The following is a 70,590-nucleotide window of genomic DNA, read 5'->3' as shown; positions in this document are numbered from 1 at the left end:
ATGGACAAAGATGACCAAAAAGGAACTGTTGAGCAGCAAAAAAACAGAAGCCCGGGTACTCCAAAATGGGTGCAAAATATTGTGTATTGCAATACAGCTATATAGATTGCACAGCCCCTTAAAATGGTGTTTCTAGGGGCGCCTGGGTGGCGCAGTCGGTTAAGCGTCCGACTTCAGCCAGGTCACGATCTCGCGGTCCGTGAGTTTGAGCCCCGCGTCAGGCTCTGGGCTGATGGCTCGGAGCCTGGAGCCTGTTTCCGATTCTGTGTCTCCTTCTCTCTCTGCCCCTCCCCCGTTCATGCTCTGTCTCTCTCTGTCCCAAAAATAAATAAAAAACGTTGAAAAAAAAAATTAAAAAAAAAATGGTGTTTCTAAAGAATGTTCACGCAAAGCAAAAAGAACCGTAAAATATTACTGAGCAAAGTAGACTGTAAAGCAATTGTATAATCCCAATTAAAAATTTTTTAAAAATATTTTTATTTATTTTTGAGGGAGGGAGAGAGAGAGAGAGAGAGAGAGAGAGAGATAGGGCACAATCAGAAGAGGGGCAGAGAGAGGGAGACACAGAATCTGAAGCAGGATCCAGGCTCTGGGCTGTCAGCACAGAGCCCAACATGGGGCTCGAAACCATGAACCATGAGATCATGACCTGAGCCGAAGTCAGACATCTAATCAACTGAGCCACCCAGGTGCCCCTGTGTGATCCCAATTTTAAAAAGTGTATATACGTATGTGATGACATGGTTATGTAGAAACATGTCGATCGTCAACCAGGTACATCCATGGCGGGGAGAGGAAGTCAAGATGCTTTCCCTTCAGTCACAATCTTCAGGGCATGTAAACTGGCACCATCCTCCACCCTCCAAGGATGGTAGGCATGTCAGGAGACCATTTAACATTCCAGAGGATGGAGGTGAGGCTGGGAATGGGGAAGGAGCCTGAGGGAAGGTCCAGGGCAACAGGGTCTAGAGAGCAGGACATTTAGGTGTCACTATCTAATGACAGGTCAGAGAGTGTCAGGGCCAGTGGACCAAGGGCTGGTGGGCCCACAATATAACCACAATCTGAGTCCAGATGACAGCACCAAGAACCAGTTCCTGGGTCAGCTCTCAGGACTCGGGCATCCTTAGGGGTTGAGTGGACCTACTGTGTGGGAAGCCACTACCACTACGAGTCAGGAGAACTGGGTCAGCCTCCGTCTTTGCCCTAAGTCACCACATGGTCTGAGCTTCTCTGGCCTCCGTTAGCTCATCTCTAACACTGGATGTTAGTTCATCCTTTGCCTGCCTGTTTTGAGGACTGAAGCACGGCTGTGTAGACATGTACCTGGATCTGTATAGATCCCTGTGGGTATCTGAGGGAGGGGGCTGATCCCAGGACTCAATAGCCGTGGGCCCCTCCAAAGCCAGCTTCTTCTTGGAAACCTTCCCTTTCCGCAAGCCCCAGGCCTTCCCCCCCTGCACCCCTCCAGCACTTTCTGCCTGACCACACAGATCCTTAGTCTTCCGTTGGATCTCCAGCTGTTTCATGTGTGAAAAGCTGGTCTTTACAATTATTTTGTCAGGTGGTTGGCTACTAATGACCCCCTCAAAGTGCCCCGAGCTCTGTTTGGAGAAGAGTGTCCCTTAGTGGCAGTTCAGAAATGTTTCGCAGTGCTTTTGGAGGACCCAAGCTCCTCTCCGAGGGTGACAGGCCCTATGCGCTGCAATAGTATGCCTGCTCTGCCCTGGCACACCCCCTGGAGGTGGGGGTGTGCACTGCCACAGGTGACTGGCAGGCCTCTCAGGAGACCAGAGCTGGCGCCAGTTGACCCTGGAAATCCACTGAGGGACAAGGTTCTTGCTGGGGGAGGGGAGGGTGTTAGATCCAGCCACTGAGGCTGTTCAATTTCTAAGTGCCAGGATGGGCTGTATTATTTCAAAGCTCTCTTCCAGATCCAAAAGCATCAAGTTTCAGGATTAAGCACCCCAGGACCTTGAGATTCAGAAGACAGAATTCTAAGCGATGTAAATCCTAAGATTCTGAGTGGGCGTTCTCAGGAACACATCGCCAGCTGCCCTCCTCCACAGAAAAAGCAGAGCCTATTCAAACCCGTGGGGGCCCTGCCTCCCATTGACTTTAGGCCAGCCAACACTGCTGCCCAGAAGCAGCACACAGCAATCCTGCCACCAGAAAGCCAGGGTTGAGTTCTCTAAAGGGGAAGTGCTAATTAGTCATCTAAAACCAGGGCCTGTGGAAATGAAACACAGGCATGCGAGACCCTCAGTATGTTTTGTCTGCAGTGTGCCCTCCCAGGATGGGACTTCTCAGACATCTGCGGTCCCTGGCCGGGTCCCTGGGAAGGTCGGAAAGGACTAGAGTCCTTGCCCTGGGACAGACCCCTGCTTCTGTGAAGGAGACATTTCCGCAGGCCCCAGAGTTGTAACTGTCCTCCTCACCATGGTGACAAGGGTGGGGATGGCCACCAGGTGTGCCCCTGCATCTCTGTAGCTGAGTTGCTGTGTTGCAGTCTCTCCAGGGAGGCTGGGTTCACTGGGGCAGAGGGAACTTGAGAAAGAGCTGAGCACGCCCTGCACAGCCTCCCTGGAACGTGTGGGTGCCTGGAGGTACACAAGCACTGCCTGACCACAGGCCTGGCCCCGGGAGCAGCAAGGGGTGGCTTCTCACCCTGGTGGAGCTGGTGAGCTCATCAGCTCCTCTGACTAACGTGCAGGCCGGAATGTTCCCAATGCCGCAGAACCCTCGGGTTTGTCCCCTGCCCCCACCCCTGCCTGGTACAGCAGCCCAGAGCTGCCTGGAGCAGGGCTCTATCTGCAGGGCATGGCAGGTAAGAAGCAGAACTGGGGAGTTGCCTTGACCATGAGGTTAAGCATGGGTGTGAACCTCTCCGAGCTTGGCACTTGAGGACTCACATCTGACACAATTGCCTTCTCCAGGTTAATGTTCCACTGCCTTGAACCTCTGTGCTACAAAGGCCCAGATGTTTCCATTTAACTCCATAGTGCAGCTCAGCACTGAGCTGGGGCAGGAGCTGATCCTCCCCCAGCCTTAGTGCAGATGTCAGGCAGAGGCCCTGTAGGCTAAAATGTCCCTGCAGATGGGGCAGAACATCTCTGGGTCCAGGAGGACTGGCTCTGATCACTTAAGGGCCAGAAGAAATGGATGCTTTCTAAGCCAAGAGCCTGTTGTGGATCTGAATACATTCACCACAATTACACACAGTCACCTCCCCAATTTGGACTATGTATGTATGTATGTATGTGTGTATGTATGTATTTTTTAAATGTTTATTTATTTATTTCTGAGAGGGAGGAGGTACAGAGAGAGAGAATCCCAAGCAGTCTCCACCCTCACCATGGAGCTCACCCTCACCCTCCCACGACTATGAGATCAAGACCTGAGCCAAAATTAAGAGTCAGAGGCTTAACCGACTGAGCCACCCAGGAGCACCCTATCTATATATTTTGTTTGTCACTAAACAAAAACCAGTAGGTCTCAGTGACTCTCAGTTCTCTGGAGCCCACATACTGTGGCTGGCCCTAAGTACTGTGTCCCAGGTACCTAGTACAGAATTATCACCCACTCCCTTCACACACACACACACACACACACACACACATTGACCCCTTAGCTGCTGACGACAGGGGCCCAGAACTAAATGTTTGGGTCCCATGAGTGAAAGGGCTCCCATGATCGGTCTGGAGGAGGACCTCTGGGAGGAGTTTTGTCCTCATGCGCTAGCCTTGGGTAGCCAGAGAACTGGCCATTAAGTGCTATGGCCTGTCAGCTGTGCAAAAGGGGCAGCATGGACTTTCATGAGCAGGAAGGCCCTCCCTCCAGCCATGTGGTCACTGCACAAGGGGGCCGATGTGCTCACCAAGAGTCCTTCCATCGGATCACTTACTTCCTGGTAAAAGACCCACATGGGGGGGGCTCTGACATCTGCACTTTGGAGCACCAGCCAGCTCTAGGATCCATTCCCCTCACAGGTGGGGAGGAGGATTAGGGGGGTGGTGAAGGTCTCCTGCCCCAGATGTGGAGAGAAAGGTGACTGAGGCTCCTGTGGGTGCTGACCTCCAGAAGCTCCAACTGGACCGGTGGGTCCTAGCAGCTCTCAATTCACTGCTGTGTCCCTGGTGCCTGGTACAGAGTTGGCACTTCGTCAACATCTGAATGAATGAATGAATGAATGAGGCCAATACATCAGAGGCCATCCAGGTCTCAGCAGTTCCTAGGCTGCCCCTGCTGGACTCCCCACTCCCCTCCAGGTAGACAGATGGGCATGCTAAGGTAGAGGCCTGTCTGAGTGGCTGAGACCTTAGGTTCTGGGCTCTGTGTGAGTCCCTTGGTCCCAGGCTTGAGCCTAATCCTCATCCCCTGTATCCTCCTCCATTCCAGCTTGGCTGAGGGCCTCCCTTCTTTCCAGAACTTCAGGGAGACACCAGTGGCAGGTGAATGGCACCCTCCATTTCCTCTTCACTGAGGTTGGGCGGCACCTTCACTGGAAGGGCTCTCTGTAGGCAACGATGAGTTTGGGTCTTCGCAGAGGGCCTGCGGGCCTCCCTCCCTCCCTCCTTTCTGTATCTCCCTCTCCCAGGTCCTTATGTCTGACTCATTGGCCCCTCATCCCACCCCTTCCCCACCTGACAGATCTGGCAGATGGATGGGGCTCACTGGGGTAACTGGACCACGCTGTATTTCTGGATTCAGAGTCAATCAGGTATGGCTACGGCTCTGGGACTGAGCTAGGCATTTCACCTCTACCGACTTCGGTGATCCTTGTGGGACTCTGTGAAGAGCAGCGCATTGTCTCCACGTTCCGTTTGAGGAGACTGAGGTGCAGAGAGATGAAGTTTCTGGACCCGGATGCAGAGCTGGTGTTTTTCCACATGGCCCCCCAGGGTCCCCACCCTGCCCCTCACCCTGCTCTCTCCTGTATTACATGATACTCCCAATGCAGAGGTTCTGACCACTGGCCAGCATGACCTCTTCAAGCAGAGGCGAGCCCTCAGGGGGAAAGCCAGGCTCAAGGCTGGGACACAGGGGAAGGGTTGTCTCCATGGGGGCAGAGAGGGAGGGCTGCAGCCAGCCAGCCAGGCACTGATAGTTTATAGGGGTAAAATCAAAGCCAGTTGCAGCCACTGAAGAGGGACATCTCCATACGTGTCCATGTATGTCCCTGTGAGGCTACCAGCCCCATCCTCCACAGGAGCTGCCAAGGGAAGAGAAACTGTCTGTCATCTTCTGGACCCCTTCTCCTGCTTTACAGAAACAGGACTGAGTCTTGCTTGAAGGTGCCCATCACCAGGTCACAAAAAGCCTCAAACTTGAGCATGGCCACCAGTCCCCAGAAAGCCTCACCTGCTCAGACCCTGGGAGCCCCGAGAATCAGAAGGTGCTTAAGGATTTAATGCCAGGTGTTTGTTGTCAGACTTCTGCACTGGCCACGCATGTGGCCCACTGCCCTCTGGCCCTTCGGAACCCGTGGGATCTTGTCTGAGATTTCTGAGCAGCTGTAGACCACTGTGTCGGGGAGGCTATGAAATCCGACAGCAGCTGGAAGGCCCAAGGGGAGGCATTTAAACGTCAGCTCCCACAGACATCCAAGGACAGCATAGCCCTGGCCCTGAGGCCGCACACTCTCCGGAGGCCCCAGGGGAGGATCCCACCTTGCATCTTCCACCTTCTGTGGCCCCAGGAGTCCCTTGCCTTGTGGCGGCATCCCTCCAGTCTCTGCCTCCATATTTACATGGCCTTTTCCTCTTCTCCGTGCCCATCTTCTCAGGGTCTCTTGTGAGGACACTTGCCACTGCATGATCTCATGTCACGATCCTCAATTACATCTATAAAAACAACCTTTTCCAAACAAGGCCACTTGCACAGGTTAGGAGGTTAGGATGGTGACACATCACAATTCACCCCATGGCAGGTGATTACATTACACACCGCAAGTCTGTGCTGGCCCATGAGACCCTGTGGGATCTGTCCCCCATCCAAACTCTGTACCTCCTACCTCGTGGCCCCCATACCTCAGCCTACCACGATCCGCTCATGTACCCCACTCCCGCTCAGGCCCCTGCTGTTTTCCTTACTCCCCAGGCTCTGCAGGCGCTCGTTCTGCTGCCCCGGAAGGCCATACCGTGGTCGTTCTCCCAGAGATGCACACAGTTCTCCCATCACAGACAGCGTTCTTCAGGTTGTCACTCTTCTGAAGTGGGGGCCTCCCCGCCAATACCTCGTCTAAAGCACCTCGACACTCTCCCAAGCACTTCTGCTCTGTCTCCTGCTTTGTCTTTTGCCAGCACTTATCAGCACTGAACATACATGCATTTTCCTCCTTTATCTGGCGTGTGGTCTGCCCTCTGCTAGGGGGCAGGGGTGTTTCCGTAAGTTCTGCTCACTGCTGTGTCCCAATGGCTGGATGCCTGGAGCTAGTCGGCCTTGGATGAATGAATGAATAAATGAATGAATGAACAAGCTTTTGCTCAGGCTGAGTTCTGAGCTCCCAGAAGCTCTCATGGACATTTAGCCCCACCTGGGGCTTCCCTGAACTCTTGGGACACCTGGACTCTGAGCGCCCCACAAGTCAAGCTGTGTGCATCCTCCTTGTCAAGTTTAAGTCTAGAAGGGGGTCACTGCTGGTTCAGCAGACACTCCCTGAGCCCATAACCAAGTCAGCCCCAGGCCCTGGATCTTTCCTGGCCCTCCTGCCCCCACATGGCCCACACTTACCCTGGTCACATTCAGCCATATGTGCACAGGAACCAGTGTGGGAAGAACAGGCAGGCCCTGCTGCCCCTGCCCACCTCCAGAGCTGCCGTGGGGGTGGGGTGCATTGGGGGGCTGGTCCTCCCAGTCCACTAAAGCCTGGCATGAAGGCCTCCAGGGCGGGCATTGAAGGAAGGCATGTAGACAGGCCTGGGGGCCCTGCAACACCCCTACGTTTGGTTGAAAATCCCACACACCAGAATCTCCATTTCAGTAGAGGTAGATTATGGTCCCCTAGAGAGAGCCTTGGCCCGGAGGTAGACAGGACACTGGCTTTCTCGTCACAGCTGTGGGATACACACACGTTCCTTCCTGTTGCTGGTCTTCTGTTTCCTCATCTCTAAGTGCAGGCACTGGAACACACAAGGGAGAGCTGAAATAGGCTGCTTCTTATATATTGACTCAGATAGCTCTGTTGTGGCTGCTTGGAGCACTGAGTTGAGAAGGATTCTGAGGTTCAGTCCAGGGTTACCAGGAAAGCAGCACAGTGGTCAATGAGGGGTGTCTGTGACGGGGACGGGGAGGAGAGTGAGTGCCAAGGTGTGCGAAGGCTCAGTGAGATGATACATGAGGGTGCTTCAGGCTACAGGTCTACACGAGTCTGTAGATGCCTACGGTAGCCCCAGAAGTCCTTGCTGAATTTAGTTGGTGACTGTGAGGCAGCCAGTGTGAACTGCTGGCCGGGGAATCCTCCAAGAGCCAGTGCAGAGGCTGCTCCGGGGCTGGGGGGTGGGGGGAGGGGAGGCCGGGGTGGAGGCCGCAGGACAGTGAGCCGAGAGCCCCACACTGCACTTTGACTCTGGAGTAGTTGTGGTGCTTGCTGGCAGAGGCTGGCTTCTGGCCCGGGGCTTGGATCAAGAAGGCCATGGCCCTGCCTGGGCCCGGCCAAGTGTCCTCCACAGCTGTCCTCGGGACAGACACGGAGCCATCACATCCCTTCTGGGAATGCTGGGAAGACTTTCATAGCCAGAGCGGACGGATAGGCATGAATGCCTTGGAAGGAGGTGCCCCAACATGATTAGAGTCTCAGTTTCCCATTTGTGGGGGAGGAGTCACACTTGCTGTCGACTTTTCAGGTGGGGCCAGCATCAGCTGTGCCTGACAGAAAGGCGACAGCCGAGTGGGTGAGTGGGGGCCGCACGCCCTAGGGCAGAGCTGTGCCCACATGGAGGATGCGGCACCTTTCTCTAATTGGCACAAAGGTGCCCTGTGGACCGGTGGGAGCTCTGGGGTTCCATATCATGCCGAACCATTAGCTTCATCATTGTAATTCTTTGTGCTCTAAATGAGGCAGGTAGACCCGGTAAGAGGGAGTCATGGCACCAGGAAGCCTTCATGGAGGAGGGAGGGTCTGAGCTGGGCCTTGCAGGGTCTGTAGCAAAGATGGCAACCACAGCCCCTGTCTGGACGACTGACTTCCCCCAGAGGGGCTGCGGCCTGCTCTGTGCTGCTGCCTTTCCCAGCACAGCTGTTTTCTTTCCTAGTTCTATATTTTGGTTCCCGCCTCTTCTGTGACATCAATGCAAATGAGACAACACACACAACTTCAAAGCCAAGGAAGCCTGGGGCCGGAGCTATCCCCATGGGACCCTGCCAGGCAGGGAAGCTGGGCAAGTGGTCCCTCAGTGCCCGCCCCCCAGCACTCTGCTGGGTGGGGAGACCTTTTCAGGGCCCCGAGTTCTCTGAGTGGCCCAGAAGAGGCGGTAGTCAGGAGGCAGTGTTTTATGCTAACCCACAAGAGCTCTAGCACCACTTATGGCTGGAATTTCTTAGTGTGTGTGTGTGTGTGTGTGTGTGTGTGTGTGTTTTAAATCTCTGGGAACTTAATCAAAGGTTTTCCTGTGTGGTGCCCCAGAATATAAAATGGAGGAAGACATGACCCAGAGCTTACCCCCTACCTGCTTTTTGGGGGGCCCCGAAACACTTTTTGGGCCACCAGTAGTTTGAAAACTACTGACCCACAGGATGTGACCCAAATGTTTAAGGCTCTTCATAACTCTCTCCTCTGTCCACCGAGCACCTCTGCAGCCCCACCTGTGGCCACACCAGGTACTCCCGGTTTCTGTCCAGGCCCTCGTGTGTTTTTTCACCCTCTGCTTTGTCATCCGGGAACACTGATCTCTCTCCCTTTCTTCCCTCTTCCCTCCCATTTTTCTCCTGGAAAACTCCTGGTCATCCTTCAAGAGGCCGGCCAGGATACCACTTCCCCAAAGAGACTTACCTTGATCTCTGACTACCAGACACCCACATACATAGAGTGGCCCTTTTGTCCTCTCTCCATACTGCATCTCCCCACCCCAACATCAAAGTCTTCCTTCTCCTGTGTTTGAAGTGCCTGTTTCCCTGTTTGTCCCCACAAGTGTCTGAGCTCCTTCAGAGCCTGGTGTTTTTTCACCTCTGCATTTTCTGGGTTGGGCCCCTAGGCCCCATCTGCCTCATACAGGTGACTGCTCGGTGCTAACCCGAGGTAGCCCCAAGGGTCTTGGCTCACTGGACTCCAGGTGGGATTTGGAGGCCACCCCTCATGGCCACACAAAGGGGCTGAGCCTGCATCATCGCTAAACTCCACGTGAAGTGGGCTCCCTCCATGTTTATGGTGTGGACTTGAAGCACGGGATTTGCAAGCTTTGAGCATTATGAGGACCTCCACCTTAGCTCTGGCCATTGCCCCCCCTGCCCAGCAGGAAACAGGCATCTGCTCCAGGACTCTGGAGTAAAAGGTCACTTCCTGGGCCAGGGTAACCCTGGCAGCATGATCCTGTCCCCTTCCCCTCCCCCAGCAGCCTCAGTCTAGCCAAGTGTCCATGTAAGCTCTGATTTGGTCCAAGTTTACAGTCAGGCTAAGGAAGGTCTTGTGACAGTTTTCGAGCCCCGGTTAGATTTCCAGACGTCCCAGCGCAGCCTGCCGCTGCCTTACTGGGGGCTTCTGCAAACCCCTGAGCCTTCTGCCTCAGTTTTCTTGGCTGTAAGACAAGGAAGCAGATTTGGGTGAGAAGTGATCAAAACTGGGCTGTAGGAACCTTAGGGATTCCACAGACGTTAGAGTACTTTTGCCAAGCAAACTACTTTGCCTGGAGAAAACGCAATGCTTTTTTTTTTTTTTTTTTTTTTTATGTCAGACATGTTAAAGTTCTGAGTAAGATTTTTTACCCGAGAAAAAAAATAATTTTCACTGATTGAAAAAAACACCTAAAAACTACTAGATACGATTTCTATGCATTTAGAAATCCAAATAGTGTGGACTGAAATTCTAGGAGGTTCTCAAAAGATCGAGACTGAGAGAAATTCCGGGGAAGAAGAGCCGCTTTCTGTTCCCAGCCATAAACCGCTGTTGTCGTTACATCATTGCGAGGTAGGGGTGCCTGGAAAGTCTCTTTCCTCCCTGTGTGTTGCCTTCAATGTCAGAAGTTTGCTCACATAAGACTGACTTCTTCAGATATATTGTTGTGCTCTTTTTCTTCTTTAAATGTTTATGTGTTGATTTTGAGAGAGAGAGAGAGAGAGAGAGTGAGCACCTGCGGGAGAGGGGCATATGGAGAGAGAGAGACAATCCCAAGCAGGCGCCACGCCCCTACTCGGGGCTCCCTCCCATGACCGGGAGGAGCACCGGGAGATCATGACCTGAGCCGAAATCAAGAGCTGGAAACTCAACTGACTGAGCTGCCCAGGTGTCCCCTATGTTATCGTGCTCTTTAAACTCTTCTTTTAAGCCTCCCTCCTCCTTCTCCAAGAGTTCCTGGGATGGTGAGCTAAGCTTCTCCCTGGAGTATGGGAGGGAGAGGGCAGCCGCTGGGAGGGTAGGGTGGGGGTGGGGAGTGGCTGGCACGAGGTTGAAGGGGTGTGGAAGTGCCGGAGGGGCACAGGCACCCGAAGCCTGGGTGAGCACTGTCCCCCGGGGCCTGTGGCCTATTGGAGAGATTACTAAACTCTGCCGGAAAAGTCCTATTTTTCTGTTCAGGCTCCTGGCATCCGGTCCAGGCCAGGACCTGGGCTGTGGGGGTTCCAAAACAGGAACTGGGGCAAGAAGATGGAGGGGCTGTCACAGCCCGGGGCTGCTCGAGGACAGAGCAGTGCCGGCACGTCCCACACTCCCCCCCTCCCCCCGGGGCCAGGGAAGTGCTCCTCACGTGGGCAAGGCTCCCAGCCACAGCCAGCCACCTGGATTCATGCCCAGTTGGGGACATGAGCCTGCATCACCCCAATCATCCTGGACACCCAGGTCAAGCAAATGAGTTGTGAGTACTTAAAATCAGATTCGGATACGTTCCAAACTGGGAATCTGTCTCAGGGGACACTACTGGGCTTGCAGACAGAGGCCAAAGGACTTTGAGCCTTCCCTGCAATGTTTTTTTTTTTTTTTGTCCCCAAGGAAAATGTATTCATGGACTACTTGGGTAAAAATAATAATAATAATAAAAGACTTTTTAAAAGGCCAGACTTAAAGAATTTACTGTAAAAATATCAGTTGACTTACAATTGACTCCAAACATGTTCCCTTTCAGAGATGGGGTGGCGGGGAGTAGGGGCTGACTGGTTCAGACAGTGCTCCTGACTTGCTGAATGGTTTGGAATTGGATCTGGCTCCTTGAGCCTCAGTTTCTCCATCTGTACAACGGGGCGGTGGACCCAATATTCTCCGAGGTCCTTCCCTGACATCAGGAAGCTTCACTGTGTGTATGAGGCAGCAAAGGGCTTCACTGTGTGTGTGTGTGTGGGGGGGGGCCTTCTTGCAGTGGTGACGGTTCACTTCAGATGCAGTGTCCTCTGAGACGCACGTCCTCAGAGGCTTGGATGTGGTCCCAGGGCAGTGCATGACAGTGGAGCATGCCTGGGACTCTTTGGGCAGGTGAGCTGAGCTGTGTCCCTGGGGAGAGTATGCCAGGCCTCAGAAAGCGTCCCCCCTCAGGACAGTCAGGACAAACAGTGGCATAGTAACAGGTTTAGTCATGTTCCTCTCCGAGTTTGGGACTGAACAGCCATGACCTGTGTGTGTCATTAAGACAGAGATGGTCTGGTTAGGGACATTGCCCCAGTGACCCTGCCCCCGGCACCAATCACTATGACAACAGCTCAATAGGGTCCCAGCGGCCTAAGAATCCTGCTTCCACTGAGAGCGAGGTTGGCTGAGGTCAAAGAGGGATTAATAGAGCCCTGTTCTCATTACACCACAAAGCGCCATTATTACAAGTCGCAGTGGCCCTACCAGGAGATGCATCATGTTTTCAAGTCACAGAGAGCCCAGTCCACCAAAGAGAATGGTTCCAGCATCAGCCTCAAAGTCACCCTGAGCCCAGAGGAGGAGGAGGAGGAGGAGGAAAATGAGACATGTCCAAATGTCCAAGGGATGGTCACACAAAGCAGGGTAAAGCCAAAGCACAGCACAACTTGGCCTCATTCACACAACGATGTTGATGACATTATTACATTAAAGTCCTCACGATACATAGAAACAAGGTTACAAAATCTGTTGACAAGATGCCATTTTTCTTTCAAAAAATCATATATATACATATACACAGTAAAGATATAGAAGAAAATATTTTAGAATGTACCAGTGATTATCTTTGGAAAGTGGGATTGTGTAATTTTTTTCTTTTGGTTTATCTGCATTTTTTGTAATGAAAATATATTTATTTCTCTTGCATTTCTAAAAACCTTTCTTAAAGTTTGGTATAGAGAATTAGAAGATTGTCATTCTTTCCCTCTGTGAACAAACTGCAGTTAATAAAATGCATGGGAGGGCACTGATTCGGAGGGTCACGTTTTCTTATAAAGAATATTTATATTCTAATATTTATAATGTAATATTTTAGTAATTCAAGAAAAGATTTTTTAAGAAATTTTGCATTAACCAGTATATAAGTATATACTGAAAGTATATAAGAAACATTATTCTAAGGAATCCTGCATATCCTCATGCCTTCTTACAACAGAGTGCAATGGAAAAGAATTCATCGGGGGTGCCTGGGTGGCTCCGTCGGTTGGGCGTCCAACTTCGGCTCTGGTCATGGTCTCGTGGTTCCTGAGTTCAAGCCCTGCATGGGCTCTGTGCTGACAGCTCGGAGCCTGGAGCCTGGTCTGGATTCTGTGTCTCCCTCTCTCTCGCTCTCTCTCTCTCTCTCTGTCTCAAAAATAAATAAACACTTAAAAAAAAAGAATTTATCATTAGCTTTATCACTGCGAGGGGTCTGAATTCTACCATATTATGTAATAGGCTGATCTTTAGGACTATTGGACGAGCAGAGGTATTTGTATCTGCAGTGAATGGTCTCAGATAACCCTACTCATTAAGTATCTAGACTTGCTTTTTGTAATTTTTCAATCTGTCTCACCCACTGCTGATAAACGTCAGAATGAACATCCTGCCCGTAGCAACTCTTTTCCTGCTCTCTCTCTAATTCGGTGCTTCAAGTCTACTATCATCTTAGGAAAAAATGTAGATACTGCACTTTGTCAAAAGTGTGAGTGAACTAAGGGAACATAGAGAGCTGAGTGGGGCCTCGAAGGGGAGGCTCTGACAAGCTGAGGTGCAGAGTGAGAGGTGTTCGAAAGGAATGGCTCCCGGAGGCTGGGGTTAAATCACGTAGCATCATGTAAGTCACCTTAAAGAGTTTGGACTTTATCCCGAGAGCAGTTGGAAGCTATTGAAGAATTTCAAGAAGGGAAGTGAGGTGTTTACGTTGGTGTTTTAAAAAGATTACCACAAGGATGATTTCATGTGTGGAGAAACACGAAGGGAAGGAAATTTGGCTGTGAAAAGATAATTATTGGGACGTTTATGTGTGTGTTCTCTTCTAGCTGATGAGCCCAAACGCATTCTCCCTTTAAGAGGGGTCATAGGAGAAGTTTCTTTCTGGCCTCTGTGCCAGGAAAAGAGAGGAATCCCCTAAGCTCTAGATATATTTTTATGCCATTGGCCTGTATATCTTATAAATAATTGCATTTTCCTCTTTGCTTTGGCCACCAGGAAGCCCCGTGTATGTAATTCTGCACACTGACTTTACCCTTCTCTCTCTGTCAGATGCAACTTTTGTCTTGCCTAGAATTCTTTATTTATAGTATCCTTCCTATTATTTGAATTTCCATAAGTAGCATCAAATGATTTTTGGATCAAAGTATAGTATTAAAAAAATCCTTTAGAAGTCTCAGCTTGAAAAAAAAAAACAAAAAAAGATCAATAGCTATTTGGGTATGGGCAGATTTCACTATGTTAAATACTGCTTTTAAAAATAAGGAAGTCTATGACACCAAAAGCATAAACTACCAAAGAAAAAGTAAATAAATGGGACTTCATGAAAATTTAAAACTTTTGTGCTTCAAAGGACACTAGCAAGAAAGTGAAAAGGTAGCCCACAAAAATGGGAAAAATATTTGCAAATTCTGATAAGGAACTCATATCTAGATTATATAAAGAACTCTTACAACTCAATTTTAAAAGTCTAACAATCCAATTAAAAAATGGGGAAGGAATCTGAACAGACATTTCTCCAAAGAGAATATACGAATGGCTAATAAGCACATGAAAAGATGCTCTGTATCATCAGTCATCAGGGAAATGCAAATCAAAATCACAATGAGATATCACTTCATAGTCATGAGGACAGCTATAATGAAAAGACAGATATTAACAAGTATTGGGGAGGATGTAGAAAAATCCGAGCCTTCATCCAGCACTGCTGGGAATGTAAAGTGTTGCATTTACTTCACAGTCTGGTAGTTCCTCAAAAAGATAACATGGGATCATCGTATAATTCGGCAATTCTACTGTAGGTATATACCCAGGAGAAATGAAAACATGTCTACACAAAAACTTGTATGTGAATATTCATAGAAATGTTATTCATAATAGTCAAAAGGTAGATTCAACTAATAGAATCCAACTAATAAATGGATGAAATACTGATACATTCTACAACATGAAAAGATCTTGAAAATGTTGTGCTAGGTAAGTAGCAAGTAATGAGAAGCCGTATCTTTGATCATTTCACTTACATGAAATGTCCAGAATGGGCAAATATATAGAAGACAGAAAATAGATTGATTGCTTAAAGTTAGGGGGTGTTGGGGAGATTGGTACATCAGAGCTGAAGAAAGTGGGGTTTCTTAGATGATGAATATATATATATATATATATGGTGATGAAAGTGTTCTGAAATTGATTGTGGCAGTGGTTGTGTAGCTCTGTGAATATAATAAGAACCACTGAATTGTACATTTTAAGGGCGAGAATTGTGTAGTATGTGAATTATATCTCAACAAAGCTTGTTTAAAAAAACCTGGGAAGTCGCCATGCTTGGCCCGCTCGGTATACTTGGCAAGCCAGGTCTACATAGCAGCAGAGGTGGGTTTCAACTCCAGCTCAGCCACTTCCCAGCTGGGTAACCTTCTCCCATAAGGAACTTCACCTCCCTAAAAGGGAGACAGTGTTATTTGATGCAGGAACTAAGAGTGCTAGCACTCAGTAGGGACAGAGCAAGCTGCTCTCCAGAGGGCCCTCCAAAGCACCCCCCCCCCAAATGATTGGAACTCACAGATTCTCCTTATGGGAATTGACTGTCACTGGCCTTGTTATATTTAAATATTTAAATAACAATCCATCAGACTTTATGCGTCTGAAAAACTCAGAGAAGGTGCTGGAAGGCAGGTGTGTGGCTGAGGCCACCTTTTCCATCCATCCCTATTTCCCAGGAAGCCTGGTCCAGGGTGGGACTGGGATGGTCTGAGGTATGGCTGTCTGCCCTTCAGTGGTCGTTCAATCGCTTGACCCTTCGCTGAGGAATGAAGAGCTTTTCATTCTACACCCTGTGTCTCTCAGGCCCTATATAAGCTGTCCTACTTTTTTTTTTTTTAAGTTTTCTTGTTTATTTATTTAGAGGGAGGGGCAGAGAGAGAGGGAGGGAGGGAGAGAGAGAGACTCTCAATCAGGCTCTACACTGTCAGCGCCCAGCCCAATGCAGGGCTCAAACCCACGAACCATGGAAGAGCCTGGCTGGGCCTAGAGTTCTGAGTCATAAAATTACAGAAAGTCAGTGAGAAGTCCCCTGGGGTTCCAGATGGGGAGACTGAGGCACAGAGATGGGCAGGCCCGGCCACAGTGGCCTCCCCAGCTCAGTTCTCTGGAGGATTCAGATGTATTCAGTGACCTCCTCTATGTGCTACACTTGGCTTACAGTTCCAGTGCATTCCTGTACTTAATCCCATCAAACGTATGAGATAGATGTTATTTCCTCTTCTACAGACTGGAGTACAGAGACTTGCCCAAGGTCACTCAGAGAGTAAGCAAGCTCCGATTCAAACCCTGCCTGTCTGATGCCAAAGCCCATGCTCTTTCTCCTGGAATGGTCCCCCAGTTTCTCCATTTCCGAAGTCAAGGAGGTCACAGGAGAGAGGGTTCTCCACTGCCCCAGCTGCAAGAGGACTCTGCTCCAGACTCAGGATTTCCAGAGTTTGCTTCGGCCTCCTCTGGTTGTGCTGCTACCCTCCCATCTTCCTCCCTCCCCACCTCACTCACTTCTTCCCCCAGCTGCTCCATTCTCCCAGCCCAGGTCTGGCCCTCTCTCAACTTGGGAGCCTCGGTTTAAACTCCCATGGGAGAGAGGGGAAAGCATTATAGACATCCCCAGTTCTAAGCTTGAGACGATCTCTCAGGATGCCTTTTGTTGCCAAGAAAAATGAAACAGATGTCTGGCAATAACTTCACAAGTTTCCTGCCAAACCAGAGGAGAGCTTGTCTTTGGTTTAGAAGTGGCCAAGAAAGACAAGCCCCAGCCCGTATCATTCCCAGGAAACATGCAAACACACACGAGCTTCTCAAACCTGGGAGGCCTGTACTCCAGCAGACTCTCTGGGCAGGATTTCAACATCAGCTGTAGAAACACGCTGTCCCCTTCCTCCACCTGCCTCGCGCCTTCCATCCTCCACGGCCCCCCAGATTTTCCCTGCCACCACCCTGTTGCCCATTATCCAGTGACTCTGTGGCCTCCTGGCCTGGCAGGCAAGGCTGGCTTCCTTGCTGGGCTTGTTTCCCAGCATGCTCTAGGTACCTCTTTGTGTGTGTGGTAAAATACACTAAATGTAAAATTGACCATTTTAACCATTTTAAAGTATACAACCCAATGATTTAGTACACTTACAATGTTGTATGCTCATTGCGACTATCTACCTCTGAAGATTTCATCACCCCGAAACGAAAGCCCATAGCTAGCCACTCCCCTTTTCCCCAGCCCCCAGTCCCTAGCAACCACTAATCTGCTTTCTGTCTCTATGAATTTCCTATTCTGGACATTTCATATAAACGGCATCATGTTTGGTTTCTTTTGCTTGGCTTAATGTTTTCGAGGTTCATCCATGTTGGAGCGCAGATCAGGACTTCACATGGGGATACTTTCTGGCTGAATGATATTCCGCTGAGTGGATATACCACGTTTTGTTCATTCATTCATCAGTTGATGGACATTCACTTGTTTCTGTCTGTGAGCTATTTTATGAATGGTGTTACCACGATATTCTTGTGCAAGTTTTGTGTGAACACCTGTTTTGAATTCTTTGGGGCATATACCTACAAGTGGAATTGCTGGATCGGATGATAATTTTTTAACTTTTGGAGGAACCACCAATTTTTTTTTCCTCAGCAGCTGTACCATTTTACATTCTCAGCAGCAGTGTGAAAGTTCCAATTTCTCCATATCTTTACAAACACTTGCTATTTTTCCGTTTTTTTTTTTAAATTAAAGCCATCCCAGTGAGTGTGAAGTGGCAGCTCATTGTGGTACAGATTTGCATTTTCCTGATGACTACTGGTGTTGAGCATATTTTCATGTTCCAGTTGGCCATTTGTATATCTTCTCTGGAGAAATACCTGGTAAAGTTCTCTGGCCATATTTAAATTATTTGTTTTGGGGCCCCTGGGTGGCTCAGTTGGTTAAGTGTCCGACTTCAGCTCAGGTCATGATCTCACAGTTTGTGAGTTCAAGCCCCACATCGGGCTCTGTGCTGACAGCTCAGAGCCCAGAGCCCACTTCGAGTTCTGTATCTCCCTCTCTCTCTGGCTCTCCCCTGCCCCTGCTCACACTCTGTCTCTCTCTCTCTCCCAAAAATAAACATTAAAAAAAAACAATTTAAATTATTTGTTTTATAAATTATTGTTGAGTTGTAAGAGCTCGTTATGCATTTTGGGTACTAGCCCGTTATTGGATACATGGTTTGAAAATACTTTCTCCCATTTTCTGAGTTGACGTTCCACTCTCTTGATGGTGTCCTTTGCAGCACAAATGCCTTCAGTTTTGATGAAATTCAATTTATTTTTTTCTTTTGCTACTTGTGCTTTTGGGGGCACATCTAAGAATGTGTTGCCAAATACAAGGTCATGAAAATCTACCCCTATGTTTTTTTTCTAAGGGTTTTATATATTTAGCTTCTATATTTATTTAGGTCTTTGATCCCTTTTGAGATGATTTGGGTACATGATGTGAGGTAGGGCCAATTGCATTCATTTGCATATGTATAACCCCTTTGACACCATTTGTTAAAGAGACTATTCTTTCTGCATTGAATGCTCCTGGCACCTATGTCAAAATCAATTGACCATAGATGTATTGGTTTATTTCTGGTTTCTCAGTCCATTCCATTGATCTATATATGTCTATCCTTGCATTATCACCACACTATTTTGATAACTGTAGCTTTGTAGAAAGTTTTTAAATCAAGAAGTGTGAGTCCTCCAATGTTGTTTTCTTTTGCAAAATTGTTTTAGCTTTTCAGGGTTCCTTGCAATTTGATGTGAATTTTATGGTTAGTGTTTTCATTTCTGTAAAAAAGACCATTGAGATTTTGATAAGAATTGTACTGAATCAGTTGGTCAATTTGAGAAATATTGTCATCTTAATAATGGTAAATCTTCTGGTACATAAATATGGGATTTTTTCCATTTATTATTTTCCTCTTTTTTTTTTTGTCTCTTTCAGCAATGTTTTATAATTTGCAGTGTACAAGTCTTTCACTTCCTTGGTTTAGTTCATTCCTAGGTATTTAATTGTTTTTGATGGCATTATTTATGGAATTATGTTTAATTCCCTTTTTTAGACAGTGTATAGAAATAAAATTGATTTTATGTGTTAATCTTGTATCCTTCAACTTTGCTGAATTCATCTATTAGTTGTAATAGTTTTTGTGTGTGTGTGAATTCTTGAGGATTTCTTACATGTAAGATCATGTCATCTACAAATAGACAGTTTTACTGCTTTTTTTCCAGCATGGATGCCTTTTATTTCTTTTTCTTGCCTAATTGCTCTGGCTACAACTTCCAATACAAGTCAGAATAGAAGTAGTAAAAGCAGGTGCCCTGTCTTGCTCCTGATCTCAGGGAAATGCTCTTGATTCTTGTTGGCTTATCTCCCCACTCTCTCCAGGGTGTCTGGCTCCCTACCCTTGCTGGCTCTGCTGCCCCAAGGAAAACCACTCTCCAGCCTTTGCCGTATCCTCCAGTCCCCACCTCTGCCCTCTGCCTCTCTGTTGAGTTCCCTGTCTTTCATACTAAGTTTTTGGAGGAGTTCCCTGTGCCTCAGTCGTGTGGCCCCCACTAGTCAGGTAGCATCTCCCTGGCCCTCTCCCTCAGTTCTGAACATGAAGGGGACAGGGACAAACCTCGTAAACATGGAGGTTTGGAAAAAAACACCTGTTTTTCAGGACCCTGAGGGGTCAGGCTTGCTGCAAAGAACTATGTTTGGGCCTGCTGGCCCAGAGGAAAAACAAATCACCAATTCTTTTTTTTTTTTTTTTTTAATTTTTTTTTTTCAACATTTATTTTTGGGACAGAGAGAGACAGAGCATGAACGGGGGAGGGACAGAGAGAGAGGGAGACATAGAATCGGAAACAGGCTCCAGGCTCTGAGCCATCAGCCCAGAGCCCGACGCGGGGCTCGAACTCACAGACCGTGAGATCGTGACCTGGCTGAAGTCGGATGCTTAACCGACTGCGCCACCCAGGTGCCCCGAAATCACCAATTCTTGCTGGTCTGATTGGCAGGTGCCCAGAGAGACCTGGTGGCCATCCATGAGATACAGGAGTTCTGGGTGCCTGGATCTGTGGCAGCTGGAGACTGCTGACTTGGCATGGGAACCTCTGTTTGTGGGCAGGAACTTTTGCTCCCTTCCCTCTTAGCTGGAGGGGAATCTTGTAAGTGCCCACAGTGATGCCCATGCCCCTGAGGCTAGGCACCTCTGTGAAGACAATGGCTTGAGCCACAAAAAAGGTGGGCTTGGAGCATAAGTCCAGAAACAGAAGCCAGATGCACCCAGAACCACGCGTTCCTTTGGCTAGTGTGAGGTCATATCCTCCCAGGGGCCCTCAGCACCCCTCTGAGACTGCCAGAGTCTGCTGGGGATCCTCTGCCAAGGCTGGCACCAAACAACTCCCAGGAGAATTGCACAAAACCATCATGACAGTGGTATGCTGGGTCAAGTGGACACAGTAAATAAGAATATAGAATTCTGAGAAACCTAAATTAATAATTTAAAAATTATGTATATTCTACAAGCAGAATGCATATTTTAAAACATCTATTGAATATTTATAAAATTTGGGTATGTGCTAGGCTATAAAGAAAAACTTTTAAATTACAGAAAGAGAAATCCTACAGATTCCCATTCTCAGACCATAATGCAATAAGACTAGAAATGAATCACAGAGGGATAATAATAATAATAATAGTGATAAAACGTTGGAAGCAAAAGCACAAACATATCAGCAGTATCAGTATTTAGAAGAGCTCTTCACTTTTAAACAGGAAATAGAAACTATGAATTTAGACTTCCAAAAAATTAATGAAAATGAGAACATTTTGAAGTCTGTGGGAGGTGACCCAAACTGTGCCAGAGAAAATTCTGTGGCCTTCTGTGTTTTTAAAAGTAACAAAAAAAAAGGGAAAGTAAATTAAAAATGTAATTCTAAAAAAAAAAAGAACTTAAAAAAAAGGAGAAATGGACACACTTAAAGTGGAAATTAATGAATTAGATGGAAAAGAAGTAGGGGAGGGGCACCTGGGTGGCGCAGTTGGTTAAGCGTCCGACTTCAGCCAGGTCACGATCTCGCGGTCCGGGAGTTTGAGCCCCGCGTCGGGCTCTGGGCTGATGGCTCAGAGCCTGGAGCCTGTTTCCGATTCTGTGTCTCCCTCTCTCTCTGCCCCTCCCCCGTTCATGCTCTGTCTCTCTCTGTCCCAAAAATAAATAAACGTTGAAAAAAAAAAAAGAAAAAAAAAAAAAGAAAAGAAGTAGGGGAGCCTGGTCAGTTGGGCATCAGACCCTTGATTTTGGCTCAGGTCATTGATCCCAGGGTTGTGGTGGGATCGAGCCCCATGTCAGGCTCTGCACTGAGCCTGGAGCCTATTTGGGATTCTCTCTCTCTCTCTCTCTCTCTGCCCCTCTCCCCACTCCCCTGCTCACACACACACACACACACACACACACACACAAACACACACACTCACACACACACACATACACACGATGAAAATGAAGTCAAACAGATCTTTAAAACCAAAAACCAGGGGCGCCTGGGTGGCACAGTCGGTTGAGCGTCTGACTTCAGCCAGGTCACGATCTCGCGGTCCGTGAGTTTGAGCCCCGCGTCAGGCTCTGGGCTGATGGCTCGGAGCCTGGAGCCTGTTTCCGATTCTGTGTCTCCCTCTCTCTCTGCCCCTCCGCCGTACATGCTCTGTCTCTCTCTGTCCCAAAAATAAATAAACGTTGAAAAAAAAAATTAAAACCAAAAACTGGTTCTTTGTAAAGATGCATAGAATAAATTTCTTACAAATATAACCAATTAAGAAAGGAGAATTAAAAAAAACCCTAAAAAGAAAATTGCACTATTAACCACCAATATGAAGACAAATTTTAAACTAATAAAATAACATGATATGTATCTGACATCTGGACGATTTTCTAGAAAAATATACATGATCAAAATCAACTTGAAAAGAGTTAGAAAAACATGAGCAAATTCATGTTCGTAGAAGAACCAAAATAATTATGATGAGCTAAGCCCCTCCAGAGAGCAGGCCCAGGACTTTTCACAGGTGAGTGACAGGTGGGGACAAGGGCACACTTACACCCCTTGAGGAGGGGGAGGGGGAGGGGGGGCCTGGGGGTTTGCCCAGGTGCTTTGGAGAGCTTGCCCAGGTGCTTTGTCATTTTTATGGTAGGTCTGTCCTGATTTCAGCGTGAGCCTAGGGACCCAGTTCTTGGATTGGGGCTCTGAGCTCCTTCCTCTCCTCTCTCTAAACTTGGGACCATTCAGCCTCAGGCTAAAGGCATGTTCCTCGAGCTGAGCCCAAAGAAACCAATGCCAAGAGAAAAATCACCTCAGGAACAGGCAGGGGCCGCAGCAGGAGCTGCCTCTCACTAATTAGCAATAATAGCACCTCAGGCTGACATTAGGGAAAGTGAGGTGACCTGTGTAAACCTCCTCGTATGTAGCCGTGTGGGGTGTCCACTTTTAGGTGACCATGGGACAAAAAAAAAACACAACTCTCTGACCAATGCCTGAAGCAGGATGAGACTCTCCTGGGAGGCAGAGGCCTGGCCCTGACCCCTACCAGCACCCTGACCTGCTGCTCTCACAGGGCCTCGTGAGCAGTCTTTGGCTCTCTGCCCCTTGAGAACCACATGACAGGACTTCCTTGATCTTCCAGCAAGCAAAAGTCCATGCACTCTCTGACCCAGAGGGAGAGCTGGTGGAGGCCTTCGGCAGGACTGAGACTCCAAAGCCCACTTCTGGGGTCCAGGTGGACCCCTGAGTCTCCCCAAGGAAGGCTCATTTTCTTGAAGGTCAATGGACCCCAAGCCGCTGGAGCTCGATGAGGCCTTTGGGAGAGTCCCTGGCATGGTTTCCTGGTAATGGGGTCTCCCAGCCTCATCCCATGAGAAGTAGGAAGACCTGGCTGTGCAGCTCCATGGATTTGCTGAGGGGATCTTACCCACCTCTGAAAGGCACTGCACCATCTTGCAATAAATCCTCTCCATCTGCCTGTCCAGGACAACTACAGGGAAGAGGAAGGAAAGATGGAAATCATACAGAAGAGAGATAAGCTTTCAGGGAACCAAGGCCAGTCAGTGCTTCCAGGCTGACGGGATTTTGACCCCTCATATCCCCCAGGGAACTCTGGGGTGGGTCTCTCCCTTCACAGGAGGCTTCCAGCTCCTTCCCTGATATTTGCCCATCTGCTGGACCAGGAACCCCTCCCACCATCAACCAAACGTTTGTGACCTTCAGCTGGAACCCAGGGCTCCCTGGCGGCTATAGACAACGTCATTGAAGGTGGGGCATGGTCTGGGGTGGCAGGAGTAGGAGACATCTTCTGGGTCAGGAGCCTCAACTTGTGGTTCTTCTTTTTTAAAAAAAAATAGACTTTATATTTTAGAGCAATTTTTAGTTCACAGCCAAATTAAATAGGGAGTATAGAGAGTTCCCATATACCCCCCTCCCTGCACACACCTCTCCCATTATTAACATCCCCCACCAGAGTGGTGCATTTGTTATAAATGATGAACCTGCACAGATACATCACATCATCACAGCCCATGGTTTACATTAGGGCTCACTCTTGGTGTTGTACATCCTATGCGTTTGGACATATAGTGACAAGTACCCATCATTATAGTATCATACAGAGTAGTCTCTCTGCCCTAAACATTCCTTGTGCTCTACCCATTCATCCCTCTGCCCCCTCAGTCCCTGGTAATCATGGATCCTTTTGCTGTCTCCACAATTTTGCCTCTTGCAGCATGGCATATAGTTGGGATCATACAGCACGTCGTCTTTTTTGATTGACTTCTTTCATGTGCGTTTCAGGTTCCTCCGTGTCTTTTCATACCTTAATAGTTCATTTCTCTTTTTTTTTAATTTCTTTTTCTTTTTCTTTTTTGAGAGTGAGAGAGAGACATAGTGTGAGCAGGGAAGGGGCGGAGAGAGAGGGAGACACAGGATCAGAAGCAGGCTCCAGGCTCTGAGCTGTCCGCATAGAGCCCGACGCGGGGCTCGAACCCACAAACTTGTGAGATCATGACCTGAGCTGAAGTCAGATGCTTAACTGACTGAGCCACTCAGGTGGCCCGATAGTTCATTTCTTTTTAGTGCTGAATAATATTCCATTGTCTAGATAGATCGCTGTTTATCTATTCGCCTCTTGAAGGACATCTTGGTTATTTCCAAGTTTTGGAAAATAAGAATAAAGCTGCTATAAACATTGGTGTGCAGGTTTTTGGTGTGGATATAAATTGTTAACTCATTTGGGAAAATCCCAAGGAACATGATTGCTGGATTAAATGGTAAGACTCTGTTTAGTTTTGTACTATGGTTCCTCTTTCAACAGCTTTATGGAAGTATAATTTACATACAGTAAAAATTCCCCTATTTTAAGTGCGAAGTTTAATGAGTTTTGTTTATAGTCATGCTCAAATTGTAGAATATTTCTGCCACCTCAGAAAGTTTCCTCATGCCCCTTTGCCCAGCCCCAGCCCCAGCCCCAGGTGACCACTGATCTGTTTTCTGCTACTATAGTGTTGCCTTTTCTAGAATTTCATATAAATGGAACCACACAGTATGCAGTTGTGGGGGTCTCATTTTTTTTCACCTAGCCTGTTTCTGAGACATTCACCATGTCATTGTATCTATTAGTGTTTTCCTTTTCTTTGCTGAGCAGTATCGCACTGTATGTATGTACTTGTTGGTTTATCTGTTAACCAGCTCATGGATACTTGGGTTCTTTCCTTTGGTTGGGTCTGTTATGAATAATGGCGCTATGAACATTTGCGTATATCTTTGTGGTTGTGGCTTCTTTCCAAAGGAGAATGCAGGAACCCCACCCCCAGTCCTGCCCAGAGCAAGCAGGGAAATGAGGAGGTTGGGGGAGGCTCAAGGCATCAAGAGGAAAGGGCATCACCTCCAGGCCCCCTCACAGGCCAGGCGGGCCACAAGCCGCCAGAACTGCCAGAAACCTTTCTCCCCCCGGACTTTCCCTTCCCAGCCCCGCCTAGCCAGTTGCTCTGAACAAAAGGTCAGGGGCCAGGAGGGGGAAGCAATGTGTTTATTTCCTTGTCTCCATGGTGCTGGGAAAGCTGTACTTGGTCTGGGGTGCGGGGTGCACTGGGATGAGCTCCCTGCTGCCACAGCCCTGCAGGTGTTATTAGTAATCCTCATCAGAATGACGTCTTCTCCGGAGGCTCATTTCCAGCATGTTCTATCTATCCTCCCTATGGTCGCCCTCCATGGCTCATCCAGATCTAGGACCCGGGTCACATTCCCAAACCCCCATCCACCAGGCCCCTTTGTGGATCTCAGACGACACATGTGCCACATGGACCGTCTCCCACGACCCCCACCCCACGAGACGTGGCAGAGCGGGCTGCCCACGTGGCAGAGGGGTAGACTGCAGCTCAGATAAGCCCAGAGGCTGGCATAAAACGACACAGCCTCTCACCTACAGCCACCTTCATACAGCAAGCCCCATGACTCCCCCTTCTCCAAAGGTCTGGCTCTCACTCTCAGAGGAAGAGAAGGAGCACTTGAACCCCAGAATTGCTTGTTCTGCAATAAACAACTGAGTAACAGTGCTCAGAATTTTAAAGATTCACATAGAATGTGTACTAGGCATCAGACATTGATCAAAGAACTTTACAAACAGTAACTCATCTTCTTATAACTACCCTAATGAAGCAGGTGCAATTATTATCCCCATTTTACAGGTGAGGAAACCAAGGCCCAGAGAGAGTAAGTAACTGGCCCAGAGCCACACAGCCAGCAGGCAGGAGAGCAAAGAGCTGACCCATACTTTCAGCCACTGCACTCTGCTGCCCGTGGGGTGGTTTGCTTGTTTCATGTGCCAGTCATTAATTTCTAAAACCGTTTTATTGAGGTATAATTTAATTTAAAATTCATCCTTTTTATGTGTGCAATAAAATAATTTCAGTGGATTTATAGACCTGTGCAATCATTACAACAAACCAATTTTAAAACATTTCCATCACCCCCCCAAAAGATCCTTTGTGTCCGTTTGCAGTCACTGTTTGTTTTGACCTCCAGCCTGAGGCAAATACTAATCTACTTTCTGTCTCTGAGGATTTGTCTCTTCTGGAAATTTCATAGAAATAGAATCATACACTCTGTGATCTTTAAAAAAATTTTTTTTTAATGTTTATTTATTTTTGAGAGAGAGAGTACAAGCAAGGCAAGGGCAGAGAGGGGGAGACACAGGATCCGAAGCAGGCTCCAGGCTCTGAGGTGTCAGCACAGAGTCCCATGTGGGGCTCGAACCCACAAACCTTGAGATCATGACCTGAGCCGAAGCTGGACGCTTAACCGACTGCCCACTCTGTGTCTTTTTGACCCTGGCAACTTTCACGCAGCCTGATGTTTTTGAGATTGAGTCACATTGTAACAGGTGTCAGCACTTTGTCTTTTACTGCTGGGTAATACTCCATTGCGTGTCTACCCCACGCAGACACACACGTTTTGCTTGTCCATTGGCCAGCTCATGGGCTTGTTGGTTGTTTCCACTGTTTGTGATGAATCAAGCTGCTGTTGTATACAAGTCTTTGTGGGGCCATAGATTTCCCTTTCCCTTTGGGCATATGCATGGAAGTAGAATTGTTAGATCATTGTGGTAAATTCATGGTCAACTTTGAAAAACCTGCCAAACTTTCACCAAGGTGCTGCAGAATTTTCCATTCCCATGCTGGTGGATTTTACAGTCTGCGAGGTCGGGGTTCCAATCCCAGGGCCACCCATAAAACCCAACGAGCCTGATGAGAATCCCAGACCACCAGGCAGTAAAATGAGGCCCCCGGGCCACCAGTGGCTCAAGCAGAGCCTGTCTGCTGCTCCTGATGGTCGGAGAGACCATGGGTGGGGGGGGGGACCATCAGGAGGACAAGAAGTCAGCTGTTCTGCCATCTACTCTGAAAGAATCACCTTCTGGGACCCACAGCACTTGCTGGGGGAAATCAGCAAAGTGGCTATTAAACCAAAAGGAAAAGCAGAAACGCACACGTGGGGAAGTCGAGAGAGGTCTCACAAAGGAAGAAAACCAACTGAAGAAAGCCCCCCGGGCACCCAGGGAGGCGGCCAGCAGCTCTCACGCTCTGGAGGAAGGTCCCCCCCGCCCCCACCCACCGTCAGCTTTGTCAGAGCCCTTTCCAGCTTCCTCAGAGGCCCAGTGAGAAGACGAAGGGGTGACGACAGGAGGGCAGCCCGGCAGCCAGCTGCCTGGGAGAGCGTCTGGACGTCCAGAGCCAGGGCGCTGAGCAGGAAGTGCCATGGCCCCTCCAGGCGACCCTCTAGGAAGGGAACGCAGCCCGCTGTTCCCCAGAACTGATCTGAGCACCGCTGACTCTCCATTTTGTGCCACAGCTTGCTCCAGAGAGTCATCTTTTAGTAAGTTTTGAAGTTTCCCTATTTAATAATGACATGCAACTTTTGATCAGGAAGTTTGGGCGTTTCAGGTGGCAGCTGCAAATGAGAGTACTCTGCCCCTGGCACGTGGAGAGTGTCCAACAAGGACCATTCCCTCCCTGCTCCCTCCCCTGACACAGACAGGGAGGAGGTGACAGGGTACTGCTGAAATACCCACAGAGGCCACAGGATGGCACAGAGGCCGTGGCTTGGACAGGACAGGATGGGACAAGACAGGATGGGATGCTGCCTGCCTCACCTTGCCTCCAACACCCAATGGCTTAGAACAGGAAGTAATTTAGACCATTCCGGGCCTGCCACTGCGTCGGGGAAGGGGAGGCACGATGTCCCACAGGTGGGGGGGTGGGGGGTGGGGCAGGGTCAGGCCACACCTTGGCCACGTGGGGAAGGACCTAGAGTTCCACATGTCACATGCCCGGTGTGTCCTGCTCCCACCTCTGGTTACAAGCGATGTACAAAGCCTGGGATGATTAGCGGCATGTTGATTCCAGCGTCTCCCAAACCTTCCATGGTAAGTACCAAATGGCACCCAACAGGCCCTCAGAGAAGGTCTTTGCCAGGCCCCAAAGATGCAGAAATCATCACTCTGCTATCGAGTAAGTCAGCCTGCTTTGAAGGTCCCAGTCCCTTAGTGACTGTACTGGGCGGAGCAGCATCCTCCCCAAATTCACGTCCACCTGGAAGCCATGAACCACACCTTATTTGGAAACCAGGTCTTTGCAGATGTAATTAAGGTAACATGAGATCATACTGGGTTTTCTATACTGGGTCCTAATCCAGTGACTGGTGTCCTTACAAGACACAGACACAGAGAAGACACAGAAGAGATGGCCACATGAAGACAGAGTTGGGAGGGATGCAGCGACAAGCCAGGGAATGCAAGGAGTGCCAGCAACCACCAGAATCTGGAAGAAGCAGGGAAGGATTCTCCCCTAGAGACTTCGGAGAGAGTGTGGCCCCGTCAACATCTTGATTTCGGATTTCCGGCCTCCAGAACTGGGAAAGAGTAAGGTCCTGTTGTTCAGAGCCGCTCAATTTGTGATACTTTCTTACAGCAGCCGGGAGAGCTGGGCTCAGGTTGAGAGCCCGGCTCAGGTTACACCAATGCTCCGGGCTGGCAGGTGTCAGAGAGGACAGGAGACGGGGAGGAGCCTGCACAGGATGAGCAAGGGGCCTCTTTCAGCTGCATCTGCTGTTTGGGCAGGCGGCCCAAAGAACAGAACCGAGAGTCAGGGCTTAGCATGGCTCGTGGCAGATCCAGCTTTACCAGCTCATGTTTTTCCATCTTTGTGTCCTCTGTCGTGCCTGGGAAAGAAAGGTACTGTACCCCGGAGGTGCTCAGGCAATGTTCGTGGGGTCTCTCGCTCCCTGTGTCCCCTGAGCACCAGGCTGTGCCTCCTGCTTAGCCCTGGCCTCCCTCTCCTTCTCACTGATTGATGGCCTGATTGGCCAGTTGGGCTGGAGGGAGCTAACTCAGCTTTACTAAAAAACCAATTTAGAGGCTGCTATTTGCTGAGTTGTCAGAGAGACATCAGCGCCTCTGAAAGTTGTCAATAGGGATTCCGCTTACTGAGGCCAGGGGCTCAGCCCATAAGCCCCGCTCCAGAAGCTGTGGTTTTATCCTGAATGCCAGCTGAGAAATGAAATCCTTCAGCTGTCTTTGGTGGCCGAGCCATGGAAAACAAGAGCCTGAGGTCAGCCACGAGAGGGATTACACTGGAACTCCAGGTTATTCTCACCGTGCTGTTTCATTCACCATGTTGTATGGAGCACAGCACCTGCCATCTGTGCTCAGTGCCCAGGTTGGGCACTGGGCGCTGCGCACTGGGCACTGGGCTGAGGGTGCCGGTGCCTCCTGACCACCCATCCAACAGTCTGCCATTTCCCATTAGCGTCCAGCTCGTCCTGGGCAGGGGTCCCTCTGCGATGAGCTAGAGTCTGACCAGCCTATGGAATCTCCTTCAGCACGAAGAGGAAGTCAGTCTACCTGGCCCCTTCACTCGGCACTGTGGGCTACGGGGTGGGAGGGTGTCACACAGCTGAGCTAGACTGAAACCTAGACCCTTCCATGCCCAGAGCCGGATGGCTGATTTCTCTAAGGGTCCTTCATCAGTTATCCCCACCCCAAGGCCTCAGGGGATTGACAGGGAATGGTTTGGAGTGGTCAGAGTTTGCATCCAAAACTGGCCACTGAAAGGTCAGCCATTCAAAAAGCCTCTGAGTGTTGACTGTGCCCGCTCTGGACAGCAAAGACCCAGCAGCACTGGGAGGCGCCTGCTGCCTGGCCGGGGCCGCCTTGCCAGGGAGAGCAGCTCCACTGCCCTTCTCTTTTCCCCAGGATTTGCTCAGCTGGACACTTGGGGAGCCGGAGAACCGAATGAACATGGTTTTCCACACGAGGCCTCCCTGCAGATTCCAGGGGCAGAGACAAACCAAAGCCTAACACTGGGTGTTTAATCTCCACACAGAGTGTATCAAGTGCCATCCACGATGGCATCTGGGCATTAAGGCCAGAGGGCCCCGAAGAGAGGCTGGACTTGTGCTGTCTTGATGCATCCAGTATGAGGACTTGAGCTGCAGGCAGCCCCCCCACCGTGCACGTGGAGGCCAGGTGAGTTCTAGAGAGTCGCAGGGACATGATCACGGGACACCAGAGCTCAGAAGGTGGGCACTTTCCAGTCAGCCCCATTGCATGGCCTGGCTGGGACAGGAGCTAGAATGGGGACTTTCCAGAAGAACTGAGCTCCTGGCTTCCTGAGAGGAACAATGCAGGAAGGGAGCGGGGCCCCTGCCACAGACAGCACATCCTGTCCGCAGGGCTCACAGGGGCTTCCTAACAAAGGCTGCTGCCCCAAACTCGACTTCTCGGTTTTCTCTGTACGTGAGCTCTCGGCTGCGGGCTCTTGGCTGTGGGCTCCTTCTCAGAAGAGCCCAACTGTTTATTCCTGGGAGCCAAGACCCCAATTCAAGCTTGGCTATTAGATCCAAAACCAAGCAGTGTGGGGAGGCCAATGTTGGCCCACAGGCTGTCCCTGCTTGGGGCCTCCCTGGCTCCTGGGGACCCATATCTAGTTCTCCAGCTACTGTCAGTGTCACAGAGGCAGCTGCCCAGGACCTCTGGGGCCCAGACACAAAGCAGCACTTCAGAATCTGAGCTCAGGCAGGAGTGTGGGGGCCAGGACAGGCTTGTGTATGGATGGAGGGGTTTATTTGGTAGGGCTGTGTGATATCAGAGAGTAAAGGGCCTAAGACCAGTCCAAGCCTGGGCCAGTCCCCACTCTAAGGAGATAGTAAGTCTGGAGAAGGGAAGGGTCTTCTTTCCAAACTGTTCCAAGAGTCCTGGCTGGCCAGTGACTGACTCAATGACCCCTACAGGGCCTGGGCTTCTAGTCCCTCTGGCTCAGTTTACACAGTGGAATCTTCCCTCTGGCCTCAACTCGCCCTACCAGGCAGCAGCCTGGAGGGCTAAGTGGAGCTGTGGCAGACCCCAGGGTCCTTCAAGGACAGCTTCCCTTGAGCTCACTGTTAATAGATGCCCTCCCCCACATTGTTCCCCCTCAGCCCAGACACAGAAAAAGACACCAGTTGGAATGAGTCACTGACATGAACTTTATTGGATTACTGGGTGTCATCAATTCACCAGTAGGTCATAGACCCATGGTGGAGAACCAGCCACAGTTTGAGCATCATTACGGGGGACGTGCACATCTTCATAAGTGTCTAGGCAGCACCAGACACAGTGGATGAACCCACACCACCCATACCACAATGGCAGGTTCCATCTGTGACCCTTTCCAGCGGGTCAGCCCCCAAGGGCTCCAGGCACCTGCCAGCTGAGCCCTCTGCCCCTATGCCACAGCTGGTGGGAGGTGGTGAGTGGGGAGCTGGCACAGGAGAGGGAACAGAGAGGCAGCCCTCACGTCGGCACTCACTCCTTCCGAGGCCTTCTGGGGTGGGGACGTGGAGGTCTGGCAGTGAAAGGGAAGTGCAGCCACCGGGGCCAGTGCCGGGCCCTGGGGAGAGCGGCCTTGGAGGCCGGGTGAGGCCAGAGGAGAAGGCATTCAGCTCTCAGACCTCACAAGTGCCGATTTCCTGTAGCTCTGGCCCAGGCTGGAGAAGGGCAGTCTTCTCAGACTGGACAGCTGATGAGGGTGCCAGGGTACATGAGACACAGCACAGGGCAGAGGGAGTGCTCCCTCCCTACCCCCCCCCCCCCCCCCCCCCCCCCCCCCCCCCCCCCCCCCCCCCCCCCCCCCCCCCCCCCCCCCCCCCCCCCCCCCCCCCCCCCCCCCCCCCCCCCCCCCCCCCCCCCCCACCGCCCTGCAGGACCAGGCACAGCACAGAAACAGGGTTCTAGAGACTCTGAAGGCGGCAAGAATCCAGCTTGGCCAGGGGGCCTCCCTCAGGGCTGGCTGTTGGCCCTGATCAGGAAAGCGTTTGGGGGCCTAGCCCCAAACCCCCTTCCAATGTCTCTGTCAAGCAGGAAAAGCCAAGGGACAACAGTGGTTGTGTTTCATTAAAAACTGTGTTTCGTTAAAAACTAGTTCTGGACACAAAGAATATATCAAAAAAGAGATTCTTTGCTCTATTAAAGATCATTCACTGAGAATTTCCTGAGCGCTGTGCCATGCGCAGACCCGCGTGCTGGGGTGTGGGGCATCCAGGAGAAGTCTAAGGCACTGGCCCTGCTCCGGCACAGGGCTCCTTCTCCCTGGAAAGGCGGCCCCGACTGCTGAAAGGCCAGTGAGCATGTCCAGATCTGGGGGACAGGGGAGGCCTGGCCGCATGTGCCACTGGACAGAGTGCTCGAAGTGGCAGCCAAGAGCATCCTGCCGAGGCCCACTGGGAGTAGAACACCCCAGCTGCAGGCCCAGGCAGAGCGCTAGAGGATGCTATGACCATTCTGCTCAGAGCTGCAAAGCTGGATACTGGCCATGGGGCCAGAGGCCCAAAAAGGCCAATGTGTGGCTAGGCCTTCCCTGGGAAAGGAGGAGGGAGGGAGACCAGCGGCTTGTCAGGCTTGAGAGGCAGGGCTGGGCTTCAGGTCTCCCTCAAGTTGGAAACATGGGAAGTTTCCATGCTGCTTATTAGCACCTGGTGACCAGAGCCAGCCCAGGGTTGGGGACACCCTGCCCAACCAAGAGCTCTTCCCGGCACCCACTCAGCACCCATCCCCTGGGGACCTTCTCAGAGCCTACAGGTCCCCAGGAGCCATACATCCCAGGGACTCCACCCCCTCCCCCCAGGCTGGGCAGACCCTCCCCACTATGCAGCGGATACAGTTTCCTGGAGCCCCTCTGGTCTCCCTTCATCCTGGGGGCTGAGCTGGTTAGCTCTCCCTCCATAGCCACATGGCTGAGACAATTTGGGCTCCAATTCCTATGGTGACCTCTCTCTCTGTGCCCCACAGGGTTCTCTGACACTCCAGACAAAACAAAAAAGGAACAAGGTAGTAGTACAGGGGTCCTGTGACCTGGGCGGCCACTCCCCTCCCTTGGGAATAGAGGTCCCACCCCAGCAGGGCATGTGCCCACCTCACCACATCCCTGCAGGGGAGAGGCTCTGCCAGCCCAGGGCCAGCACAGGGTGGGAGGGTCAGAAGAGGCTGGGGGTGGCCTGGCCAGGTGCATCATGGTCCCGGATATACTGCAAGATGTCCATCTCGTCCATGGCTTGAATCTGCTGCTGCTGCTTTCGCTGCTCCGCCACAGCCTCAGGCAGGCCCGCTTTGGGGGGCACAGCTGGCTTTCTGGGTAGCGCTGGCTTAGCTGCCACTGGTGGTCTGGGCTTAGGCTGGGGCTTGGGCTCGGCCCCCAGGTTCAGAATCTGGTCCAAGTCTTCTTCAACTCTAAGGAACCAGAGGGGGAAGCCCTGAATAGAATCTCCCGCAAAGGGAGCAAGGCCCAAGGCACCCCTGGGGACTGTGCCCAGGCCCCGCCCCAACCTAGCCTTCCCCCACCCTGCCCCCGGGGGAGGACTGAGGGGAGGCTTCTCCTTCTCTGCAGCCGCACAACACAGCCAGAGCAGAGCCAGCCCCTTGGCGGTCTCTGGGCCTCCTTTTCAGGTGGTCCCCCTCTAGACGATGGCCCTGTAGGTGGCTTGTCCTTCAACCTCTCAAGAAATAATAGCAACAGCTGCCAGATACAGAGCGCCTGCTCTGTGCCAGGCACTTTGGACATATTATCTTGTTTTATCCCCAAACCCTTTAGGGGCACGGCTGATCTCCACCCAGCAGATGTAGATGTTCAAGCCCCAGGAGGCCAAGCTACCCGCCTGAGATGACAGCGTGTGACAGTGCCTGAGTCAGAACCAAGGCGTCAGACGTCAGAAGCTGAGCCCTTATCTAGGCCAAGTTCAGCCAGAGAAAGAATAAATAAGGGGCTCTGACCACTGTGGGGTGGGGCTGCCCATTCATGGTGCCCACTGAGGGCCACACGGGTGCCAGACAGCCTACTGAGGGTTAGAGCCACCATGGCCCGGGAGCTGACAGCCATCACTGGGTGGGACTAAAGCCCACAGCAGTGTGATGGTCACACAGGACCAGCCCCAGGTACCAGATGGCAGTTAAGAAAAGCACGCCACAACCTGGTTCTGCCCTCTTTGCCTGAGGGAGCTGCTGCTGCCAGCTCCTGGTGGAGGAACTCACTTTCTGGAGACCAGATGCATAATGCAAGACCCATTCAATCCATCCACTACCCACCCACCCATCCAATCAACATTGTGCTGAATACCTACTGCGGCCAGGCATTTCCACATTCATTAACTCACTGAATAATCACAAGACACTGTTTGGTAGCAGGTATTAGCCCCATTTTCCAGATATGAAAGCTGAAGTACAGAGATAAAGAGCTTTGCTTGGGGCCCATGGCCAGCTTGTGAAGGAACAAGACTTGGCCTGGGGATGGGTGGGTCTCTTGGGTATGTCTGCCCTCCTGGGGCACCAATGCAATGAAGCCCTCCCAGGTTGGGGTTTCTCCAGGGTGGAGGATCCCTCCTTACGCTGAGGCCACAGGCCCCCAAGGCCCTTCAGGTGACACTTGCTGGACCTTTTGCCTCTAAGGACCTGATCCAGACCCCTCTTGCCTCCTCAGGGAGTCCTCTTTTCCCTTGGGACTCTGTGATAACCTCCACACGCCTGTGTCCCCTCGGAATTCTCCCTGGGTCAGGCTCCAGGACACTTGCTGTCCACTTTTCTGTCCCTTGACAGATGACAGTCCCATCTGGGACACAGTGATTCAGAGAAGACCCAAAGCAAGAAGAACTGCAAGGTAAGTGACCGACAGGTCTCCTCCCCTCCCTGGGCCTCATTTCCCAATTGGTGAGGGGCTGGATGAGGTCATTTCAGGGACGCTCTCGCTTCCACAAGACGCTAAGGAAGAATGCCCTGACCAGTGCTTTCACACTCTCCTTTCGGCCGGGCAGAGGGAGGACAGCACGCTCTCCTCCCGTTCCCAGGGGCACAGCAGCCTCTAGCCTGCCCTCTGGGGGAAGCTGTGCACTGTTCGGTCTGATCTGGAACCACAGCAGGAGACCCAGGTTTGGGGGGGGGGGGGAGGGTCTGGTAACACTGTCCTGGGGGCTTTCATGGAGTTACATGGAAAATTCCCATTGAAATCCAAGGGCCGATGTTTGAATTCCTAAATGAGGGTTCCTGGCCCTTTACATGCTTCTTCAGCCACCAACCAGCAGAAATATCCAGACAGGTGCGGCCCACACCTGGGCCAAGTGTCTCAGGGTATCTCAACAGGCCTCATTCGGCCAGGCCGGGGTCAGGGAGGGAGGGCACAGGTGCAGGAGGCAGAAGGCCCAGGTTGGGGTGGGGGGCTTGCATAGGCCACTTGGCTTCTCCACGTTTCGGTGTCCTCATCTGTAGGATGGTGATGGTGGCATCACCCAGCAGGACTGCAGAGCCACTGTGTACCCAGAAGCACAGCACTGCGCCCACAGCACAGTCCCATCCTGCTCCTGCTACTCCATCAGGGGCCTCAGGTCCACTTCATCACCTCCACTTCCCTGGTCCTCAGTCTCCTCATCTGTAAATGGGATCCAGCTCAGACATCAGCAGGGCTACCAAGAGGCCTGAGCGTGGAGCGCCCGGCACAACCGTCCCCTGGAGGGGCTGCCTGCCAAGTACCAGCTGCCAAAGGAGCTCTGGGTCACCCTGCCTGCTTCCTGGGTCAGCCTCCCATGGTGGGGGACACACCCCGAAGGGAGAATTCAGAGCTTCTGTGGATGGCAGACAAGTTGAGCAAAAGGTGTCCTCCCAGCCCAGACCCAGAGGGACCAGCCCAAGCCAGGCCTTCAAAGAGAGGCAGCTGTCCCGGGTTTGAGGTGATGCCAAGAAGTGTAACCCAAGGCAGGCAGCTCCTGACAACCTCAGCTCACACGTGCCCCGGCTCCCTGCAGGCAGCACCCTCCTGGGGCAGGTGCCAGTTCTCCCTGCATCTTCCACAGGAGGCTGGAGCCCAGGAAAAGCTCAGAGGGACTGAATTATCCATACCCTCAGAACTGATCAGAAGCTTCTCTGAGGTAGCAGTCACACTCGGACGACAGGTGGCTGCAGGGGCACCCCTTTCCTCGTGGGCTCCCTGAGTCACAGCTAGAAATAGGTTCCACTAAGGCACGGTTCAGCTTTCTTCTCTTCCAGGCCCTGCTAGTGCAAGGTCAACCACGGAGAGGCTGTGGGGAGTTCTGAAGACCCCAGTCCCACCTCTCCTCCCCAGGCCCCTGCAGAGGACAGGCCTTGGTTAAAGACCACACCTGGAAGCCTCCCACTGGTGTGGCTGCACAGCAAGAGGGAACTGGGGGCTTATCCGCATCCTGCTGGGCACGCCACTCCGTGCCACTTTGTGCTAGCTGACGGCCGTGACAGAATGAACGGATGGGTGATGCCATCAGTGAATGAATGAGGTTTAAGAAGTTTGCTATCAGGAACCCTGATCACTGCCTGGATAGTCACGGAGCCAGCACAAAGCAGAAGAAAACATGGCTCCCGCTCTCAAAAAGTCAGTTCTCTGTCACCAGACGTCTGGCAGAGTGAAGGCAGGGCTGCAGGACTCACGTTTTCTAAAGCAGTGGCTCCCAGAGTGCTCTGTGGGACGCCAAGAGACACCACAGAGGAAAAAGTCCCAGGGACCAACAAGAATGTGAAATGCTACATGGTATTTCCCACTCATGCCCACAGAGTCCTGCTTAACACCGGTACTGCCCAGCTGTCTGGCCACAGAACCCCTCTGAAGGGAGCACGGAGTTCTGAAGAACATGGGTCGGGAAGTGCTGGTGTCATGGACTTAGAATAGGCTGTGCCAGGAAAGTCACACTGCAATGGCCTCCCTGAGTCACATGGGGTCCTGGAGATGGCAGAGCCATCCCTGAACAGGGTACACTCAGCACAAAAGATGCTTTTGCACCAATCACAACCCATACTTCTCAAGTGATAAAGATGACCACCCTCCTCTTCCACAGGATGAGGACAATAAACATACAGGCACACTCAGCAGGGCCCTGCCACCCTCCCTGGGGCTGACTCTAGTGCTCTGCTTCCCTGTGCCTCAGTTTCTCCTCTGAAGATGTAACGACCCCAGCTTCTCCCAGCCTGTCGGGGTTGTCAGGGGTAAGGACACAGGATGACAGTGAACAGATGCCAGGGGCCATGGGGAGATGTACAGACAAGAGGCCTTCGCTGTGACTCAGGTTTGGTGGGCATTCACGGGGCTAACAGCCCGAGACTGCTAACGAGGGTGCAGATGACAGCCTTCCGGAACCACATGCCCCGGCTCCATGTAACCGTTCTTGGAAAGAGACGGCTCGGCTTCCTGTAAATTGCCGAGCACAGCCATATTCTGGGGGGCACAGGTGACCCAACAGAGACGCACAATACCAGGCATGCTCGGAAGTCCAAGGAGAGCTGCTGGCCCAGGGTGGGGGGCAGATCTCCCAGCCTCTCCTCCAAGTATTTAGAGAGTCCTTGGAAGGAACGGGGAGGACAGGGCATGGGCGGTGTGCTGGATTCCGATCCTGGCTCTGTCCCTGGGGAGCTGTGGCCTTGGGCCAGTCACCTTTCCCACACTCTATTCTCTAAAATGGAGATAAGAGCACCTATGTTGGAGGCTGGAGGACTGACTGAGGCAGTGTGCAAAGTCCAACACACTGACGCCTGGCACACACTCTGGAAGAAGGAGCCCCCCATGGAACAGACTAAGCCTCACTCTTTCTTCGGAGACCTGCTGATGGGACCCTGCCGGGTCTGGCCACTGTCCAGCACATCTGTGCTCCCTCCCTCTGGGAGAGCTGCGAGCTACCAAGAGTCCGTTTGACTTGTTCCCAAACCTATTTATGCCAGCTACACTTGCTCTTGCGACTACCTAATTTGATTATTCTTCACATAAACTTTTTAAGTATGCGTGTGAAAAGGAAAGGAAAAAGACTTGCATTCATGAAGTCCTTTCTGGAACTTGCTGAGCTGCCCTGGGCTGCTGACCACCCCCACCACCTGCCTCAATCCCTGCCACTGCCCCCTGGCCGGCACCCATTCATAGGCTCCTGCCTCTGATGAGCCAAGACTGCCTTCCTTGGAGGCCGAAGCTGGTGAGATGCTCCCACACTGAGATGGGTCCCTGGCTCCGTCCAGGTACTCTCAGAGCAGGCAGAGCACTGCTGGGGGCAGGTGGTACCTGAACAGCTCCGGGTGGGGCGTGGGCCCTCCACTCATATGGGCGGCAGGCAGCAGTAAGGGGTCACCCGGAGGGACAGCGCCGCCGAGATCAGGATCTTCAAACAACTTCAGGGCTGTGGGGAAGGCAGGAGCAGAGTGGTCAGAGGAAGTCCTGGTCCATCCTCAGCTGCCAGAGGGGGACAGGGTGGAGATGGCCTGGCCCAGCCAGGAGACAGTGAGCAAGGGACAAGGCAGAGCACAGAAGAACCAGAGGAATGGGCCCAGGTGGGGGCAGGAAGGGAGCAAGGGACAGGTGCTCAGAGGCTGCCCTACAATTGTCAGGGGATGTCCGGTCTCCTGTGGGAGTCCTGAGGCCAGGACTGTGTCTTTCTCATCCATGAGTTCTCAGGCTCAGCAGAGCCTGGCTCCAGTGGGTGGTCACCAAGTGCTGCCTGCATCAATGGGGAGCATCTACTCTCCACCCTGAATGAGAAGCTGGGTGTGATGGGGAAAGATCAGACCTATGGACAAATACAGAAGTTCCCAGGCCACTCAGCTTTCCCCTTTCCAGTTCTGCACAGGACCCTCCCGTGGGGTCTATGCAGGTAACACAAAATCTCTCATCACAATCCAAATTGTACAGAGTCACAGCACAGCTAGGGTGGCTGTGTCTACTTTCCAGCCAGTGGCCACACCTGGCCCCGGAATGACAAGGATGCTTTTGCACCAATCACAACCCATACTTCTTAAGTGATAAAGATGACCACCCTCCTCTTCCACAGGATGAGGACAATAAACATACAGCCCTGGAATGTTCCAGGCTATGGGGACACAAAGCGCAAGGCTAGATTTCTCCAGCAGAAAATCTCCATAAGCTGAGTCTGTACCATGTTGAAACAGGACAACGAGGAGATTTCCATCATGCTCCCGTGTGGTAGGTCCAAAGCCATTGACAGAGGCTGGCTGGGTCACCAAGAGGAATGGGAACACCCAGAGGCTCTACTTACGGTCCTTGAGGGGCATGTCCTCTGCGGGGCCCTTGGGGGAGGAGAGCTTCGGAGCTGGGCCAAAGAGCCCCTCCTCAGTGTCCACCTCCTCATCAAAGATGGTGAGTCGGGGTGAGGGTTTGGGCTTCATGGCTACTTCTGGGCGTTTCTTGGGCTTCTTGGAGCTAGGGAATCAGACACAGCTCTAGGTTAGGACTTCTCATGAGAGCCCCAATGGCCAGCAGGTGGCCTGGTCAGAGGCTGGGTGAGTTTGAGCTCGTGTCAAGAAGGAACTTTCCAGTGCCCTGACAGTGGAGACGTGAGACCCTGCTACTGGAAGTGGCTGAGCCCTGTGCCCCAGGAACCACTGACGTCAGGATGTGTGGGAGGAGCAGGTGAGTGAGTGAGCCAGCAGACTGCCAGACAACTCCCAGCCCTGAAGGGCTACCCAGGACTCAGGCCTGTATGCATGGTCACAGGTCAGAGAGGCTGCTCTCCTTCTGGAGGCTGCGGGGGTCAATGCCCATAATGCTCCCAGGGGCCAGGCTCGGAGTCACTGCACAGCCCCTTGGAAAGGGGGCTGGACACAGACCTCAGGGCCTGGACCCAGGGAACAGCAGAAAGCAGCCTTGGTAAATGCTCCCTCGTTTCCTCCATACACACACAATCTGCTGGGTTGGAGGGCAGGGTGCTCAGAGGCGACCATCCACACGCTCTGGATGTGGACTTCTGGTAGAATCTCAGGCTCCAGCTGAGATGGGAGAAGCTATGAAAGCTGCAAACGCACCTGCTGGAGGCTCCCACACCCAGGACGGAGCACACCTACACGCTCAGTGCCAAGGCCCCCTCATGGTCTTGTGCTCTCGGCCCCTCAAGGTGTCCCAGGAGCAGGAAGGAGATTCGGGATAGGGTGAGGATAAGGGGCTCGGTCCTACTGCTCTTTGGGAGAAAGTGGCACAGGTCAAGGACAAGATGGAGAGCAGAGACTCAGCAGCAGGGCTGTACCCCACGTGCCCCAGTCCCTGCTCTCTCTCCCTCCTGAGCACATCCAGACAGGCTCATGTCACAGGCCACCTGGGACTCGTCTCTGCTCTGGCGCCACCCCAGGCTCTGCTTGTGGTGCTGGGCAAGGTGAAAGGGGCCTGGCCTCTTCCCTCCTCACAGCAAATACTTCCCAGAAAACTTCAGGCGTGCCATGGCACACACCTTGAAGGGCCAGTTCAGCTTTAATGACCTCTGGGAAGTGGGTACCAAAGACAGGCCATGCCCCTCGTGGCAGGCCAGCCAGAGACAGCTCTAGCCGAGACCTGCTGAGTCAGAACCCTGGGGCCAGCCCAGGAAGCTGTGTTGGAGGTTTTGTGGAGCCTGGGGCCTGTGGGCTCTGCCCCACTGCTTCCCTCAATCACCTGACAGCCACCCCTGAGCTGGCCCTGCTCCTGGATCCTGTGCCCCATCCGCACCTGACCAGGGAGGGCAGGGCTGAGGCCTTGCCACCTGCGGCACTGCCCGCAGGTCTGCCCTGCTCAGAAACTAGCAGGCCCTGAAACAGTTCCTTAGGAAAGCAAGCCCGAATCCTCCTCCAGCACACAGGCCCCCAGCGGCACAGGGGAAAGAGGCCTCCCGTGGACCAGAAACCAGAGGGAACATGGAAAGAAGGGGACTGTCTGAAGAACAAAGCAAGTGCGAGAGAACAATTGTGACTGATTACGTCTGGAGAAGCCCTGCAGATTTCAACAATTTCCCTCCTTACACCTACCTCTGGTTCTGAGAGCACAAACTAGGCCTGACTTTCCTGCTATGTTCGTTTTCCTCTCAGATTGGATGAATGTTCTTGTCTTTTCTTCCTGAAGACATTTCCGATCTTTTGTTGCCTTGAACTGAAATTAACTGAATCTGTGGCACATACGACTGTTCAGCTGGGGACCATCTGTATTCCACCCCGTTATTCCACACAGGCCATCGGTCTGTCTCCCCAACTCTCCCCAACTGTCTCCAGGGGAGACAGTGAATAAGGAGGAAATATGGAGCTTTGACAGCTGAAAGCCCCAGGGGCCTGCTCTCACTGGCTCCCAAACTTTAGTCTCTGGGACCCACAATGTGCCCGGTCCAGAGCAGACACTCAATAATATTGGCTGAAAGAATGGAAGGATGGATGGAGGGATGGATGGATGGATGGATGGATGGAAGCAAGGAAGGAAGGAAGGGGAAAGAGGACAAATGAATAGATGGATGGACACACTGGTGACAGTATAGCTCTTATTCAGACTTATTTCTGCCTACTCCCCCAGGAGGAGTGGAAAGAGTGAAGAGAGGTGGTTCCCAGCACCAGTCTGAGACAGAGAATATAAGCTTCACTCTTCCAGAGCTGGCAGGCAGGTCAGCTGGTCTCCTCATCTGCCCTCAGCCACCCTGTAAGCAGCTCAGGCATTCACTCCGAGTGCCCTCTGTGACCCAGCACTGGCTAGACACCTCCCTTGTGCAAGATCCTGGGCAGGGCAGTTAGACCTGCCACGGTCCCCAGAAGCTCACAGTTAAAAATCGGAGATATATAAACCTATCATGACCACACAGAGCAACAGTTCCAGAACACGCAGAGCACAGAGGAAGGAGCCCACCCAGCTCAGGGGGTTCCCAGAGGAGGCAAGGCAAGGCGATGTAGATGTGGACCCAGGCAGAGGGAATGAGGCCTCCAGCTGTGGGGGGTCTGCCAGGGGCATGACTATGAACCAGGTCCCCACGGCAGCTTGGCTCATGATCCACGAAAACGATCAGTCTTGGCCTGGGGGAGTGCCGCAGTGTGACGAGGGGACAGGGTCAGGGAGAACATCAGAAGGCAAAAGCGCTCCTAGAAAATGTGGACCATGAGGTGATCAGTGGGCAGAAGGGGCGTATCCAGAATGATACCAGATTTCTGGCTTCTGGGACAGGGTCAGGAATGTCATGTGTGAGGTGAGTCTCCAAGCCGGGTTTCTTCCTTCACTCACAGATCGCGTGGGCGCGGACTCAAGCTGCACACACGGGCCATGGCCCCCGCCCCCCACCATCCCTGCTCTGCCCCTGCACCTCCTGCGTCCACCCGGCTGTCTGTGGGATGCATGTCCCCACTGTGCTGCGCCCGCCAGCCCTGCCTCTGCACCCACACGGTAAAGGATGCCCCGCCTGTCCTTTCACCAGTTTAGTCTCCTGTCACCAGGGATGGGGCAATGGGGCAACTGGGCCCTGAGCAGAGAGGTGTGCCATGGACAGACCTGCTCCTGCCTTCCTGGCGGGCACAAAGGAGGTCACCTAAACTTGTGCAGGCTCTGGCGCAGCACGGGTGGCGGGAGGTGGGGGGGCAGGCTCCCTGGATGGGTGCAGGCATGGGGAAGCACATTCCTGTAGCATGCAGGCATGTGCGTGGACAGACATCAGCTCTCCTGCACTGCGTGCCTGATGGAAGACAGATGTCCAGACCAGGCCGCACTCTCTGGGCGGACGTGGTGCAAACGTGAGATGGAGGTGGCAGACGCTGAGTCTAACGGCCCTGCTCACGTGGCTCAGGCAGTTCTGGTGACAGTGACAGACGCATGACAGTAGCCTCCCCTCTGGCCACTAAGGGGGCCCGTGTCCATGTTCCCGGATACACCTGCCTCCCGGGCAGACCACCGATGGGCACCTGCTGCCCAGGACCTGCATCACTTGAGTTACAGGAGCATCTCCTGGACTAAACAGAAGGCCCTTCTGAAGCCAAAACTCACAGACAACATGACTTACCTTACCTTCAAAGCCAGGGTGACACTTAACCAAATAAGGAAATTAATCTCCTCTCTAGTCATACAATTTTCCTGCTTTCAAATAAAGCGATTTTCATTTTTTAATTTTAAATTCAGTTTCTATTGCATTTAGAGAAAATTCTGAATGCCAATAAATACACTTTTGCGAAGCTTATTCCGGGACAATGCTATTTGCAGCAGCACCAGGTCTCAGGGCTTCCACAGTGGCCCAATCATCAGGGCAGTGCAGGTCACCGAGGAGAGGCTGTCACCCCATGAACCGGACAGGTGTCTCCCAGACAGGAGATTCAGGGAAGCACTGGATGGGGAATGAGCAGGGTCAGGAAAGCTGTGTCCAGGCAGAGAACAGCCCTGTGAAAATGCTAAGGTGAAGGAGGAGAGTCTGAGGGGAAGTTGGGGCCACAGCCTAAAAGGTCTGGGGAAGATTCTGGCCTTTCTGTTCCCGGGGAGGAGCACTGGAGGGGTTGGGGGGATGCAAGGGAACCCATGTTCGGCCTCAGGCCAGTCATTTCACTTCCCTCATCTGTTTCCTTGTCTGTTAAATGGGAACGAGGAATGCTCTGGAAGCTGCATGTGGAGCCCACGTGCAGGCTGGCCCACGGCACAGCAGAAGCCTGTGATCACAGGTGCACTTGATACTGTCCAGGGTCACGTCATGTTTCGGCCCAACAGACTTCATTCTGGGCCCTAAAAAGTAAACAGGGCCTGCCTGGTAAACACCCATCATTTGCTGTAACCCCAGAGTCACCCTCAAGGATCTGTTTCTCAACAGCCATAGCCTGAGTGTCCAGGCCACTGGCCCCACCTGGCGGACCAGGACTTCAGTGACTCCCCCTCCCTTCTGGGCTTGTGCGTGAGGACATTCCTCCTTTATGCACTGGGGCCAAACACTGTCCCTCACCCGCCATGGCACCCACACCACTGGCTGCACCCAGTGGAAAGCAAGGACCCAGCTCTGGCCACACCCAAAACGGCCCTGCAAGACTGAATATACAAATGGGCAGCCAGCAGAGCATACGGAAGACGGAACTTTGTCCCACCACCTGCAGCGACCAGCCCAGGAGACCAAACCCCCAACCACCCGCCCAGCATGCAGGATGCCCCTTTTCCAGTTAGCAGCCTCCCCTGCCAACAGCCTCCAGTCGGGGCACACCTGTGCCTTCTCTTTTCCCACCAAGAATCGCTCCTACTCCCAGCGTGCCTTTGAGCCTCTGCTAAATGCAGGTCCTGGTGGTGGACCCCTCCTTTGCTATGGCCAGTTCTGAATCAAGGCCCTTGCCTGGTCTCACCTGGGAGGCCTTGGTTTATTCCCACATCCCCGACGACACCCCAAATGTTGACATGACCAGTGGGACCTGGCAGTCCCTGCAACTGAGCAACCCCATCACCCCTAACACCCAACATGGAGAACGCGTGGACAAGGGTCGTGAGGCTGGCACCCTGGCACGGACTCAGTCTCAGGCTGGGGGTAATGGGTGAATTCCTGGGCCAGTGGTCAGGGGGCTGGAGCTCCCACCAGGAAGGTACGTGGCTGTGTGGTCTTGGCTCTTCGGTAATATCCACGAATAAACAGTGGATTTGCCTTCAAGTCCCTCACAGTTTAAAGGCTCTGTTTTTTGTTTTTGTTTTTTTTTTAAGGTTTTATTTATTTTGAGAGACAAAGCAAGTAGGGGAGGGGCAGAGAGAAGGAGAGAGAGAGAATACCAAGCAGGTTCCAGACAGCAGGCTCCGGACTGTCAGCATGAAGCCTGACGTGTGGCTCGAACCCACAAACCATGAGATCATGACCTGAGCCAAAACCAAGAGTCAAACACTTAAGCAACTGAGCCACCGGGGTGCCCCAAAGGCTCTGTCGTTTTAATGCTCTTACTTGGGGGGTGCCACAAGAGTTCCAGGCAGCCTGAGGCAGGGGAATGACAGGCATGCGTTCTCAAGGTTCCATCCCCAGGGAGTCAAGCAACCATTCAATTCCATCAAGGACAGCCAATCAAGCCCCTGGCTCGAGACCAAGGCTGCGGGAGGCATCCCTCTAACCTGGCTGCAGCAAGTCTGACAGGCTGTACCAGGTGACCTGGCATTGAGGTAAGTGCTGATGTTTGCGTAACACAACAGGAAGTGGAAAGGCTGCCTTTAGTTCGGCTTACACAAACCAGCACAAAGCAAATCTGAAATACTGATAACATTGTACCAGGGTAATTTCTTGTACTTCTCATTTTATTTTTCCTGTCACTGGGACTTTGTCTTTAATTTATAAAAACAGAAACTGCCCAGTGCCCTCCAGCTGGTAAAGGGGCACCTCTGGGCTTTCAACCTGGCACCGTCTGCTTCCGATTCTGCTCTGGGGTGTCCGCACATCCAGCTTTCCCAGTGGCTTTCAAACCACGCTCTAAGAGGCCCGGACCTTCTGCAGAGCCACTCAGGGCCACGTGCGAGGTGAGCTGAGGCTAAGGGGGCAGAGATCCAGTCTCCCTCTAGTCCTGTCCCAACCAGGCCAACCCTACCTCACTCTGTTTTATATATATCGAGGCTCTGTAGGAGACTTCTCTTGAACTGAAATTTTTGCTACTGAAGGAAAAAATGGAAGCACTGTCACACGGTGCACTCAGCCCAGACCGCGCACCGACGCGGATGGGGAAATGGACGCAGTGCTGCTCTCATGGGGGACGTTCTGCAATCGATCAGTGGACGGCTCCAGGGTGCAGCTGGGGGTGGCTGTCACCATGCTCCTCATTGATTTTGGTTCTGGGCCAGGCCGCAGCTGAGTGCTGTCTGCTGAGGTACAGGACAAGGCCCCACTGCGACCAGGAACAACTGCCCTCTGGCAGGTGGTGGGTGACAGGAGAGAAAGCCTGAGAGCTGGAAAGGGCGGGGGACTGAGGGCAGCAGGATGGACCCCTGAACTCACCCTTCTGGAAGCCCCAGCGGATGGCAGAGCTGTGGCCGGAGGGCCTGCTGCTCCTGCGTCGTTTCCTTCCCACCATATCCAAGACTGTCATCAACTTTGGTTTCTGGGGCTTCTCAAACGTGAACTTCCCTGTGAATCACCTAAAGGGCTCCTTAAAGCCCAGGTCTGAGGGCGCTTCTCACAAGCTCCAGGGCGAGACTCCCAGCGGGGCCTGCTGTCCTAGGCAGGGGCCAGAACATTAAAGGGATCCCAGGCCCGTGAGTGAGGTGGCCGAGGAGAAGCAGCTTCTGAGGTCAGGTACCTCACCAGGTACGGCTGGGGCCACCTGCATAGCCCCTCCACAGCCCACCTTGGAGGACATCTCACTTCCAAATCTCAGAACTAGTTTCTCAGATGGAGAAGTCTGCTAACCTTATTGTGGTTTGTTTTGTAATTTATATGTGCATTAAATCATCACATTGCACATCTTAGGCTCATACAATGTTACGTGCTGATTAGGTCTCAATAAAGCTGGGGCACAAATAAGTAAATCCCCAACTAGAGCAAATCTGGGGGTACCAGGCAGTGCGCTAGGAGGTTTTCAAAACCACAGAGTCATCCCAGAGGAGTGACTTTATCCAAATACAAGGAGTAAAACATTTTTATACTAAGACATGTATGACTCTTCTATGAAGATAAGGCAAAATTTGTATAAATAATTATGACAAAATATGTGATTCACTCCAAAAAAAACCGTCCAGCTTCACCACTTGAGGCCACGCCCAGTGCAGTGGGGGCTGGCTCCCCCTCCTGTGAGCAGAGAGCAGGAAGCCTGGCCTTAAGAGAAGGCATGTTCATGCAGGAACCAGCCTGTCCCTTGGGGAGCTGAGGGTCCTCAGGGACCTGGGGCTGTAGGGGGGCTCACTGGGCACTGGAGGAAGAGGTGAGAGGCAGAGGACCTCTCGGATGAGCAGGGTTTAGAAAAGCAAAAACGCCTTCCCAACAGAGAGGGATTAAGTCCCTAAAGAGTTCTACATAACTGAGTAGCACAACTGAGGCCCCTGGGCAGAAGCTTCCAGGGCCTTGCTCTGGGGCAGTTATCTGGGAGGAAAAACTCCATACGTGATAAACTTCCTCACTGCCTGTAACAGCAAAAACGTACGGAAACCACCACAATGCCTCAGGCAGGCCTGGCAAAGCCATGTGCAGGGCATTGACCCAACAGACTAGCACAGGATTAAGAATGTAGAAACCTATTTGCTGATCTGGAAAGACCCAGTACATATGCTGAAAAAAAAAAAAAAAAGAGCAAATTATAGAGCGGTGCACACAACATCACCCCATTCTGGTATTAAAAATGTATATCCAAAAGCTATACCTCCATGGCAAAAGGCCTTTTTGCTGTGTTTTCAATTTTTCTGTACTAATCTGTATTATTCAAGTTACAATTAAAAATGGTTTTAACAGAGTGTTTCCAGTGGAAGGCAGAACTATTACAGTAGAACTCCACCTTTCGCAAATGTGTGAAGTCTCTACAATAGAGTTAAACATGAAAATGACGCAGGACATGGAAAGCGACTGTGAGAGAATCCACCGTGAAAAGCACAGCATAAAAGGCATGTGTGCTGTGCATGTAGTGATGTGGGTCACGCGGGGACACAAATGCCCAAAACCCTGTGAGCAGCAGGAGAGCGGCAGAGTTGTGATGGGCTGAGTGAAAGCTCTTTCTATCTTTAAGCACTTTCTACTGGTGTATCAAGTCGTCTTCTCCCTAATCAAAGTCAGGTTTAAGAGACAAAGAAAAGCCCGGGCAGTCCCTGCACGGGGCTTTGTGCTGGCGACCTCCCCCCTTCCGGCAGCCCTGTGGTGGAGCGACAGCGCCCCACCGGGTCCAAGGCAGGAAGGACTCACGTCTGTCACCTGGAAACGTGGCTGCTCTGGAAAGCCAGGCCCAGATGGACACTGGGGGTGGGGGTTGGTGCACATCTGGGACAGCGGGTGCCGCATCTGCAGAGGAACTGAGGGCAGGGTGGGGCATGTACATGCAAAGCGTAAGTCTCCTGCAAAAACCAGAATGCTCCCCACTAAAGGGCAGGGGGGACAGCACTGTGCAAGAGTCAACAGGCCCACCTAGGTGCCCTCGCAGAGGCCAAGGGGGAAGCCTGAGTTCAAGGTGGGGCTCTGCCACATACGTATGAGGCTCAGCCAAGTGCCTGCTCAACTCTCCTCAGTTTTCCCATCTGTGGATAATCCCAGGCCCTGCCCACCTCCCAGACTGCAGAATGACTGGAACCGAGGGACAGTGCATGCAAGGGGAGGGCACTGAGTCCTGACTCTGCCTTTTGTGGTTGCATGAATTTGGATGAGCTACTTGTCTCCAAACTTCAGCTTACACACACACACACACACACACACACACAAGCACACACACACACACACACACACACACACACACACAGAGCCTGATGCGTCTACTGGCTTCCTAGAGTACCATTTCCCAAACCAGACCCACACAGGTCCTGAGACCAAGGTGGTGTGTCATGACCTTTTAAAAAAAACAACAACAGAAATAGAAGTATCTATTCACGAGAATGGGAATCAGTTCTTGGCATTTACCAAGCTCTCAAAAAATGTTAGTTTTTACTTTTCCTGATGGAACCAACAGAACTGACCACTGTCACACCAGTCATTAAAGGAAAAATTAGCAGGAGGTCTTATTAGACCTCTGGGATCCCTTTCAGATGCTAAGCTTTCCCAGGATTCAGAAATCAGCACCCCCCACCCCTGCCACCCCGGAGTGCAGAGCTGGGGACAGTGCTGGGGGTGGGGGGGGGGTGGGGTGGCGAGGGGGTGGTCCCAGATGGCTGACACATCTCCCGACAATCTGCTACTGAAATAAGTAGAAAATTCAGGGCGGCCCTTGCCAACCCCAAAGAGCATTTTCCTACCCAAAAAAGGAGCCGCTTTGCTAAGCATGACCCTCAGCCAAAGGCTGGCGCAAACCACTGAAGTCCTTCTCCGTTTGGCTTTACGTGTGGTTACTCAGAACAACAGAGAGCATGAGTTCAAACAAAGCCTTATCTTTACCAAAATAAAGCCCAAGAAGGGCCTGCAGGTTGTGCAAGGCTGATAAGGAGTGCCTATTACAAACTGTTCCCCAAATAACCTCACTGCCTCTTCCACAGGGCCGCTGATCCCTCATCCAGGTCAAGGTGGCCATGGAGGGCCAGGGGGACCTGACTCCTGGGCACCAAGGCACTGCCTGACTTCCGGCTCTGGTGCCGTGTCTCCCAGAGCACCAGATCTTTCCCAAGAGTGAACCCTTGTCCCCTGTAGGCTGGTCTCACGGGTGCCCTGCAGCCACCCCTCTTGTGTGTGCCCAGCCTCACATCCCCTCCAGGAGAGGAAAGCTGGCGGATGGCGGGCAGAGTTTTCTGGACTGTGATTTTCATGTCATTTAAGTGGAACTTGCCCCTCCCTAATTTCTGGAACAGGACCTGCGAGACGGGCCTCCCTCGTCTGTTGGCTGAACTTCAATCTCTCACCAGGGCAGAGGGAGTGTCGCTGCGGGTCTGTGGCTGGCTCTGCGGAGGTGTTGGGGCAGCAAGCTGGCACCATGAGAAGGGCGGTCGCCACAAGAGCCCTAAAGAGAGGTGCTGGCAGTGCTCTATTTTCACTGCAGGAAACTGACAAGGGTAAACTGCCAGGGATACATGCTGGCAAGTGGCAGAGCCAGGATTCAAGCCCAAGCAGTCTAGTCCACACCACAGTCCGGGGCCCTGAACTGGATTTGAATCCCAGTACCATTATTTACCAGCTGTCTGGCTTTGTGCATGGCACTCGGCCTCTGCGGGCTTCTGTTTCTTTAATCTGTAAAATGTCCCATTTTACAGCATCTGCTTGCAGGCAGGGCATCAATGAGGCACAGTATGTGAAGTGCAAAGTACAAAGCCCCGTGTGTGGTAGGTGCTCAGAAACACCTAGGAGTTCCCACCTTGCTTCTCGCAGGTTTGGGCCAAGCAGCGGTGAGGGCCCTCGAGTGGCTGAGTCTGTCTGCTTGGGAGGCCCTTCCCACACACCTCAGCCTGTGCCCATCAGACAGGCCTTGGGAACAGATGTCTCTCTGGGCTTATCCTGCCTGTGGTCCCCTACTCCGAGCACAGGGTGGTCCTGCAGTGGGGGCTTGGGAGCAGCTCAGTGACTGGCTAAGGCAGTCAGAGGGCCAGGAAAGGAGAAGGAATCAGATGACAGAATCAGGACACTAAGGGACCACCAAGACCGCAGCTGGCTTACCTCTTCTTCTCCAGCCAGCGTACGTGTATATGCACCTGTGTGCATGTACGTGCATGTAAAGGGGACACAGCTGACTGGCTGGGGGACCCCAGGGCTCACTCTACCTTCTTCATCACACAGTCAGCACCCTGAGGGTTATCAGTCTCCTCCACCCATGTAACTCACAGGCCTTACAACCGCCTTGGGGGAGGCAGGGCCAAGGTAAACACCCCTGCTTTAAGAACAACGGAACGCAGCCCAGGGAGCTCCAATCACATGCCACCAGTCACAGACTATCAGTGGTGACCTGGGTGGAGACCCGGGGGCTCTTGGGCTGCTGAGGTGGGGTGTCAGGGGTCGGGACTCCCAAGACTCAGTGCGGAGCTGGAGATCAGGGGCCCACCCTGGGGCCAGGGAGAAGGCAGTGCCCGAGCCTAGCTCTAAGAATAGGCATGTCAAGAGTGAGTAGAGAGCCAGTTCCCTGAGCACCCCAGGTACATGGGGTGATGATCCAGAGAGACAGGTTTTCTCAGACTCTCGGGACAGAGGACGAGAAGAGCCATCACCAGGAACAAGCCAGAAGGAGGGCCCATCTAGGATGGGGAGACCTACCGCATGATACCCAGAGGGTCCAGTGCCTCTTCCTCTTCCTCCTCAGAGGATTTCCCTGCATCCTGACCCTGCAGGCCTGGGATGGGTAGACCCTCATCCTCCACTTGGTCCTGCTGCTTGAAGAAGTCGAAAGCCTCCCCGTCGTCCCGGGCCTGGTTGTGTGCCTCTAGGACAGAGACATCTCTGCTGGTGAGGTCCGCAGCCCCCGGGGATCTGGTGCCTGTGGAAGGAGACAGAAGAGGGCACCTGACACCCATGGCAGGGAATGAAGAGGCATCGCATCACACCCAAGCTCCTGTGCCAGGACCTGACCTGGGGGCTTCCTACAGCACCCTGGGACCAGGGTTGTGGGTCTGAGTGGATAAGGGGCAGCCTGGGCTCTGAGCCCCTGCTGCAGCCTGTCAGGGGTGACGCACCCCAGCGAAGCCTAGAGTGGAGTGGTTACAGGGAGGAGCCGAGGAACAGGTTGGCATCACAGCAGCGGCCGAACCTGCACGCCCAGGCTAAGGGCCGGACAAGCCAGCCAGCGTGCATTTGCGGAGCGTATCAGGGAGCTCCATAATCCAGTGAAGATCTGCTCCAAGGGTCTGGGCACTTAGACTATGAGCCCAAGGAGTGCACAGTGAGCTTGCGGAAGATTTAGCACAAACTGTTAACGGTTCCATTACAAACTGGCTTACATCAGCGCTTCTCAAAGCATCCACTGACGGATGTCCATGATGTGGTAACAAGGAAAGGCAGAGCAAGCATCCGGAAACTTCCATAGCAGCTTGACACTGTCACGACATCCAAGCATGGGATTTTTGTTATTTGTGAAAATATCTGTCTGTGACAGATTGGGAATATAAGAGCTAGTCCTTCCCCACAGATGGATTGAGAAATGGGTTTAGACCACTTGTTCATCTATACCTAAACAGCCACTGAGTGGTAGATCTTTGAAAGCAGTTCCTTCTTAAAAAATATCATTCTTAAGTAACGAACTTACAGAATGCATGGCACGTAGGGTATGAATACGTATACAAGAGTAATATGTGCTACTGTAGTAAGTAAAACTAAGCAGTAATGATACACTGCCTTATGGTATGCTTTGCTATTGATTTATTAGGACAAACATGAAAATACCATTCAAAATGTCACGAACCTTCAATTTCATGTAACAGGCATCATGTAAAAAGCATTTTACAGGTAAGGGCGCCTGGGTGGCTCAGTTGGTTAAGCCTCTGACTTAGGCTCACGTCATGATCTCACAGTTCGTGGGTTTGAGCCCCGTGTCGGGCTCTGTGCTAACAGCTCAGAGCTGGGAGCCTGCTTTGGATTTTGTGTCTCCCTCTCTCTCTACCCATCTCTTGCTCATGCTCTCTCTCTCTAAAAAACAACAAATAAACATTAAGAAAAATTTTTTTAAAAAAGCATTTTTCAAGTATGGATTTATTTAAATATTGTAAAAATCTCATGCGAGAGATCCTGTTTGCACCTGCACTCTACAGATGAAGAAACTGAGGCACAGAAAGGCTAGGAAAGTCAGACCACCTTATCCTGCTTCTCCATAACAGAGGGGGCCAGGAGATCAGGAGTTCCCCCCAATTATGGATCAGCTGGAGTCCTCATCTCACAGTCAACACAGACCATTGGGAGGCAAACAGGTTGTGATCTCATAGCAAACAACCCGGGGCCCACAAGCCCATGTAGGGGGGATGGAAAAGGAGAGGAGAAACCTGCTCTGCAGCCTTACCCAGTCCCAGCCTTCTGTGCATTCACTGGTTTTGCTTTTATTCCTCACCCCTTAAATTTTTTTTTTTGGGTGTATTTGCTATTTGTTAATTGTCTTCTGAAAACCTCCCATCTGTCTTGTGAAGCTTAGAGACCACGGTCATTAGGAAGAGTTAAACAGAATGGTCCAAAGAGGGGAGAAAGTCAGGGGGAGAGTCCAGCACCTCCTGATGGGACCTCTCCCCACCCAGGGGTGCACAGGCACTTCATCTGCCTTGGACGGCAAGCCTGGATGGCGCCCGGGTGTACCGAGTGGGAAGGAAAACGTCAGCCACCCTTGTACAGCACTTCCTGCACAGCAGGCTCTGTTCTACATGCTTCACACGTGTGAGCTCACTGGATTCTCTTGCCACCTGGCTGCGAGGCATTGTCCCATCTGACAGCTAAGGAAACTCGAAGGGGAAGGAGGTGGCTGAGGACACACACAACAAGGGTTTGAAGTCCCTGCCACTGGGCCAGTGTGGGCTGAGCCTCCACCTGTAGCCATACCCAAAACACATCTGTGGGGGGCAAGCTGAGGGAGATGTCCCCAGGGACCAGGTCCCCAGGCCTGGCTGGCAGGAGGCAAAATGGGGTGTGTGTGTTGGGGGCGGAGTGGAGCTCTGGGGATGCCAGGAGGGGCATGGCTCCAGGGGCATGGGCCTCTGGTGGAGTCAGACTACAGAGAACACCCTGTATGAGCCCCATCTGGCACCCAGGCAGTCAGTCCTCAAAGACCAGGTGCCAGCCTCTCCCTGCCCACCACCACGGCCGGGCAGCGGGTAAGGCCCACCTGCCTCAACAGCCTGGCTGAAGCTTCCTGACTGCAGGCAGTAGCTGTGGACCCATACTGGCCCAGCCAGGGGAGTGAGGCCTAGTTCTGGGCCAGGGGAGACCTCAGGGGTTTGGGACAGAGCCTCAGGTACCTAAGAATTCTAGCAGCTCTGGGCTTCCTGCCAACTCGGCGTCCTTTGAGACACAGCGCAGAATCTCATTGAACAGGACTCTCCTTTCCCGGATGTCAGACTCCCCAACGAACAGGACCTTCCTGGGGAGTGGGGGAAGGCTGGCCGCGGGGTAATGACTGCTCAGTTTCTGGTAGAACTCCTCGATCTCGCTGTACTTTTTGGAGACCTGGAATGAGAGGGGCATGTGGTTTCCTGAGTACTCTCCCCCTTGCCCCAACCAGACAGCCCAGAGGCCGGGCTGTTTGGAGAGCCTGTCCCCAGGACAGGTGCCTTGGGGCACCTCTGACCCTCCACCCATCATCCTTCCTCAGCTCCATTCTCAACACCCCTAATCAGTACTAGGCTCAATTATGAAAGTCTGAGTAGCCAGAGAGAAGATACAGCCATGGTGGATTCCAGGCACTGTCACAGGTCCAGGTAGAGACATTTGGCACAGGGACCCTGGCCCGGCCTACGGGCGACCAAGGAGGCCGGCTGCCTCCATTCTGGGCCTTCAGCAGACTAGTGGGGTGACCTCATGGTTTGGCCAGCTGTTAGGTCATCTTCCGACAACCACATGAGTCACCTTTTCTCAGCACAGATCTCTGGATCATATTCCCGCGTGCAAGCAGCAGCCTTCTAGCTGGAACCATCCCTACAGGGCTCCAGTGGAGAAGAACCAGATACTACAAGGTTGTTTCTCAGCCCTGCTGTCAGCCAGAACCCCAATGCACACTGGGACCTCGGGGGAGCCGGTCGGCAGGTGGTCCCAGGCCACCAGAGTCACCCTGACACTCAGTTCCCAGCTGAGTTCACATTCTATGAGGCCACCTCTGCATGATCTCTGCCCCACAAGGCTCAGGCCCTGCACGGAGGGAGCAGCCGCGGCACAGTGGGTCGGAGGCATTGCCGCAGTCTGTGCAACCCAGCGTGGGTGCTCAAAGAGTCACCTGCTCTGACCACACACCCACCCACCAATCGCCCAGCATCCTCCCTTGTCTTGGACTCTGTATGCTGGGCCTGGCTCCCCAGCTCCTCTGACAGAGCACTGAGCATAAAAACAGAGATAGACCCACCTCTGCTCCCGGGCCAGGGCCAAACCTGCGGCACAGCACTGAATGCTGGTGTGGCTGAGGACGCTGGGGGTGTCTGGAGGTGCTGACATGAGACCTGGTGATCCCGGTGCACAGCTGTGTTGGAGCTCACGGCCCTGGCTAACTACAGCTTTCACCAGAACCCCCAGCCTGTGAGGGTTTCACATGCCGGCAGGTGGCTGGAGCACTGGAGGAATTTAGTCCCCCAGCCCCCTCCTCCACCTTCCCCCCGCCAATGGGGAGTTCCCTGGGCCAGGCGGCTGCAGCCTGCAGTTGTCAACTGGATCTGGAGCTGGCTCCAGAGCTGGATCTGGCTCTGGAGCTGTCCTGAGAACAGCCCTCAAGGAAAAAAGTAAGAGGATCCTTTCAGGAAAGAGATGTAGGTTCTAACCCCTGGGTCCTGAGAACAGTGATTCGGCCCAATCAGGGAAGCTGTGACCCTGAGGATTGAGCGCCCTCTGCTGGCCTGACAGCCCCACGCGGGTCTGGCCCTTGGACCCAGCAGCAGTGGAATGGGGTCCTGGAAGCTTCAGGTTTCCTGAGCACTGAGAGCGTGAGAGGCCAGGAAGTTTTAAGTCAGGGGTGCCCCGCCCCCCCGCCCAACCAGGACCCACATTCATCAGTGTTCCAAAGCAAGGGCTTCTCAAGCAGCTTCCTGAACAGCTGGGAGAAGAGGCTCGGGGAGAGGCCATGGGTGCAGAGATGCGAGCTGTTCACCTGGGGCCCCCACAGGCAGGGTGCACAGCACTGCTACCCTGAGCCTCTCCGGGGGAGGCATGTGTGCTCGTACCGCCAGCACACGTGGGCGCCGCTAAACAGCAAGCACACCCAGTGTCCCTTTTTGGGGGCTGTTTTACTTTCTGATGAGCAGTTAAATTCATGTTTTTATTGAGACATGTATCCTTTTCGGGAATAGAATGCAAAATGCTCCCCCCTCCTTTTTTTTAAGCTAAATCATGAAACTTTAGAGATTTCGTGGGGGATAAATGCATTCTCCTCCGCCCTCGCAGGCGGTTCAAAATGTGTGAGAAGCCCCTGCACGCATGGCCATCCATACACGCACTTAACACCCTTTGCAGTTCTCACTGGCCACAAAAGACTGGCACTGGGGTGATGCACGGGGGCGTAAAGATGTCTCCACCATGGCCTCGCACATAAGGGTGGCCCTCTGTGCAGGACTCAGACCTGCCGGGATGCTCCTCCAGGGCTCCCCGGATGTTGCTTCTCTCTTATGCCCAAAGACACGCACCTCAGATATTCTCTTCTGCTCCCAGCCCTGAAAACGTGTGTGTGTTCAGCTCCACGGTGGGTCAAGTCAGATGATCAGGAGTTGCAAAACCCCAGCACTCAGAGCCAAGCAGAACCAGATCCAGCACCCGAGATTAGACCCTGATTCTCCCTAAACGTCAATTTAAGTGGGCGCCTGGCTGGCTCAGTCGGTTAAGCGTCCGACTCTTGGTTTCGGCTCAAGTCATGATCTCACGGTTTGTGAGTTTGAGCTCCGCAATGGGCTCTGCGTTGACAGTGCGGGGCCTGCTTGGGACTCTCTCTCCCTCCCTCTCTACCACTTCCCTGTTCTTGCTCTCTCTCTCAAAATAAATAAATAAACTTTTTAAAAAAAGGTCAATTTAAGGAGCAAATGAAAGACATCGTGCTCTTTTCGATGCTTCCCATGTGTTAAATATCCTGTAAAGACCGTGCCATACATTTTTCTCTCTTAGAAGGTGATGTCTCTTCTGATAGGTCACCAGAGCTAGGTAATTCATGGTTTTCCTTTCTGTCCTGGCTGCCAGGAGATTCAGAACTAAATATGTGCAAACCTGTAGCTGTTGATCCTGTCTGTACCACAGGACTCTGGCTCATTTTACCTTTAATTAAAAGCTCTCTCTTCCCTTAGCTCCTGCGACTCCACGATGCCCCCTTCTCTTCCCTTGGCCTCAGAGGCTCCTCCTTCTCTGTGACTGTCCCTGAGCTGCCTGTGGGTCTGGGGCTTCCTCCTAAACCCTTCCCTTTGCCCAGTCCCTCACTCCAGCCTCATGTGTCTGTGGGACACTTCAGACTCCACACATCCCCCTTAGACCCGCCCCTCCGCCAGTGCTCTACAGTTGGTGCAAACAGTCAGCCAGCAAATGATATGCATGTTACTTTGGAAATACTGTATTTTACAACTCTCTCCCTCCCTCTCCCACCAACTCCTGCTGGCCTGCCTCCAGCACTCCCCTGGGGCATCACTGGACTCGTGACTGGGCCTCCTGCCTCCTGCCCGGTTCCTTCCAATCCAACTCCACTCCCCACCAGATGGGCCAGCGAGTCACTCCCCTACTTCAAAGTCCTCCTTGGCTGCAAGACAAGTCAGGCTCCCTACACGCCCTCCGTGACCTGGATCCTGCCCTTCGTCGCCCTCATCTTCTACTTCATCCAGGATGACACTGCACTGCGCACAGTTCCCCACACACAACACCCTGTGTCCAACCTCCGTGCCTTTGCTTATGCCCCGCCCTCTGCCTGGGATTCCCTTCTCTTGTATAGCTCTATGGGCTCGCTCCTCACCTCCAGAAATCCTCCAGAACATTTCCCAAGGGTGGGCCAGGTGCTGCTCCTCTGCACACCTACAGCTCCGTGCGCTCCTGTCATGGCCTGCACCTGTCTCTTTACCAGTCTGTCTCCCCTCCGACCATAAGCACCTGAATCGCTCTTGTGTCCTTACCACCCAGCACGCTCTGGCTAGAGAAGCGCCCGCTCCCTGATGCTGCTCACACCTGTGCACCTGGCCCCCGGGCCCCCTCAGGAGCACCCTGGCAGAGCCCCCAGCTCACCAAGAACTGGACGACATCCTCGGGCCTGTGCTTAGCCGACTTGAACGCAGCCAGCCGGGTTACCACCAGGATCTGGTACTCCACGTGGCCTGACATCATCTTGCCCCGCACCTCCTGGTGCTGGGGCACGGTCAGGTCGAGGCCTGTGTGGACATTCTGAACTCGCCTGCCAAAGGGAAAGAAGGCAAAGGAAGCTCAGGTTCAAGTCAGCAGGCTTCTCGAGTGAAATGCAGACAGGACCTCGCGGTGGCCCTGCAGGCCTGGGGTACGAGGTTCCTCTGCTGGCTGTCCTCAGCGGTCACTGCCCCACCACACACCGCGTCTCACGGGGCCTGGCTGGTGAGCCCCAGGCCTGGGCCCTGCCCTTGGGCTGCTCCCGGACAAGGGGCTGTCCCCAGCAAGAAAACGAGTGGGAGCGGAGGAGATGCAGCTCGTGGAAAATCACCAGTGGGAAGGTGTGTTAACACACTCAGTTCATGTGCCCCTGAAGGATGGAGGGGATGCACGCGGGGGCAGTATTCCCACCAAGGAAAGTGCCTGGCTATCTGCACACAGTGCAAGAATGACTACTGCCAGGAACTTGGGCAGAGACACATCTCTTCAGCTACCTGGGGGGAGGTGGGGAGCAACCTGGCTACTACAGAACCTGTCTAGCAGGGGGAGGTTGGAGAGGGCGCTGAGTGCAGGGCACAAGGCACTGAGAAGACCGCTGTACAAGGTTGTGAGAGGGTGCTTGGCCAAACATCTTGCAGAATCTGTAAACGCTACACAAACATACTGAATTGTATGGGGGGCCAACAAGTCACGAGACATTTTCTCTGAAGTGAGAAAAAACGATAAGGATGTCCTCATCCTCCGTAAGGGTCTGATGCAGACCCATGCAGGCAAAGACACATCATGCAAACACCTACGACAGGACCCCTCCTCATCAACGTTGAGACCTATTATGTGCTGGGCAGGACTTCCAGAACATGAGCAAAGGGACGCTCTGAGGAGGGCGCTTCTGGGCTACCACTGTACCAGGGCAAGGCCCTCTCCCTCTCTGCCTAATGTCCCAAAGAGAGTCAAAGACACTCTCCCCCAGGACTCCTTCCACCTCCATGCTAGCACACGACACTGTCACCATGGTGATGCCGTCTGTCACCCACCAGAGAGGACAAGTGCATATGAAGAGCATACATGCACTGACCACACACCCCTGCACACACACATTTTCATGTGACACAAGGCACACAGTAATGAGCGCAAATCAATTAGGAAGGCCCAGGCGAGCCCAAACGTAACCCTGTGAGATGGAAAAACACACCTAACATATCAGCCTTTTTCCTTTTGCCAGTAATCACACGAGTGCGCTTGGCCTGATGCTGAGTAGAGGCCGTGCTGCTCCCGGCTTTGAACACGGTGTCCGCGGTGCTCCAGTTACTAGCGCGGGAGCGCAGAGCAGACTAAACATGAGCCTGGTGGCAGCCCGCACTGCTGCAGGCTCTGCAGGCTCTAAGGACCTTACCTAAGTCACTCCCGCTCTGGCAGCTCTACAAAGGGACACAACCATTTCCCCCAGAGGGAACCAGGCACGATAAAGGGAGTCGGCTGCCCAGGTCTCAGCAGGTCAGCCAGGGTGTCCTCCCAGGCAGTTGCCCCAGAGCCCAGTGGAGGGCGCCAGGAATTGGGATCATTATGCTACAGAGCATAGGCGGGAGTGCAGAGGAGGGGGGCCTCTTGGCGGAGGAAAGAAGGCGTGAAGGAACCCTGGCCTCTCTGCTGACAGGCACCTTCTATCGCCAGCGGGGCTCACTCTCTCCTTCTTAGTACCGCACACCTCCCAGTTCTTTGACCGCATCGGGACTTGTAGTCCACGGTCCCACTGCCTTCCACTGATGCTCCTGTTCCTGTCACACCTCCTCAGCTGGGAGGTCCTGGTGAACCACGGTTTCTGGCCTCCATTCCCCTGCCCCATCCCGAAGTCTCCAGTTCTCTGCCTCCTTTGTCCTGGTGCCCAGCAGCTGCACGGGACTGGGATAAACACACAGAGGTGCCGCCTGGTCCCACCTGAAATTCACCGCCACAACCTGCAAGCCACAGCCTAGGCCTGGCACCCCTTCCTTGGTCTAGACTTAGGCTTCTCAAAGTGTGGTTCCTGCCATACTGGTGTCACCTGGAAAATTAGGCCACTGAATCAGAAACCCCGGTGGGAGGGGGATACCAATAATCTTCGTGTTGACAACTCCTCCGGGTAACTCTGATGCCCTGAGCCTGACTCACTCACTCTCCCACCCACCCTAGACGGCAGGCAAACTTTTGCCATAAAGGGCCAGATAGTAAACATTTTAGCTTTGCAGGACATATGGTCTCTGTCACAACTACTCAACTCTGTCATGTGGCGTGACAGCAGCTGGACAATACATAAACTTTATTACAAAGGCAAGAGGTGGGCATGATTTGGCTCACGGGTACAGTCTGCCCACCTATGCTTTAGACCAAGCTTTTTAAACCACAAGTGCATCTAAGTCGCCTGGGGAAGCTGCCAGTATGCACATCAGGTCTGGGGTGGGACCCGAGAGTCTGCGTTTCCAGCCAGCTCCCAGGTGATGCTGATGCTTCTCAGCTGCTCCTGAGACCCGCTGAGCAGCAAGATATGGCGTCTAAGCCGCCTCTCTCAACAACCCCCCAGTAAACCCCCAGTACCTGTTCTCGCCTGACATCCCTGCTTCTTGGTTCACTGAGAAGGGCAGCAATCGCAGAAATCCCCAAGCCTCCCCCTCACAACTGGCCTGTGTCCCACTGGGGACAAACTGGCCGGCTCCTCCCTGAGGCCATCACCTACTCAAGGCAGGCTCATGTAAGTCTTCCCCCTCCCCCTGCCTTCTCCTTCTCCCTCCCCCTCCTCCGGCTCTCTCTCTCTCGCCTGAGCACACTGTCCCCTTGCTCCCAAGCCCACAGTGCCTTACTGCCTCACCCAACACTCCCCCAGGCCCACTCCACTCCAGCCATGCTGGCCTGCTCGCTAGTGCCCAAGCACCCTCTGCCCCAGGACATTGGCTCTGCTGTCCTCTCTGCTTGGTACAGTCTTGCTCAAGATAGCATCATGGCTCTCTCCCTCACAGAGCTTGTCAGGATCTGCCCAACTGCCACTCTATCAGAACAACACTCCTGGACAAAACGGCACACCAATAAACCAGCACTCACTCCTTCTCTTTTTCCCCTACCGTTTTATTTTCCTTCATACCATTTATCATCCCTGACACATCATCCATTTACCTCCTGTCCAGCTGTCCCCACTAAAGCTCCATGAGATGGGCTTCATTTGGGTGACTGCCGTAAACTAGAATCTGAACCAGTACTTGGCAAAGAGTAGCTGTGCAATAAGTAGCTGGTGGGTGAATGCAGGTGCTAACCCTAGCGGTGGGGGGCTGCGCTGGAGAGCTGAGTTGGGGCCCAACCGTGAAGAGCCTGCCTGATGGCTGGTCTCAAGCCTTTGGAATTACCCTGTGGACAGTCCCTCGGGTTTGCCAGCACCTGCCACCAGGACGGAGTGAGCACTACCCGACTGGCCATCATCACCAGCACGTGAGACCATGAGCAAGCCCCGTCCGGGCTGGGGCAGGGAGGGAAGCCACCTACCTACCCCCTTCCCAAGCACCCAGCACCAAAGTCACACTCCATCTGCGTGTGGCTGAGCGGGCGTCCGTTGCTGGCCCTACTCATACCTGCCAATCTCAAACCTCCTTTTTGCAGAAAATAAAGCAGGCTCAGGGACAGGTGACTTATGTAGGACCAGGTAAACCTCTGCTGCCAATGAAGACACAACCTGTCACTTCACTGCATCATGCAGAGGACACCAAGCAGGTTCTGGCATCAGGGTTTGCTTACAGAATTACATTTTCTAGACCTCAAGCCACAGGGAAGTTCAGGTTACAGCGGGAAAAATAACAGCTGGGCTAGGCAATACATTCATTTAGGCAATAAACTGTCGTCTTCGACCAAGATTTTGTGTAGGGGCAACAAGAGCGGTGTATCAGTGGCTCAGTCACTCTGCGGAAGAGTAAAAGCGTGTGCACCCCAGGCTTTCCAGGATCCACCTTGCCCTGGGTCCTCCCGGTCTGGGTCAGGGTGGGCCCACACTGCACCTTCTGCCTCTGGGGCCTTTGCTGTCACTTGCTCTTCTCCCGAGCTACCTCGTGAGCAGCTGCCACCTCGTCTCTCCCCTCCACCTGGTTCACTCCTACTCTCCCTTCGGGACGGGACGCGCACTCCCGAGCAGTCTGGGTTCGGCCCTTGCGCCGTGTTCCTATGGCAACCTGCACCTAATCCCCACACCATCGCTCCCCGTCCCGGCTTGGTCCCGCTTCGCACCACCCCCCCCCCCCACCCGCCGCAGGTCCGTGTTCATTCCGTCTCCCCTGCAGGGCCGGCCTTTTCTAATTCACCCGCATCCCCAGGGCCGCGCACCGGGCCCGGCACAGAGTGAGCACTGAAAGGAGGTATAAACTAGATTTTCAGGCGAAAAAGAAAATGAACGCACGTCGGCAGAGAAGGGCAGAGGAGACCCCCCTCTCTGCCCGCCTGCGGGACTAGCCAATCCCGGCCTTCCACTGGGTCTTGGGCCAGTTCGTCACCCTTTCAAGGGCCTCAGTTTTCCCCATCTGTAAAACGGGGATACTCAATGCGCCCACCGCTCCTGCAGGACGGTGGGGCGGTCCACCCCAGAGAACCTGCAGGGCCGCAGGGAAGGCCGGGCCGCGGGCCCACGGGGTCGGCCGCCTCCGCCTGCTCCTCCGACTGGGCGCATCGGGCTCGTTCGCGCGCACCCGGAGTCCACGCTGCCCGAGACGCGGCGCCGCGCACGGGGGTCTGGCTCACCTGGAGGTGACGAGCACCGCCGGGGACTGCATGACCGCGGCGGTTCCAGGCGGGGCGCACGGTCACGGGACCCGCTGGCGCCGGCGTCGCCACGTCCCCGCCCCGCGCGCTCGGCCCGCCCCGGCTCCGGCCCCGGCCCCGGCCCGCCCCCTGGTGGCCACCAAACTCGGCCTGCGGCCGCCGAGAATTTCCAGCCTTTCTGGAACTTTGGGTGCTGACTGAGCACTGACCGCGGGAGGCTTGGGTCCACCTGGGCTATGCCCCCTGTCCCCCCCGCCGTGCCCCCCACACCCCCCGCACCCCGTGCCCGAACCAGTATCCTGAGCCAACCCAGTGGCCAGAAGGCACGCAAGGAAAAACAGAGAGGAGGCCCGTCGGTAACCCCAAGGCACCCGTTTCACCCTTAGGAGTGCCCAGTGTCCCGGTTCAGAAGGTAAATAACCTGGCTCCTCTGCCTTGGGGAGAGTGTTGGGAAACAACGCAACCAGTGGTCATGGCCCCGGGACCATGGCTCAGAGGCTCAAATGAGGTAACTTTACAACCCAGTGAACAAGATCAGTTAGACCCATTTGTGGGGCGTTATCTGAAGAAGCAGCAGCCACTCCGAGGCCTTCCAGGGCCTTCTCAACAAGAGCTTCTCAAAGCTCTTTCCTGTCCCCTGCTAAAGAGGTGTTGTTCTGACCTAGTCCCACTCCATGGAAGACTTGGTGAGACCCCTGCAAATAGGCTCTGGACTATCACACAGGGAGATGAGGCCCAGCCCAGCTCAGCACAGCAAGGATGAAGCGGGGGTGGCCAAGGGTCTGCGTGAGGGTCAGGGATGGAAAATTACTGGAGGAGACAGCAAGGGTAGGGGGTTTCTTGCTAAACGGGGATTGTTGCAGAAGGCAGGCCAAGGCCTAAGACATCAAACAAAGGTGGAGGTGGAGAACTTGATCAGATATGGAGGTGATCAGATATCCCAGGTGGGGGCATTGTGTGTCAACTGACTTAACAGGATTCTTGCTAAGACTGGCCATCCATCCCCCAAACTGAAGGGGGAGAGTGGGGTCAAGGGCAAGGCTGATTGGAAAAGAACAATCCGAGGAGCCTAAAGTTTGGTCAAGGAGCCAGTCATTGTCACCCTAAAGTTTTCCCCTCGTAGAGCTGTTAAAACTCTCCCTCCCTTCTGTGTGCAGACCCCCCCTCTCCAGGTACCCTCCCTTCCTAATGACACCCCCCTCCCACAATGCTTCCCACCCTCTGGGAAGAGGAGAGGAGGCTTCTGTTTGACTGCATTTTCCCAAAGAACCAGCTTCCCTTCCCCACCCCCACCATCCAGTACTCCTATCAACAAGTTCTGTAGACACCTGTAAAGCTCTTAGGTCAGGGTGGGCAGATAGTGACATTAGTCAATGTGTTTTGTGCTGCTCTAATGGTGAGAAACGAAAAAAACAGGATTCTGCTTGGTTTCTGCCAGCAGTCAGAATCCATCACAAAACTACTCTGCTTTCTCTCATGGCCTTTTCATGCATTCATTCATTTACCCTTCCTTCCTTCCTTCCTTCCTTCCTTCCTCCCTTTCTCCCTCTCCCTTTTTCTTTCTTTCTCTCTTTTTCCTTCCTTCCCCTTCCTTCTTTCTTCTTCCCTCCTTCCTTCCTCCTTTTCTCCCTCTTCCTTCCTTCCTTCCTTGCTTTTTCTTCCTCCCTCCTTCCCTCTCTCTTTTCCTTTCTTTCTCTCTCTCTCTCCCTCTTTCCCTTTCTTTTCTTCTCTTCTCTCTCTCTCTCTCTCTCTCTCTCTCTCTCTCTCTCTCTCCTGAGCTGGGCCTCCATTCTGGGCCCTGTGGAGGCTCAAGCTGCTCAGTGGACAGGATGCTCAGCCCTGCAGGGGGGCAGGGTGCAGCCCCTGATGTTGGGGTCATGGATAGGAAGCTGCTGAAGCCGCCTGGGGCTGAGCCTGCATTAAGCCTGTGGAGAAGACAGCCCAGGAGGATCTCGGGTAGCACTTACTTCCCAAGCACAGGTGGGGGTTGTGCCCCCCCCCCCCCCCCGTTGTCGCTGCAGCTGGCAGCTTGCCAGTCACCAATGCCTTGCAGCGAGTGAAACTCAGCCCTGGCCCAGGGTTCCTAAATGCACACCACCAGGGACGTGGCGCTCGTGGTGCCTGCCAAGAATATGACTGGTCCCCCACGATAGAGCGACCCCGTCCCTGAGAGCAATCCCATTTTCTGTCTCTGTGGGTCCTGCTCACCCCTATGTAGCTCCAGTGGATAATTGTATACAATGCACGGAATGTGGGATCTAAATCTGATATTTTCTGCTTCCTGCCCGACTCAAGGAGCCCCCTCCATGGCTGAAGCTGCAGTAATGCAAACCACATTGCAGAGGATCTTATAATTTCCCTTTGCACTGCCCTGGGGGAATGCTCCAGGCGTCAGTCTCCCCTCCCCGCCGTTCCCCAACCCCAGGGCCCCAGGGGCAGTGCAGTTCACAGCTCATAGGGAGTCAGATCTGAGCTCTGGCCGCACCATGCACGGACCTTGTTCCTGGTGGGGCAGGTCCTCTGGGGGTCTGACTTGTCTCTGTCCTCTGGGGATCTGACTTGGCTCTGTCCTCTAAAGCAATGCTATAGCACTCTAGGGGTCTAGGCGTCCCAAGTGGAGCAAGGCTACCACTGCCCTGGTTATTCAGCAAGCACTCTCAGGCACAGCTCTGGGCCTGTGACCCTGCCAGGATGCAAGAGACACAGGCTTCCTTGGTGGGACTCACACATCACTCAGGAACAGTTGGAAAGGTCAACATGGATGCAGGCCCAAGATACACAGGGAAGGGCACATAACTAACTCAGCCTGGCGTCGGAGCAGACAAGGAATTCTTCCAAGAGGAGGCCATGACAGACCTGGGTCATGAAAATGTTATCTCTGAAGCCTTGGGTTTTCTCATTGGTGAAATGCGAGTAATGGAAACCTTTAATTCAAAGTACTGCTGGGAATGACTTAAGATTAAATATGACAGGAATGAGAGGAAGTGTATGGGAAGCACTGTAGATTAGCTACCCAAAGCCATTCACAACCCCTTCCTCTTTAAATTTTACTGCCATGGAGCCTGGAAAGGTAAAACACTCATGGCTCCAGCCTCCCCTGCAGTTAGAAGGACGCGTGTGACAATTCTGGCCATGTATACAGAAGTCCCTGTGGAAAGTTTACCTCTCTAGGAGAAAACTCTTTGTTTCTTCCCTGTCTTCTGCCTGGAAAGGGTATGTAATGCTGGAGAGGCAGCAGCCATCTTGTGACTATGAGGCACAAGCTTGAATTTGGGGCCTACACATTAAGGATGGAGGAGGCTGGGGACCTGATGGCTTATGAACTTTCATACAAGCCCCAGACTCTTTCTTGAGATTTATTAAGACTTTTCTTTGCATGACGCTTAGACCAGTCTAAGTGAGGTTTTCTGCAATGGGTTCCTCGTTGGTATGGTTGCAAAGTACTTACATAAGGCCTGAAATAAAAACTGCTCAATATGGGAGGGATGGTAGGGATGCTTGAAGAGGAGAAGGAAGAGAAGACATAAAGTGTGTCCTAGCCAGGGGTGCAAAGCCAGGGTGCCTCCAGAGAGCACAGTGTGCTCAGGGCTGGGGAGGAGAGCATGCAGAGGGGTGGCGAGAAGAGGTTTGGGGGGCCTTGTGCCATGCCGAAGAGTTGACATTTATCCCAGAGAAGTGAGTGGACGCCCAGGATGAACAAAGGAAGAGTATTTCAGGATGGGGACTGGGGTGTTGATGCACAGTGCCTTTCTAGGAAGTGAGGCCAGAGTCAGGGTGGGCAGACGGGATGGGCTGAGAAGGTAGGATGGTGGGTGTGGCACCCTACTCCAGAAACTTGATTCTGAAACAGAGGAGGCAAGCAGGTGACTTCCTAGAACGGTTACACAGATGTCATTCGTCTTTGCAGAAAAGGTACAGAAAGCATGGCTAGCACAAATAGAAAATAAAATCAAATTCATTCATTCTATACCAGGCATAACAACCATTGCCCTCTTGGCGTTTTGTTCTCTATCTACGTACACCTTTTAGACAACACAAAACCATGCTGGAGGTCCTGTTTTGTAACTTGCTTTTTCATTTACCGTGCTGTGAATATCCTTCCATGTTAAATTACCTCCCAAGCCATCGTTTGAAATCCTTACTTAGGAAGATGCCATGTGCCAATGTAGTGTCGCTGACTTGCCCAGTCCTTAAGCTATGGCTATGTAATGGGAAGGCGCTGGGGGTCCACGTGGGAGATGGGGGGCTGGGATCTCTTGAATGCTAGTTAGCAGTTTCAGCCAGATACACCAGGAGGCAGCTTGGGAGATAAGAGTTAGTGTGTCAGAAAACACTTTGGTGAGTCTCTGTGTACTTTCTTGAATAAGGCAGGGTCTCAGGATATTGGGAGAAGAGCAGTTAGACCAAGAGCTTCATCTTTTCGAGTCAAAGAGTGATCGACATTTGGGAGTTGTCTGCTGGCAACTTCTGAGCTCGGGGAGAGATGGGTGGGCGTCCAGCCAGGTGGGGAAGGTCCCTGTGGTGTGATGGAACTCAGCAGCAGCCTTGAGCCTGTTCTGTTGTGAGGCTCCTCCTGGGGTGTCTGGATGGTAAAGTAAAGGGACTTCCGAAGTCTGGAGAACTCGGGTGCACCCACTCGGACACAAACCTCTCAGTGCCTTTGGTAATTGCCACCAGACATTCCTCGGGGGATGATTGCTCCTCCCAAAGCTACGCCAGCCCTGGATTCATTTTCTTTCTTAATTTTTTTTTAACGTTTATTTATTTTTGAGACAGAGAGAGACAGAGCATGAACGGGGGAGGGGCAGAGAGAGGGAGACACAGAATCGGAAACAGGCTCCAGGCTCTGAGCTGTCAGCACAGAGCCCGACGCGGGGCTCGAACTCACGGACCGCGAGATCGTGACCTGAGCCGAAGTCGTTCGCTCAACTGACTGAGCCACCAGTGAGATTTCTTGTTTTAGAAGTGCATTTATTTGATTCCTAGTGAGGTTAAACATGTTTCCACCAGTTTGTTGGTTTCAGAATGTTTCATCCTAATGCTCCTGTTTATTTCCTCTGTGTGTGTTAAAAATTTGGCTCTTGGGGGCACCTAGGTGGCTCAGTCAGTTAAGCATCCCCACCCTTTATTTCGGCTCAGGTCATGATCTCGGGGTTGTGGGATCGAGCCCCATGCCAGGCTCTGCACTGACAGTGTGGAGCCTGCTTCGGATTCTCTCTCCCTCTCTCTGTCCCTCCCTTGCTCGCACACACACACTCTCTCAAAATAGATAAACAGTTTTTAAAAATTGGGCTGTTTGTCTTTTTCTACTGATATGTAAGAATGCATTATAAAAGATACTAACCTTTTCTGACATGTATTCTCCCTATTTGTCTTTAACTTATTTTTCCCCCTAAGTTTTAATTTTGAAAAAGCTTCAAACTCACAGAAAAAGGGAAGGGTTCATGCCACATCTGCTCACCCTTCACCTAGACTCACGGTGAGTTTCTGAGATGGAACTAGATCACCTGGGGAGGAAGCAGGGCTGGGCAGAGGGGGCTGAGCCCCACAGTCACAGCAGGGGCTCAGCCTGTGGCAGGAGGAACTCTGATAACACCCCACCCCCACCCCAAGTCCTCCTGAATTGAGATGAGGAGGCAGGACTGAATACCCCCATTGACTAGGCCAGTTGTTGGTTGTGAGCCACCCCAGGAGGGGTCTGACCTTCAGTTACCCTGAGTCCCAGGGAGACTCAGTAAGTATTCCCATCAGGGAGAGGGTAAGCACTTAAGCCCTGCAGAGGGGAGTGGGGCAGCTGAGGAGCTGTACAGGTGTTAACATCACCATTTGCTTTATCCTTTCTCTCTCCTGTGATTTTCCTGAATGGTTGTAGACGCCATGACACTTCACTCTAAATACTTTGGCTCATCCTTTCTTAGAAGGACAGCGTTCTCCTTCATAACCACAATGCGATGGTCATACCCAGGAAATGTGACCTAATTACTGTTACCTAACATACAATCATATTCCAGTGTGCCCAGTTTTTATTTACAACTGCTCCCTCCTCCCAATCAAGAATTGAATCGAGGATCATGCATTGTATTTAACATGGTATTTAATGTCATGTGCATTTAGGCTCCATTCTAGGGTTCTCAGGCTTCTCCATCTCCCGGGATGCTGTCATCTTTGAGGGGTCCACAGCAATCATGCAGGCTACTCCTCAGCTGGTGTTTGTCTCATGATTTCTCATGGTTTGATGCAGGTCACTGTTTGGCGCGTAATCACATCAGGGAGCACGTGATGCCAGTGTCTCCCATGATTGGTGACATTGAGTTGGATCATTTTCTTTTCTTTAAGTTTATTTATTTATTTGGGGGGAGGGGATGAAGGACAGAGAGAGAGAGAGAAAGAGAGAGAGGGAAAGAATCCCAAGCAGGCTCTGCACTGTCAGCGTAGAGCCTGACAAGGGGCTCGATCTCACGAACGTGAGATCATGACCTGAACCAGAAATCAAGAGTTGGACGCTAAACGGACTTAGCCACCCAGGTACCCTTGAGTTGCATCATTTTCTTAAGGTCAGTTCTGCTTTTTGAATTTTTTGCATGCAGGTTTTAAGATTTTTATGTAGTTCCAACCCTGGACATTCCTGTTGGTGTTTTTTGTTTTTTTTTTTTGTTTTTTTTTTACAATGAAATTATACTTTGATAAGAGTTCCTTACCCCAGACTATGTAAGTATTCACAGCTTTTCTCCAAATATATTTTCTACAATCGATTCTTTGATTCACTAGGAATTCATTTTGGTTTATGTCTTGAGATAAGGGTCATATTCTACCCCCCAAAATACTTAGCCAAGTATCTCATTGGTAGGTTTTATTGAACAATTTGTCCTTTCTCACTGTAATTGTCACCATTTTATATGCTAACTACTCACAAGCATTGTTATCTGGACTCCCTATTCTGTTGTCTTGATCTGTCAACGCAACCTTGAGTGGTAAACGGGAATTGCTTTAACGTGGATATCTAATAATGAAGCTCGCCGAGGCAGATTTACTGTTTGACGATGTAAAAAATGTGCATCTGATTTTAGATGGAGGAGAAAGAAGTGAGAGGGATCCCTGAGGAGGGCAGAGGGCTGGGCTACAGAGCATGGGTGGAAGCACAGTGACAGACACACAGCTTTGGTGTGGACGCTCCTTCCTCTTCCTCTGTTCAGTCCCCCTGGCCTTTCAGAGTCATATATTGAGGGCATCTTTCCATGCCCCACACCAAAATCTAACTTTTTTTTTTTTACTTTATTTATTTTGAGAGAGAGAGAGAGAGAGAGAGAGAGAGAGAGAGAGAGTGAGCAGGGGAGGGGCAGAGAGAGACGAAGAGAGAGAATCATAAGCAGGATCTGAGCTGTTAGCATAGAGCCCAATGTGGAGCTTGAACTCATGAACCGTGAGATCATGACCTGAGCCGAAATCAAGAGCCAGATGCTTAACTGTCTGAGCCATTCAGGCGCCCCTTAACTCATTCTCATAATAGAGGAAGAGCAATCCATGTGAGGGTGTATCATAATTTATTTTATTATGGCCCTGTTAAAAGCCATTTTGGTAATATCTAGTTTCCACAACTTCCTCAATTTTAAAAATCCTTGTATACTCATCTTTGCCTGTGTGAGTAGATGCATAACAATTAAATCCTACAAGTAAAAATGCTGAGTCAAAGGATTTCCTTCTTTAAAATGTTGGTGCTGTCATGGGGTGCCTGGGTGGCTCAGTCGGTGAAGTGTCCCATTTCAGTTCAGGTCATGATCTCGCAGTTCATGAGTTCTAGCCCCATGTCGGGCTCTGTGCTGACAGCTCAGAGCCTGGAGTTTACTTCAGATTCTGTGTCTCCCTCTCTCTCTGTCCCTCCCCCACTCGCACTCTGTCTCTCTCTCAAAAATAAATAAACATTAAAAAAATAAATAAAATAAATAAAAAGTTGGTGCTGTCACATTGCTCTTGGAAAATCTATGAACTTACATTCCTGCCAAGGGTATACAGAATGCCCACTTGTCCATTGCTCACCAATAATGGGTTTTATCTTCTGTGGTTTTACTAACCTGAGAGGTAAAGAAAAATGGCATCTCAGTGTTCTTTTAATTTCCAGTGATTTGTTGGTGGCTTTTGGGATTTTGATTCTGTCACCCAATGTTTCCCTAACTCTCACAGATTTGTGTCCCCACATATCACGATAAGCATTTTGATTAGAGTCCTCCAACTTTTTGTCCAACCCAGGAAGGAAGTCAGGGAGACAGAACCGAGCTAGGGTGCTGCCCTAAATTAAGGTGTTATTTAGAGGTGGACCAGCTACCTAGAAAAGCGGGGAGCGCATAGGGGTGGCCATGGCCTAGGGCCAAGTTTTATAGGCAGCTTCCTCCTGGGCGGCACAGCCTCAGAGACTGTCTCTTGCAGACAAATCTCACAGATGCCTTTGCCACACGGGCCAGAAGACCTGAGAGAGGCCACCCAACATTTGACACTGGGTTCCTAGGTTAGCCACATGATGCTTACCTACTGGACACTCTGCTGTGGAAACCATGCACATTTTGGTCCCAATGTCCTCATCCTCGGGGGCAGCTGCGAGGCCTCACTTCTGGGATTGGGGGACACAACTGGTTCCCCCACTTCTGCTCCTGGCCCATGCCCAGCCCACATCTGCCCAGACGAAGACAGTATGGTCC

General features: G+C 52.3%; 1 protein-coding gene and 1 long non-coding RNA gene across 2 annotated transcripts; both read right to left on the bottom strand.

Moving 5' to 3' along the window:
* Positions 1–32,602: 32,602 nt before the first annotated feature.
* HS1BP3 (HCLS1 binding protein 3) lies at positions 32,603–61,967 on the bottom strand. Its single transcript, XM_043604457.1, has 7 exons — positions 61,880–61,967; positions 57,020–57,185; positions 53,089–53,296; positions 50,414–50,633; positions 38,894–39,057; positions 37,906–38,020; positions 32,603–33,080 (listed from the first exon to the last, which is right to left on the bottom strand). The coding sequence occupies exons 1-7, from the start codon at positions 61,909–61,911 to the stop codon at positions 32,828–32,830; spliced, it is 1,158 nt and encodes a 385-aa protein (XP_043460392.1). The 5' UTR covers positions 61,912–61,967; the 3' UTR covers positions 32,603–32,827.
* On the bottom strand, positions 33,427–36,818 carry LOC122497417. Its single transcript, XR_006301105.1, has 2 exons — positions 36,726–36,818; positions 33,427–36,633 (listed from the first exon to the last, which is right to left on the bottom strand). It is a non-coding gene; the product is annotated as an uncharacterized LOC122497417 (long non-coding RNA).
* Positions 61,968–70,590: the final 8,623 nt, after the last annotated feature.

Source organism: Prionailurus bengalensis, chromosome A3, assembly GCF_016509475.1.
Source record: "Prionailurus bengalensis isolate Pbe53 chromosome A3, Fcat_Pben_1.1_paternal_pri, whole genome shotgun sequence".
Classification (NCBI taxonomy): domain Eukaryota; kingdom Metazoa; phylum Chordata; class Mammalia; order Carnivora; family Felidae; genus Prionailurus; species Prionailurus bengalensis.
This window is presented reverse-complemented; position numbering and strand designations above follow the sequence as displayed.

Excerpts from the sequence above, each read along its gene's own strand:
- HS1BP3 (XM_043604457.1), bottom strand. The coding sequence starts at position 61,911 with ATGCAGTCCCCGGCGGTGCTCGTCACCTCCAG. Across the intron at positions 53,297-57,019 it reads AGGATGTCGTCCAGTTCTTG|GTCTCCAAAAAGTACAGCGA; the intron begins GTGAGCTGGGGG and ends CTCTCATTCCAG. Across the intron at positions 33,081-37,905 it reads CCCCACCCGGAGCTGTTCAG|AGTTGAAGAAGACTTGGACC; the intron begins GTACCACCTGCC and ends CTGGTTCCTTAG.